Here is a 71,764-nt window from a genome sequence, read left to right as displayed (position 1 = left end):
GTGCTTAATTGATTTTGCTTTCAGAAGGCCGAGGAGTACCATGTGTATCCTTGAAAGACCTTCCCTTAAGGTGAAATCCTTAAAAGTGAATGAGAACCAGTTTCTTTTTAATGTCTGTTTGAATCTACTAAATGTAGAAAGCCATGTCTGTGTCTTTGCTCTGGTTCGTGGCATCAAATTGGATAAAATGCCGCAGACAAAACTCCCTACAGATAAACTTACTGTTCACTCTTTCTGCTGCTGTCCTCTATCTTGCTTTTTCCTCTGTTTTTGAGGACTTTCCCTTCTCTTTAATGCCTTTCTTCCAGCTGTATGGGGTGAGCATCTTCACTGAAGTGAACTTGGACTCATTCCAAAAAAGAACAAACAGTGAGACTTGAGAGCTATCTTGCCTCCATATGGGAAGATTATAGCCAGTATTACCATCCTGGTCAGGAATATTTTTGGCTTCAGTTCCACCTACTGAAAGAATTAGGCAAGGGCACCCGTTTGAATAAAGTGAGATTTTGTGTCTGAGGATACACTAGCCAGACTAAGTACTACTTCCTTTCTGTGCCCGAAATGACGTCTTGCAAATAGTGCAAATGGACTGACTTGGCAGCATTAAAACCTCAGAGCAGAAATCTTATTTTGCTTCGTTTAAACCAAAGCTCAGTGCATTTCTGGTTCCTAGATGCTGTATGCCTGTGCGATAGACCTGGCTCATGCGTGCTTATCTGTTACTGAATTGTGCGTTTATGGTAGCCTTAAGATTTTACGTGGCGCTTTTCCTGATGCGGAATACTAAAGGGTTTGTGGTTTTTTTAAGCGATGCATACAAAGGGGAGTGCTTGTCGTCTATAAAGGCTTGCTAATGTTGATCAAATATTACTATCAAAATTAAATATTTTCAGTGGTAGACAGAGAGGGAGGAGGATCTACAAGAAGCTAAAAGGAAGAATCTCCGCAAGTATTGGTTGACATAACACGTTAAGAGTCGTGCCTGCTAGAAGTACAGGGTAAGCTTGTTTTGATTCCTGTCTTCCTTTTGAAAGCAGGCAAATGTTTGTAGTGTGGAGGACGTCTCCACCCCTCCCTGCAGTGAAGCTGTGTGCTGGAGAAAATGATGACGCTGTGTTGGTGAATTCTTACAAATCGAATCATAGCTGTGTCTGTGTGGGGGTAAAAATCTGTTAGCTTCAGATGAAATAATAAACTAAAGTTTTGAGAACTAGGTCCGACTGTGGTCAACATTTTGGGTTATACTGAGAAGCCTTTGTTTCAAATCTCAGCTTAAAAATCTGTTTAGCTTGGCAGCAGGATGAAATCTGCTAAAAAGCAGCTATCAATCTGCAGAGTGAATTGCTGGAAAGATACGTTTATTCCAGTGGGAAGACAGATACAATTCTGTAGTCTGTTTTGTTTTGGTTTTTTATTTTCTTTCCTTTAAGCGAGTCTGAATGCATTTCCTTACAGCTTCTGTAATCCTGCCTCAAAGTAGAGCGTGTGAGAGCTGAGAGGAAAGTAGAACTCGGTCACCAATACAGTTTCTTAATTAAAATCCACTTTAATTCTTTCTTCCATTTCTTATGTGCTGTCAGAAGTATCTTGTACTTTGGCATACAGCTTTTCACATGTTTGCTGTGACTGTTCAGGTTTTTTTTAAGAAATGTGTGGCCTCATGTGCAAAACTTGCAAAACATCAGTGAGGGGAGAAGGAGCTGAGCTATGTAAGAGGATGGAACTGGATGCTGGAAGTTTCTTGCAGTACGATTTGTAGCCAGAGCTTTGAAGCTATATATCTGTATGTTGCAATGAGGTTTAGTAGGTGATTGAAGTTTTCAGGGTGATGTACAAAAGCAGGTATGTTCAAAGGTGCTTATTGAGGGGAAAATATACACTTTTAGTGTGGGCAAAAGCAGCAGTAATACAGAGGAACATACTAGGGCCTAGTTACCCTGTCCCTTCTAGGCTCTGTCTTTGCTGATGCAGGTGAAATTGGAGACCATGAGCACTGGTATCCCTGCTGTTTGCCAGCTAGCTGTCAATATTTATTGCTTCAGCTGCTGCAAGGCTTCCAGTCAGCATGTAAAAGAAAGACAGTTTTAATGTCCTGGAGGCCCGGAGTACTCAACAATAACTTTTTTTTTTTAAGAGGAGTTAAGATTTCCTGCAGGTGCAAGAATGCTTCTAAGCAGGTTCTTGAAAGTTGTGTGTAAACTGCATTCCAGCTCACTGTGGTTATACCAGAAAGGAATGGAAAAGATTGCAGATTCTTCCTTCTGTACTCTAGTGATAATGTTAGAATAAAAAAACCTCATTTCTGTGACTAAATAAGTCTATCACTTCACATGCAGGAATTTAACACTAGCTTTAACCACTCATTTCTCCAAGATTGACTGACGTGTCTGAACTTGCACGTTGCACACTTTCATCTACTCAGGCTACAGACAGTATCAAAGTTCTATAGGGGCTGCAGCTGCTTTTACCAAAATAAGATACTGCTGTTAATGCTAAGTGCAGCAACTAGAACTAATACCTTCAAGGAGAAGACGTTCATGTCTGACTGCTCCATATTTGCTTTACAACTGAAATACGGTTCCTAGGTCTCTTAGCTAGGTTTTTGTCAGAGGTGAACAAGACAGCGTGGATGGAAGGGATCCAGCAGTGTGTGTGAAATAGGCACTGTTTTGTGTGATTTTTCTACTGGGTTTAAGTCATTGGTGCAATAATTAAATGCCATGATGTTACTTTGACCAACTAATAGTGCAAGAGACTAAGACTGATCATGCAGTCTTCCCTTCTGAAGTGGTTTCAGGCTGGTTCTTGGCATTTCTGGCAATTTCTTTGATAGTGAGGAGAATTAGTTTTTCCTTTTCCAAAATCAAGATAGTAAGCTGTGGGTCACTGTACTTTTTTTTTTTCAAATGCATAATTGCAGGTCTGGATGGCCAGCTATATTCATAGCCTTTGATTCCTGACCGATCCTGGTTTTTGTTGAGTCTAGGCAGTCAGCGCATCAGGTAGTACTTGACAAAGTCAGGATGGAGATGTCTCCCTTACAGTCGCACAAAACTTACTTTTGCATCTAATGTTTCATGTCAAAGTTAAGTGAGTATACTTGTTTGAATGGAAGAGGTTTGCAGTAAGGGAAGCCTACAATAATCTGACCCTGTCTGGGCTTCTGCTTCAGATTCCGGGCTACTTAATGTAATTGAAAATAGGCCAGTTGCCTTTCAAATACATTAGGATCCAGCTTTTGCGGTATCTTGCTTTTCTCAATATTCCTTGCTTCAGTTTATTCATGTAGTAGTTTACCAGTAGGGCTTTGTATGTTTATGTATGGAGCACTTAACCGAGTCTTGCTTGGGACCTTGATGAGATTTTTTTTTTTTTGGCCTTCACTTCTGTATCTTCTCATTCAGACCTTTTTAGTGGCTTTATTCATTTAAGATGTTTGTCAGGGTTTGTTGACGGGAAGAGAAATTGAGATATTTTTCAAAATTTTGAGGATTTCTGTTTTTAATAGAATAATGGGAAGAAATGGGTCATACTGCTCTCCTTTTATTTATAGTCATTGAGTATTCATTCCAGAAGCTATGGAAACAAATTTTAATACATGGTGCTATCCACCACTTGAATCATGTAGCTTTGCTGTGAAGCAGTGATGTTAGTTAGGGTCAAATGACTTAAGTTTTCTATTTGCAGCAATCTGCAAGAAAGGGGAAATAATTAGATTTTATCATTGGCTCTGCCTTGCAGGTAGAGCAAGTAACAGAGTTACTGTAGCATCATGAATTTCTACTTATCAGCTAAACCATATTAACTGGCTCTGTATGCAGATTTGCTGCCATTGCTAAGGAAAAAATAGTTTCAAAGTTAGTTAGTTTTAGAATTAGGTTTCTATTCAGAGAACAGTTCTTATCTGAAGATTCAGTGTACTATAGTAACTGTTGTTGAGGTAACATTTTTGCAAGTGAATCAAAGTGGCTGGGTTAATGTTAATGACACGTGAATCCCAGACTACCAGACATCACCTGCCAATAAAGGAAAAGTTTTATGTGCAGGAGCAGAAAATACTCTCAATAATATTCTCACTTTCTTTTCTTAGTAGAAACTGAGTTTACTGTAGTATGTTTAGGTGTTGGGGTATGTGTCTTAATTAGTTAACTTCTGTTTTTAATGGCTGCTGGGGGAAGGGGGGAGAGAAAGAAGGTCATGAAAGTATTTGGATCAATAAAATGGTTTAAGTGTGAGGAATTTCATTCTAGGCTGCTTTTAAAAGTGGCTGCTGAAATTAGAGAGTTTGTTGGAATCGGACTGTTTCTTGACCATGGCTGCCTAGCACCATCTTCCTGAGGCTGTCCATGTTGCCTGTATTCTGCCTGTGTCTAGTATTTTTTTCCAACAGATCACTCCTGAGATGTAGCTGAGTGGATTCATGCATGTTTGGAAAGGCCTTGCCCTATGATCTGCTGTAGCCCCCTCCCCCAATGGTGTTTTATTTTACTTAAATATAAAATGACTGCTTCCTAAAAAGGATGCAGGGAAGGAATAATTCACTGAAATTTGGTTTTAATCTCTCTGAAGTTGTGTAACTTCTTAAATTTTTATTTAGAGGCTTGAACTGGAGGTGTATCTGAATTTTAAAAGAAGAGATTGAGTATTGAACAAAGGCTATGGCAGCCACAGAAAAAGAATTTTACCACTAATCTTTGCTAGAAATATGTAGGCGTCTTTATGGTTTACTGAGTGTCTTACTGAGGCATGGAGGCTGTTTGAAGCATTATGTTGTCGTTTCTGTCTGGCTTATAATTGTTGCACTTCAACAATATGACTGCATGCTGTCATTTAATCAGACATGGAATAAATTATCAAGAAAGCTTTCTGGATAATTGTTCAGTGATTTAAAGCTTCTTATAGATTCTTTGATGTGTGATGTCTCTTCTGTTTGTTCTTGGTTTTCCTGTCCTGTTGCCTTTAAAAGGCGGGGGGGTGGGTGTGCCTACATAACATGAAATCCTCTGGAAGACTGGAAATATGTATTTGATAAGAAAGAGAGTATGCTCAGGAGGGAAGTGGTTATTGAGACTACCTGTCCTAGTAGGTAAAAAAAAAACCCTAAACAAAACCCCCACCAGACCAACCAAAACCAACCACCAAACCAAGAACCAAACAAAAAACCCCCACAAATGGGAACTGGGCAAGATGCTTGGAGCCTGCAGCTTGTGCAGAGCATGAAGAAAAGCTGATACATGTAGAATCAGGAAGAAGCAGGTAGTTAAGAATGAGCTAAACCTTGGGAAGAAGTTTCTGAAGTACAAAATGGGAGCATATGGTGCTCTGTGTCACAGAGCCGCTGTTGACTGAAGCCAAGCTTGGAAACGAAGACCCATCTTGCAAGGGCACAATGTGCAAGGAAGAGTCTTGTTTGTAATAGTTCTAGATTTCCGTCCTCTAATCTACTCACATTAGTCCCTTGCTAAGAACTTCAATGAAATCTGTCATTTTTTATTTTGAAGTGTGATTTGAGGAAGCTTTCTACAGGTCAAGGTATAAGCAGGACCAAGTGAAAGCTGTGGCTGCCTTTGCATCCCGTTACATTCCTGAAGTCAGCTGTAAATGTTTTTGATTGCTGTAATGTTTGTTCAGTAACGCATGCTGAAGTTGCTGTCACATGGCTGTTTGTTGCGTTACCTCAACAGTTCCTACTTAGTAGGCCGAGTGGACTGTTTTCCTCTTTGTAAAGAGTAACAATGGATTACTAGAAGTTTAGTTGCTGATAACTGGTCAGAACTTTACTGAGTTTTAGAAGTCTTGCTGTAAATCACAAAAATCAGTTTACTGAAGTACCAAGCCTGTACGGTTTTCTACATTAGGTAAACTCAATGTTAAAGAAGATTACCTCCTAATTTATGTTCTTTGTTTTGTTTCTTCTAAAACTGAAAACCCAGAGGCAATCAAATGCCTTTTACATACATACTTCCTAAGGAAAAATCTGCTACAGTTTCTGCCTTGGGAAACTCTGCCAGTTGTACAACAGTCAGTTTTAATACACTGAGAACAGACACTGTTTTACTTAAATGGAGAATTGCGTATTTGGCATTTGCTACAAGGAAACTGAAGTGCAGCCTGCAAAATTTGAATACAATTTTAAAAGAGTATTTGAAGATAAGAGTAATAAATCTTGTAGCATTGTGCTACTGTGCTGTGTTCTGAATATTTTTCTGCCTGTCTTCATTTCTATAAATTTTAAATCTTAAAATGATTTAAAATTTATAGAAATGAAGCCTAGAAGGATGCTGTTTGTTAACTTGGTTGACCCCTTGTTTAATTTTGAACTGTGTGTAGTAGTAGTTCACTGTGTTAGTATTTTTATGATGCTGCTTTCAGGTGATTATTTTTTTTGCCAAATATAGTCTACCTATGAGATGTGGTTATGATACATCAGGACTTGTATAGAGGGATATTTTTATTTGTCTAGTTTTTGGTTTATGATTGTTCAGTTCTTTATATGTGGGCTATTTGTTGAGGTTCCAAATTACTGTAAAATTAGCACTACCACCCCACCCCCAAGCACCCACTAAAAACTTCAGGCCTTCTCAGAAAAGATAATCTATTTAAACCATACAGTTCTCAGAGGCAAAAAGGAGGACAATACTCCTGGTGGATAATGATGTCCAAATAGAAATACCAGGAACTTGAATTTTTAAGGTTACTTTGACGTGTTGTTGCTTGTGTTTAAAGTGCTGCTCCCACTGAATTCAGACTGGCATGGCCATATGAAAAAATCAGTGAAGTTTTCAATTTCATTATCTATGAAATGGTTGAAACAGTGAGCAACTACATACATGGGGAAGAAAAACAGGTGATACAGCTTGTCTAGCATTTCATAGAAATCTGACCAAATCTGTTTAGTACTTTAGAACAGCGTTCAGCTGCTGTAACTGTGAAAATGTCTTCTGTCCACTTGCAGTCCCCAGTGTCATTCACGGTGCGTACTCCGATTTGCTGTGCTGATTTCTGTAGAGAAATACAGATGTGCCAGATGTATTGTGAGAACTTTGAGATAGTGACCTATACCTTTGCTAAATGCATTTGTTATGCAAAATAAGATGATCTGTATTCTCTGATCTGTCGATAAACACAAGTTGAGATGGGAAAAGTGATGAGCCGAGTTAGCAGTTATTAAAGCTTGAGTGTCACTGTGGTAACTGATGAAATATGAAGACTCCTGGAAATAGATTTCCCAATGATAATACCTTTTCTTAAAGCCATGACTTAACTTAGTGGTATGTAACACGTTTTAAGTGTTACCTAAAGATGCATCAATAAGCCTAAATAAGATTGGTGAGGTGTTAAGGTGTTGCAAAACCAGAAGGAAGCTCCATTTTGGTTGGTAAATACATTAATTTGCAACTGAACAGTCCTGTGTATGTATTTTATTCTCTCTTATTGTAGAATGAAGAAATATATTAAACCGAACCTTTTAATTGTCCACACTGTTAGGTGTTTGTTGTTTAATTTATTACCAATGTGTGTGAAGGTCTCTTTTCAGCTGATTCTTACTGAATTATTAGGCCAGCTTTACAAAAAGGGAATTATTTTCCCAGCTGAGAGTAACAGTGTGGTTTTGGTGATTCCTTCCCCCCTGCCAAGGTGAATGTAAAAAATTCATTTTGCAAGGTTCTGCTCTGTCTTCTGTAACAGAGGAGAGTTCTTCTGTAGCAGCTTTTTACTGTGGGTGAAATGGTGTAGAATGTAAAGTCATCTCTAACAGACATGTTCTTACAGGATTTTCGGAAGGTACAACCTGGTGGCTCCCTTCTTTTGAGGCAGAAAGGAGTTTCGATAAGCAGACATGTGGCTGTGGCTCTACCTTTTCTTTCTCTTTTTTTTTTTTTTGTGCCACATGGTAGTTAAGTTCCACATTACAGGCTCATAATAACCTTGAGGCAGATGTTTTTGATCTTGAAAAAAGTTTAAGGTATTTTGTATGTATATTTGACTTCAGGAAAGAAACCTTTCTTCTGTGGCTTATGCTGCGCAGAGCTCTGTGGGTTTAAAACCTGTGTTTAAATGCTTTTAGTTGCACTTTGAGCTTGTCATTGTGAAAGTTATGAAACACGTAATGAGTTTTAAACTAATTAAATACCTACAAATGCTCTTCTGTTTCGTTATGGAGAAATCATATCTAAAAAGTTTAGATTTCTGCATCTAGATTATTGTTTTTCCAAGAGCTGTAAATGGAAGAAAAGGGAGGATTATCTGGCGAAAAGGTGTAAAATTGTGATCAAACTGACATATTCCAAAAGCTGTGGTTCATTCACGAGGAAATTTCTGGCCATAGCTTTTAAATGTTGGGTTTTGTTTTGTTAATAATGTCCAGAACAATCATTCTTGGTGGCTATTTTTGTATACCAAAAGTCTCATCTTTTGACAAATTATATGATAAATTAGGAACAAGTTTCTTGAGAAACTCTCGAGTATCTTTTCCAGACTGCTCTTCAGTCATGCAGTTGTGTTTGTTTTTTTTTTTCTTTTTATCTGTTTGTAGAAGTCTGGCAACAGAATTGTTGTGATTACTTAATATTGTAAGTTCTGCTTCTATCTATGATTGGATTTTAATCTAGTATTGGAAGTATAGTTATCTTTCTGTGGTCTTCTTTCGACACTGTTAGCTCATCAGTTTCCAGATGCTATTTTCCTACTGTTTTAATGTGGTTTTGAGAATGCGAAAATAAATTATTTTAGAAAATACCAAGACCAAACTTATGGATGGGAATAATAAAATAGAATTTATTGTCATCTGAAAATATGTGGTAAGGAAGTATGCTTTAACAGATAGCTTGATAAAGTTTTGCTTCTTTAGTATGTAGAGTAGGATGATACGTATTTTTTGGACTTAAGCAGTAGGCCAAGGAAAAAAAATAGCAATGTAACAGTGTGAAAAATATTTGCCTGTTGAGTTTAATTGAAATGTGAACCCATTTAATTTTAAATAACTAGCTAGAGCAGGACTCCTGGCTGTTCCTGATCTGGACAAGGCCACGTTTGTCATGTTATGTAGGAGTGCATGTACTGTCAGAAGTGACACTGATAGTTCTTGAAAACTGTTTGCTCCGAAAGCTCGGGAAAATCTATGTTTAAAAAACTGTGCATTGTAGGAGTAATAAAACTTGTTTTAAGAACAGGCATCTGAATCTTAGTTCGTTTTTCACACAGCTTAGATTTCTGTAGTTCTGTTTGCAAGAACATACAGTTATTCAACTTCACCTTAGACAGGACTTAGTGCATGGAAAAGAGTGGCAGAAAAGGCCATTTTGAGCAACAGTGTATTTAAATAGTATTCAGAAGTTGCAGTTCTTCAGGAGGACTATATTTTTTGAAAGTACTTTGTTCTAATATGCCTTCAAAACTTAATTTGAAAAGCTGTGTAACTTACAAATTAGAAGCTCAAAACCAGATTTGGTTTTAATGTGGAAACTGAGGGCCACGTTTAGTGCAAAACTGCGCAAATCCACTCTTAGAAGTACAGTTGACTTAAATTGTCTAATGATCAGAGGTGTGTGTTGTTCTTCCCAGCTGAAAGAAAAAAGTGGTTTATGATGCATAAAAAAAGAGTATCGATAAAGAATTGTTTATGGCTTCCTGGTTTTTTTTGTGTTGTCCCACTTTTTAAAAAAAGTTGTTTTGGCTCAGTGTTATATTATTGTTTTACAACAATGCTTGTGTATCACTTGCTAGCTGAGGACCTTGGAGCTCTGAGGCCAGTCTCACTTACTCTAAGGCTCTACTTGGATGTAGAAGAATGGGCTTCTAAACTGAGGATGGAAAAAAGATTTATTTCCTAATATTGTGGTACAGGAAGAAGTGAGATAAATGACATGTAGTGTTATTTTGAAGGGGTGGCAGGCCATGCTATTGTGTTACACTTATATTGGACATTACTTACAGCAATGGGTGATGACAGGGCTGTAGAAATGTGGCTGTAGGAAACATTTTTGTTACTGCTTTTGCACACCTCTGCAAAACCCCAGCAAGAATCTGAGTATGATCTCTGTTAAGTGCTAACATGTAGGTAGAGTGAGTCTCTTTGCTTAAAATCTAGCTTCAAAGTGATAGCGATGAATTTTGGAGGGGGGCTGGTGAAAGGAGTAGAGCAAGTAATAACATCCCATGGCTCTCAACGTGTTTCAGTGCAGATCCGAATCTGAGTGAATATATTTTGTATAAATAGTTCGGGATTTAGGAAAAAAAGCTGTCTGGAGTTGTATACTTACTTTATATGGGTTTGTGTTCTCTTTGAGGTTATGAAGAAGAAAATGTTATCTCTCACTTCTGGACAGTGAAATGGGATCTGAAAATCATGTTTGATGCAGCTCCATACAGCCCTTTAACCTTTTGATTAATTATTTTGGTGAAGACATTATTTGGTTCTTAATTTTTTTTTTCTAGCTGTTTCCACATAGCACTGTGGGCAGGGAGGAAGGACACATGTGTTTACATTTACTATGGAAAAAGGAGATAATCTGTTATCTGCTTTGTTAATGTAAAACAGTCAACACGTGGTGATATCAGGGCCTCGTCCCCATCTTGATATGTATGGGAATATTTATATTCTGGTCACATCCTTGCTAAGCATGGAAGGTGTTAGTTACCTGTGAGTGCGCAGTTTGGCCGTGATTTGTGCAGTCTATGCCTGTCAGTTCGTGCTTAGGGGCCAAATCTACAAAAACATCTGCACAGGCTCCTTTAAGACTAGAAGAAGCCCTATTAACCTTGGTTTAGTAAAATTATTGTCTGCTATTTGGTGAGTCTTACCTAAGGCTTACCAGTGTGAGATGCATCTGTCAAGAGGGGTGTTTTTGTGCAGCTGTGGCTTTTGAGAGTTACCATGCAAATTATCTGACGTCATGACACTCATTTCTTTGTGTGTGTTGCAGTAAATGAGCTGTGATGAGGCGGTTCCTGTCAAGTGTAGCCTGTCACCATGATGGTGAAATGGAAGTTCCAAGAAAACAGAGGCAGAGGGAAATAAAAGGAAAATAAATGGAAGGAGTATAACTCTGACACAGTTTTTCCTAACCTGTTCTGCCAGAAGGCTTCCAGACCTTGTGGAGTTCTGCACAGATAGAATTTGTTTCCACTGAACCCTTGAAAGAATCATTTTAAATAGGTCAAATACAGTTTCCTTGCTTTAAAGTTACCTATCTCTTGCTATTTATGAAACCGTAAGCAACCTTGACAACAAACGAACTGATCTGAGTTTCTGAAAATACTCAGTCATATATTTTTGTATATGATTGTTGTCTTTCAGTATGTAGTGTGGTGTTTTCACATGTGTTGGAGAAAGGAATAAATCCAGAAAATTTGGAATAAAGTTTAATTCTACACAATAATAGAGGCTTTTACTTGGACAGTCACAAATATAATTTTTCTTGCTGTGATTGTGAGCTGACATTGTTTTCTGTTTGTAGTTCATCATGAAGCACTTTTTATTTTTTTTTTTTCAAGAAGAATTTCAGGCATCTATTGAAAAACAGTAAGAGAAAGCAGAGAAAAAGGGGAAGAAAATACTTTGCTTCCATGTGCCCATGCCAACAATGTGAAGCAGTTTTGGTGGCTGCCATTTGATTCTGTCACTTAAGGATGTAGAACTTTACCTGCATCAAAGTTACTTCACATTAGTTTCATGTTTACATTCAGAAGTAATTGTGTGTTGATCTTCATATGTCTGCTAGTTTTCCTTTATTTGGGCAAAAGTTTGTTGATGGTCTAGATGGAACGGCTTTGACTTAAGAATTTTACCTAAGTGTGTTTGCAGTGTAATTATATTTTAGCAGAATTAGAACTTTACTAGTCACATTTTTGATGTAACTGTATAGTGGACACAGTCTTATATCTATATATATATATATCTATATTACGTAGTTTTGTTGCTAGTTAGGATGGAAAATAAAACTGCAACTCTGATCAAGGATTAGAAAAAGGGAAAGTCATTGCTCCTTTGAGAAATGTAACAGGCATTTGTGATTGGTTATAACTTCCAATGTAGATGTTCTGAACGTGCATGAAAAGTAGCTTTTTATGGCAAAATTTAGTCTGATTTTGCAGTTAGTGTCAAGATCTTTTCAGCCCTAAGCTCATGCCAAACTTCTGTTTCAATTCTTAGCTTTGAAAAATCGTTTTGTATGTGACTTCAAAATGAAAGGGGTGCTGGGTTTCAGAGCTGGGTTGCCTTTGGCAAATGCGTTTCAAAGCCAGGTTTCTGGTGTCCATAGCAACCCGTGGAGAGGGAGGAGAGGCTGGACCCGGGCAGGACAGACAGGCAGATAGGAATTTAGAATTTGATAAATGAGAAAAAAGCTTGAGGTTGAAGCAAGTAGCAGGCCTGAGATGAGAGGCAACAGTGGATTGAATAAGGAGGGTGAAGCTGAGGTTGTCAATGGGTTGATGCATTTATGCCTAAGAGAGCATACTAATTTTAAAAGAACTGAAATAACACCCCAAACCTATAACAAAATGGTGGTGAAAATTACTGTCACTTTCCCCATTTCCCTTTGTGTGGTGGTATGTGGTGCAGGTAGTGTTTCCCTGCGATTGTTTCTTCCATTAGCTCATGGAAAAGGTTTGTGCATCTCTTTTATTTTGTATCCTTAAGTATGTATATTGCATAATCTCAAGTCGTGTTTCTCTTCCCCTCTACCCTGTTCTCCCATGAGACTTTATTTTATTTGCTTCATAGACTTGCTTTGAATATCTGCTGCAGAAGGTGGAAGAGCTGAGTGAATGAGATAGGACTGTGTGCAGAAAGTGTGTGGTCCTACATCAGGGTTTTAAAATTGTTCTAGAGCATAGGGCTGTTTCCTTAGGGAAATTTTGAGAACTAATAAATTCACTTAGGTGTATGTCTAAGTGCAGTGGAACGTAAAATATTGCTATGCATCTGTATAAATTTGTGGTAGGCTATCATAAAATTTTATATACCTCATACCGTGTTTACTGTACACACTGTGTGTCCTGCTTCGGAAAGAACAGTGTGTAACTGGAAAGGGTGGAGAGGAGGACAGGGTGGCTGGCCAGAGAATGGCTCTTGTGTAAGAAGCGGTTGATAGGAGTAGGGTTCTTTAGTTTTGCATAAAGGTAACTGGAGGAAGATACAGTATAGGCATCAAAATGAGGACTAAGGTGAAGATGGCTGTTTACTACCTCATGAAATTAAAAATCTGTGGATACCAAATATAATTAGCAGGATCAGGCTTAAAGGATGTATCTTCTACTCTGATGCCTAACTAAGCTGTGGAACTCCTTGCTTCTAGGTGCTAAAAGTTTATGCAGATTCAAAAGTGGTGTTCGTGGAAGGAGACTTGATGAACAGGTTGAAGTCTGATTCCGTATATAACTCTAGAAGTTCCTGGTCCAAAAATCAGAGAAAATGCTTTATAAATATTGCTTTTAAGTGATATATGCTTATTCTATTCTTATGTCCCTTCTTTACCATCCTAGTGATATTTGCTAATAGCTGTGGATAAAATGCTGGGCCAGATGGATCTTTGGTATCACATGTGGTGGCTGTTTGTATTAGTTAGGATGATGGCCGCTTTTAAAAAGCCAAGGAGGGAATCTGGTAGCTCTGTATTCAGAGAACTGTTGCAGTGATGGCTGGTATATTTAAAAAATGAAGCCAAAGTAAAGGAGAAAACAAATTTTAAGAGCTGCTTACAGAGACCCTTTTATTAGATGTGTTCAAGGAATGCAACCGGATTTTAGCAGAACTGAATTTACTGTGTGTTCATAGCATGAGCTGAGCCGTGGGGGGTGTGCAGTGGGTGTGGCTTTTTTTTTTTAGGAGAGTCAGGCAGCTGAACTTCAGACTGAATGTTTTATGAATTGAAGCTTAGAGTCCAGTGGATATTCTTGGTGGTGTTTTTAACAAAAAAGGTATAAATTTATATGCCAGCTGTTCCTTTCCACATAAAATACTTGCTGTGTGCTGGTTGTGTAGAGGCTTGTTCATCTGGCCTTAGCTAGCTATTAATACCTTTTTAGCAGCACCTTGGCAGAAATTTTTTTCTTGAAGAAAATAGAAGGAATACAATGCTAATGCCAGCTTCTAAGTGTTTTGATGTATAAACAATGCCTAGTGGATATCCTTTTGATCAATGGATGTCACAATCTTAGAGTTGATTTGATGTTACATTATGTGGAGTAGTATTTCTGAATAGCGTTGGGCACTTGAGGATGTTTTTCCAAAACAGTCCTTCGTTGATAGCAGGTAAATATAAAATGACATTCCTACATTTTGTGATGTTCTTCCACCCCCCCCCCCCCCCCCAGCTGCATCAGAACGTTGTTGTTTCCTCAGTGTAAACTGAATGTATTGTGAAGTGTAGCCTGTGACTAATCGCCTCTTGCTGTCTTTATGTATTAACGGTCTGATGGTGATGTGGTTGCACCACTTTCTACATGTGGCCTCAAGGACATAGTACTGTGACACCCGTATTAAAATATGCAAGGCTTGATTTCAAAAGACGTTTTGGGTTGGAAAGAGAGGTTATAAGCTAATATTTTAGCTGGTTTTACTCCTTTTATTTTAATGAACATAAGGTGACAACAAAATAAGGTGTACTTATTTCATGTTAATACATTCTAAGATACAGTTGATGTTCTAGAGGCTTATTTTCAATTGTTCTCCAGTTTTGTTGAATTAATGTTAACCGACAGTTAAAGCAGTATGTTTGGAATACGACTTTGCAGGTTTTTTTAACCAAAGATACATTGAAAGTTTTTTAAATATCAGTGTTTTGCAAGTTAGTTTGGTGCATTAGCACTGGATTAAAATACCATAATGGCACACTGGCTTTTGAAGTTGCATGTGCCTTTATCTTTCTAATCAATATGACAAAATGAAACAAATGCTGGACTGGTAATTGATTATTGGCAAATGTGTAACTTACAGGTTATTGTAGAGAGAGAGTAACTGTGTGAATGTATTAATTATTCATTGGTGTCTTGGTAGCTGTGAAATAGTCCCGTTGCAAAAATATTTTCTGTGGTCTTTATCCTTCTTTAGTAAAGATACTCTGTCTTTCCTTCTCCCTCCTGCTTCCCGGTGAAACCCCAAATATTGTCTTGTTATGAAATGAGATATAATTTAGTTTAGGAACAGAAACTTGATCTTCTCAGGTGTTTGTTTCGTATTCGTGATGATAATTTTAAGAGAAACAGGAAACACAAATTAGTTTCTCTATAAGATTTACTAAAATAATGAATGGAGTTTACCAAAACTTTGTGGGTAAATTTTTGAAACCTCAGATAACTCAAGGCCTAAAGTTGTGGTGAGTACCACTCCCTCTGACAACTGTAAATTAAGGCATCCAGTTGAAACTGTATGAAACTGATCATTTTAAATCTGTAGTTTGTAAGTAGAATCTAGCAAACCATTTGGCACTTAATTGGAACAAAGTATGCAGTATAATATTTTACTAGTGAAAATACTTTGTTCTACACTGCAATTATTTTGTTCATCCGTGTGTTTTATGGCTGTACAAGTGTTTAATGATGCTTCCTCTTTAGTGATTTGTAAATTAATTTTTTTGAACATTTTATATTTTAGGCGCTTATAAGAAGAAATAGGAACCTTTTCTCAAGCTGAAGACAAAGTAAAAGAAAACCGTATCATGTGTTAGAATACTGAAGAGTGACATTTCTTGGATTAGTGTATTTTTGGATTGCAAAGCAAAAGAAAGAAGCTGAAAATGGGGAGAAAGAAAATACAGATCACAAGAATAATGGATGAACGGAACAGACAGGTGAGAAACAAGAAGTTTGCTTGAACAAGTTCGTCATTAATCCTAAAAATGAGTGGAAACTTTGAATATGCTGATCTTGATTCACTCTTCTAAAGCCAAACTTTGTCTTGATGTATCTACAGATGGCATTGCCAGAATACAGATACGAAATGTGTCTCGATGGTTTTACTACTGTTTGAGGGAAAATTGTTATTTGTAAGTTTTATATCTCAAATCAAATTCACTGTGAAACTACTATTCCTTTTTAAATGGTACGCTAGTCTGTACTTTCAGTAGACTGGAGGATTGTGTTGAAACAGACACCTTACTTGAGTTGATAGCTGCTAGGAACACTGAGTAATGAAGAGAGAGAAAGGATGTAGTACAAGTGTTTGCTATAGCCTCTTTGGCAGAGGAGTTTGACATAGCCGTGGACAATGATTTACAGTGTTTTGGATATAGTAATGAATTTTGTTAACGTGATTCTATTTAAAAGCATTGACTTACATTCCTTATAAGAGCGGTTTGCTACAACAATCTTTAAAAATTGTCAGTCGAAAGGGAAGAGTACTCAAAAGTGCGCTCTTTTAGGGAAAGCTGCTTACTGGGCTGCTCTTGCCCTAATAAAGAGGTGACCTGTGAATCTGAAAAGGACCAAAAGTTGATGACTCTCTAGAAGTACTGTTTCCTTTTAACTTCTAAATTGCTACATGAGCTATGAAATAAAATTTTAATTGGATATTGAAATGTATAGTGATATATCTGGAAGCTACCACTTTGAGGGGAAAGTATTGCAGGAATGACGTACAATTTTTAAGAATAGTCATAGTGGGTCTGACCAAAGATGCCGCTGGGCCGGTATCTTTTGTCTAATGATAGTCATAAGCAAGTAAGTGTAGGATGGAGATGCACATGTTACACTGCTCTGTAATCCTCTTCCAGCTCCTAACTATTCTTAGCTCAGGGATTTCCTGAGTTGGATGTGGTTTCCGTATATTTAGTAACCATTAATGGATTTCTTTTTTGTTTTCCCCGCCCCTCGCCAGTGAACTCGTTCACTTATCCTTTAAGCCCTTACAAAGTTGCAGCATTTACACCATCTTTTGGCTAGGATTTCCTATAGGTCTATTACCTGTCATTGCAAGAAACACCTTTTCATTTACAGTTTGCCGTGGTTCTGCTGGTTATTTAGCTCTTGTATGGAAGAGGCAGCCATCACTCCCTATTTAGTCTGTCCATCTTGCTTGTTACTCTGTGGATGTCTGCTGTGTTTTCTTATTTTCTCTTAAAATAACTTTTTCAAGCTGAAGCACCTTAGTTTACTTAATTGTTTTCATACAGAATTTATTCCACACATTTGACCATTCTTGCGACTTTCCCCTAAACCTTTTTAAGTATTGCTACATTATTTATGGTGGCAAAGGGACCCAGAACTGCACAGTGTTCAAGAGGTCTGTAAAACATCAGCTTGCATAGTGTGTACTGACACTTGTTCTCTGTTCCCTTCCTAGTATTTGATTTGCTTTGCTTTTTTAATTTCTCCTGAGCACCAGCTTGATGTTGAGTAGTGTCAGAATTCCATGAGACTGTCTTGCTGCTGACACATCAGCTCAGGCCCCATTGTTTTGTTTGCAAAATCGGGATTGTTTTTCTCCCCGTATCACTTTAAAGCAATGTAAACTCTGAGAAGACTATATATAGCAAGAAAAGTATTATTGGAGTTTGGGAGAAAGCCAACTATTGTGTTTGAACAGCTTTAATCACACAGTGGCTGTGTGTTTGATGTAGATAAATGTCTTAAGTACACGTAGTAAAAGTAGATGAATTAATAATTTCAGTTTTTTCAGATCTTGCTGTAGAACTTCAGACACGTTCAAGACGTGGAAACTGATCCCCCTCCTCCCTTTTTTTAGACTTATTTGGAGTAAGTTGGACAACCGTGGTTTTGTTCTGCTTGAAATACAGATATTGTTATACTATTCCCTGACTTTGGTGTGGTGGGATTTTTTTTTTTCAGGGGGAGTTGTTGTTTTGGATCTCCATGTCATTGTTCAGGTTGGAACAATGAAGAGAAAGAGAATTAGTGCATTTGTATCAAGTTTTAGCCCACTTATACCATTGCTGTGACTGAAGCAAAATAGGGGGATTAAATTCTAAGTTTTGTTTCTGAATGATTTTTGGCTAGCACTTTTCTGGGCTTTTTAGTGGCCAAGAAGAGGCTTTAAGCTCTAACCTAAAAATGGAATTAGGCTTGCCTTATTCTTTTTCTGTGGAAACTCAGAGGTGATAGCATACTGCATCTTGTTTTTAAAAGTTTTAAAGACATGAAATAGCTTTTCTTAGCAGAGTTAAATCTCTTATGTGTAGATATTGATGGTGTTTGTTAACCCCACTGGTGTCCTGTGGTTTTAGTAGCTAGTATATAGAGTTTTAACATACTAAAATGGCCTGATGCGCTCGATATTTATTAGGTATTAATTTACTTTTTGAGAATTTTTTTCATTGACCCAGATAAGGAGGGCATTTAGGGTTTGTTTTGTGGAACAGAAAGTATAGTTCAGTCATGTCCTGTCAGTTTTCTGTGGCACAAGTAGCTGGTTAGTAGGTCACTCGTGAACATGCAGATGATGCCCTATTTAGGCGTTTAATATGATGTTTAGGTTTTTTGTTTGAAAATATGAGTAGAATGGGATAGGGCTTTGTCTGCAAAGCAAGTTCATGTAACTTACATGGGAAGAAAAACTATTGTTTTATCAGAAGCATCTTATTTCTGATTGTATATGAGCTCAAATATATAGATCATTGCTCTGGGTGATTACAATTGTCATGAGACTGTCATTATATTATTAATTAAGCAGTCTTATCTGCTTGAATGAGCTGTAGGACATTTATCTTCATTAAGCTGAAGAGAATAAAGTGCAGTAAATTGGATATCAAATGAGCTCAGTCTTGCTGCCTTTGCTTTCTCCTCCTCACCCATTTTTTGCTAAGCAATGTTGGAATATTGCTGAGGAAGCTGTTGGCCCACAATAGATACATATTTTTCTGTTTAGTGTGGTCCTAAATGGCAAGAAAAAAAAGAGAAATTTGCAGAACTAATATTCTGCTTCCTGAGTTCTTAAATGAAAACTGAGTTTATAATAATCTACGTGCATTAAAGTAAGGCTTGGACTCCAGTGATAGTGGGGTTTGTGCTAAGCACTGTTCAAACACAAAGTGAGAAATTGATGCTAGCTGAGAATCTCACAAGTAAAAAAGGTCTTTCAGGAGGCAAGAAAGCTAATGTTTCAGTAAAGAAGTTAAGATCACTTGCCCAGGATCATAGGCCCTCAGTAGAACTAAGCCTTCAGGTTTTTTGTTTAATGACTTCTCAAAGTAGTGTAGCGCACACACATCTTGTTTGTGATGCCTTTTTCCTGACAAAAACTAAACAGTAGTACCTGTCTATACCTGCTTTTACTTAGATAATAATCTCTTGAGTGTCTTGTAATTTGAAGTATCAGAAGAACAACAGCTATTTAAAAAACACCACAGTTTCCCCAAATCCTTGGAGGAATCCAGACACAGTAATTCTTAATGTCCCATCAAAATAGAGTAAATAAATCCCAAGTGCTCTGAAAGAAGGCAAGTGACAGAACTGCTAGGAGACTTACACGAGATCTGTTTTTGAAAAGCAGCTGTATTGTATTATATGCAGATAATAAAATTTCCACCTGCATTTGGGAAAAGTACAGAGCCCACTAAAACCTACGTTTGTACTTGGTCAACTCGTTGAATTGGTAACTGAAAGTAAAATACTAACAGAAGGTGCATTCAGGTAAAGTCTGTCAGATTTTTTTGGCACCTTGTCTCACTAATGTGTTGTAGTTGTTAAAGAATCAGTAGGTAAAAAGTTCTCCTTACCCTGGTTGAACCTTGAATATGTTACAGCACTCTTATATTAGCTTGTTTCAGAGATGGTGCTATGTCTTAATGGAGCTTCTTGCCAAACGTGCTTTAAAAGGGGTGAATAAAAATGTTACGGTAAGTACTCATTTTTCATCTGAACACGGATTATTCAAGCCTCACGGAAGACTCTCTGATTCATGGTCTTTAAACACTGAGAACTTTCTAAGCTAGGAACACTGCACATGAACTTAGGTGGAACTATGGTTATCATAACATGCCTGACATTCCATATTCTCCTCTTTGTAGGACTTCTGTTTATTACCTCCATTCCTACTGGAACTAAATGTTGAGAATCCAGGCTTTCAAAAATCATAGACTTGTAACATTTTTGTGGGGAGAAGGTACATGTTAAAACAGGGGGTTTTTTTGGTGGGTTTTTTTGTTTTTTTGTTTTTTTGATGTATGTGAATACTCTTTTATAGCTGGAGAAGACTCTCAGGTGCACAGTACCTTTGCAAACATTTGTGGTGGAAGAGCAAAGTATGCGTATACTGTTTTAATAGTACAGTTATTGTCAGCATGCTGTGTACACGGTCTTGTTAGTATACCTGTCTGCATCCCTCTGAGACTGTTTATGTGGTGGGAGGGATAGTGTATATTTTGTATTATGGATAGTATTAAAAAAGTAATATGCATGAGATAGTAATCTCTGGAAAAAATGCCTTGAGGTGTGTATACATGCAGTTTTCCCATCCATCTTCCAAAAACTTGATGTACATCTAGGTAATTAACATGTTAAACTATAGAAACCCATAAAACAGGTTTGATTGTTTCTGTGGTTTACTTCCTATATTGCAAAAGTGTACAGACTATTGTCTGTTAGAAATGTAGGGCATGTAGGTCACTCACCTATGGCAGAGGCATATACTTGAATTGTAGTACGGGGGGTGAATACAGCCATAGGCAGAGGTGTTCCGTTCAGCACTGAAGCTCAGATTGAAAGGCTAGATCCAAACATAGCATCTTTGTCTAAAAGATCTCAGAACATCATAGTAGAAGATTTAAGTGTCTCTGAGACACTTAAGAGGACACTTAGTAAAAATATTCTCCTTTAAGAACAGTTGGCTTTAGCATCAGACATGTGTTTGATTCAACTTGATGTCAAATACACCGATACTCTTATATCCTTCACTAACTGAAATTTTGTGAAAGGAGTGATTGTTTTAAAACTTTTTTTTCATAATTGATGGTGATTTTTATAATTGTGTGTCTTTCACCCTTCCCTGATGGGCAAAAGCTCGTTTGTGATGGTCTGTAATGGCTTTCTTTCCCCACGGCAGTTCTGATTGGACTTAATGATTGTTTTATGATGTTCCCAACTGGCAGAAAACAAAAGTATAAGTGAATCTGATTAAAATGGTTTAAGAGCAACAAAATAGGAATATTTCTTAGCTCTGCGTAATCAGAAATATTACGTAGTAACAGTGTTGTTTCCATTGCTCTTACTGTTTTCTTTGATTTTATTAGAATTAAGGCTGTGAATAACTTGTAAAGTAGTTAAAGAATAACTAATCATCACAGAAGAAAATATACCAGCTACATAGCATCTCCTTGGTAGTTATATACCAGTGGAAGAGTTGGGGGGGTGAATTGTTTAGCTTACTCTTAATACATAGCATTGGCCCTAGAAGGTGTGATAGGATAGGCACTTCTTCTGTTAACCTTGTATGTGTGTTCAGTTAAGTCACTTGTTGTTAGTAAGAACAAGTAGGCTGAATTGGTATGTTCCTTGAATGCTTGATTATAGTCCTTCAAACCCATGTCATGTTTTGTTCTGTTTTTTTTTTTAAAAAAAAGTAAAATCATTATTCTTTCTTCTCTAGGTCACCTTTACAAAGAGGAAGTTTGGATTAATGAAGAAGGCATATGAGTTGAGTGTACTCTGTGACTGTGAAATAGCACTCATCATTTTTAACAGCTCTAACAAACTCTTTCAGTATGCCAGCACTGATATGGACAAAGTTCTACTTAAATACACAGAATACAACGAGCCCCATGAAAGCAGAACCAACTCAGATATCGTTGAGGTAACAATTTGAAAAGACATGTCAGTTTTCTTATCTCCTTAATGCTTCAAGTATAGAGCAATATAGAGTATTTTAAGATATTATAACCAATTGTATTTAATAAGTTGAAAATAATGTCATAAAATGTGAACTGCTGCTTTTAGCCTGGTTTTTCTAAGGCAGTAAGTAGTCTTTACAGCCATGTTGTTTTCCCATCTGCCCTCTACCCCCTGCCAGTTTCTGGGAAACATGTTTTCAACCACATTTGGCAATGGAAATAGAGGTGTGAAAGAAGGTTGTTTTTTCTGGGGGATGGATGGGGGAAGTGTTCAAGGTTTCAATGGAAAAAATCAATTGGATGGAGAATAAGGTCCAGAGAGTGCCCTCAGCCTAACAGACAATTATGGTTGGCTCCTTTTCTCTTCTGAGGTAGTAGCCACTTCACCAGTCAAATGTTGCACACAGATCAAATCAGCCACAGCCTGTGTTGCCCCTTGTTCAGCCACCAACAGGTGAATCTGTGGAGCAAATGAACTTCATTAAATTTGTTGTCCAGTCACTCTGCATGTCAGTTAAAACACAGCAGTAGAATGACTGCAATTTCTGCAGTAATAGAATAGCATGAATATATTTACTCAAAGGTATTGGTTTTGTCTACTTCTATTGTGCTTGTGCTTTAAATAGAAACTCTTTCCAGTACATAATTTCGAAATTAGGTGCAGTAGAAATCAAGGATTTTCGTGGCAGTTGGAGCCTTTATGTACTGTAACTGCATTTCAGATAAGAGTCATGTCTCCAGCAGTCCTGTAAGTAGACCAGAACAGGTGGCTGACTTAAGTGTTTAATCTAAATTCTGAAGTTGTCTTCTGAACAAATGCCTTGCTTTTTAGGAATGGTTTAGGAATAGTGATTAGCCTTGTGTAGCTGAAGAGTCTATTGCCAAGGGGATCACAGAGCACAGGGAGGATACTGGCTGATGTTGTTAATAAGTTTTCAGGCAAAAATCAGATGGACAAAACTGAGAAACAGACAAATGCCTTGTAGCTTTCTGAGAAGATTCCCTGCTAATTTGTCAGCTGCCTTTTATGATCAGAAAAAAAAACCTCCCCAACTTCTGTCTCCAGCGTTCAGTACTAATGAGAGGGATAATACAAGCTTTGAAGAGTTGAAGGAGTATTAGTCACTGAGTTAGTATAAGTGAGGGATAGCCACTGTAGAGAAAGGAAAAAACTAATTCTTTCAAGGTGAGCTTTTGATTGTGACAGATGTAATTTTGAGGCAGGGATGCACGCAAGTCAGTTAGCCAGGCTGATGTGTTGTTCTGCATCTAAGGCCTGTTTGTGTTATGACTTGCGGTAGTAGTGCTTCTTCACATCATGGGGACTAAGGACCTCTTCCAAAATAATCTCCACTCAAGGCTGCCTGTAGTGTGTGGGTTTTTTTTTTGGGGGGGGGGGGGGGGGGATGGGTTTGTTGGGGTTTTTTGGTGGTGGTGGTGTTTTGGTGTGGTTTTTATTGTTGTTGTGTGTATTGTTTTTTGTTTGTTTGTTTGGTTTGTTTGTTTTGTTGTTTTTTCTTTTTTTTAACTGGTGTTAAGCATTTGACCTCTGGCAACTACATAAAAAAGTGCAGTTAGTACCCAAGTGCATATATGGTTTCTATCCTGTGGTAATGTGCAAGGTATCATCTGCAGATTCTTTTTAATTTTCCTCTCTAGGTTTACTGTATTATAGCGTGGGATTTGGGACTTTATTCTCATTTTTCAAACACAGCATCTCTCAATCTCTTCAGGTTAGCCCTGTGCAGTTTTTAGTCTGCCTTAAATGTGATTTTTTTTTTTTTTTTTTAGCTTTTTTAGGAAAAAGTTCTTTAGGCAGAGGGGGAGCGTATGCCTCTTTGCAGCGAAAATATGTTCTTTAAGTTTATGGCTGTGTTCTGGATGGGAAAGTTAAATTGGTAGGATGAAACATTTACAAGCTCACTATATATAAGGTAGAGTGATGTTTTCTATCTGTTGGATTCCAGGAAAAAAAATTTTGTACAGTATTTCAGAGAGATACTCTGCAGTTTAATTCTTTGCAACCGATTGCATTTCGTATTTGCTCTGCCTGTGTGGTAACTTTCTAGTCTGTTAACTATTGCTCTTTAAGCAATTAAGAGCTATTGTTCATGATTGGGTTTGGGTGTTTATTTCCCACTGTAAGTAAATAATGTCTTTAATTTAGAAAACCATTCCTTTTCAGTGGAATTTTCTTTTTTTTTTTTTTGCTTTACAACAGTGCTGAGTGGAGAATATGACGTGTTTTGGAGCAGATGCAGTGCCAGGTACAGCATAGGTGGGGAGGAACATGGGAGAAGAGATGAGATGGGGGGGGAGTAAGACTCCTGTATTTAAGCAGTGGCAAGTTGCCAGAAGCTCACTGCCTCGTGTAATGTCACCACTGATGGATGCTTGTAGCATGACAGAGGTGAAGTTACAGCACCAGCATTTTGGAAACGTTCTGAAAGAACAACGTAAAATGGCTTCTCTTTGTTGTGCCTACGTAGAAATGTGATTTTAACAAAAATTACAAAAAAACCCCCAAACCTAAAAATCTGTCAAATCAATACTAAACCAATTTAGAATAAGTAATTCCATTTTATGGAGTTATAGCTGATGTATATATCTTAGTTAACATTTTAGTAATTCACTTGCCTCCTTGAATATGACAAATGTGATTCTGAAATAGTGTTTATTGTGATGTCAGCTCACCATGAAACTAGTCTTGACCCACTGTAGTCCTGATAGCATGGCAGGAGGGTTTTTTTGCTGTGCTAGAAGGAAAGCAGATTCTACACAGCTCAGAATCTGTATAAGGGAAGAAACAGATCTACTTATTTTCAGTACTGGGTAGATGGCAATATTGTAAATGATTAAGTGAAATTGATGAGACATCTTCCCCTTATAGTTGCCTCCTGTTCAGTTTTGGCATAGGAATTGCTTTTATATGCCCAGAGCCTGGTATCTTCTGTTGCTGCTGGAACGTTTGTGTGAAAACATAGTAGGAGGGAGAGCACTGGCATCTTAAATGAATACTAGATTATTTTTTTTGATACATGCCCTTATGTCTTTCACTGTACATGTTATTGTAGATGTGAATGCTCTGTTGCTGTCCTGTAGCTATTCTTCTTATCTCTTTCCTGTGTTTTTGTTGGTCCCATTTTTCTTTTTAATTTCTTGTCACCCCCCTTTTTTTTTCCATTCAATTTGTAAGAAGTTTGCCTGTCCATAAACTGTTGCCTTCTTTACCTATTTCTTGCCATGGGTTTTTGTCATCATAACTTTTTTTCTTTCATAGCTACCTGGTAACGAGTAACTGATACGGGTGTAAGCGCTATGATTTTTCGGCCATCTCAGAATCATAGATTTTTGAATAGCTGGAATTTGGAGTTACAGACTGTTGTTTTAATGTGAGCTTAGTTTTCTATCAGTAGTAGATTTGGGGATGGTCCATTCTCTGCCAACTGGTACTTTTAAAACTAAAGGAGAACATCTTGTAACAAATGGCCTGTAAACAGTTTTAAAGGATAATTTGTGTGGCATTTTTCAGCTGGGACTCAACCTCTGTGATCTTTGACTTTTTTGCTGTCTGAATCATTTACAGCATTGTCAAAAAGAGGTGAACAGGGTTGTTTGAAACACTCAAATCTTCAGAACATACATAGGTCTGTGAAAAAACTTCATTGCTTATCAGGATCAGGCACAATTGGTCTAATGGGTTTTTTGGATTCATTTCTGCATCGCTTTGAACTGTGGAAGGTGAACACAGCTGATGTTGGTGAGGACAGTGAAACCTTGCTTATGATTGCTGATCTCCTGACCTTCTAGTAAAAGGCATTTACTCAAGAGGTGGTGAGTGCACTGTTTCCTTTAAGCCTCATGAAAAAAATGTATCTTCTGTTGAAATTCCAAAATAACCTTTTCATAACAATTTCAGAAATACAAATTATAATTAAAAAAAATTCTTTGATGTTTCTTGTTCTTGGAGAATATGGTCCTTTTCACATCTGAGAGGTTTTTGTTCTGCTGTACGATAAGTTTTTATTTGTCTTATGTTTTCATAGTTATTTGGGTGAAAGCTAGTGCTCTTGCACAGGTTAGGTGGACTATACAGGGATATTGAAAAAAGTGCAATTTTGATTTGGTGTGTGGTTTGAATTCTTGAAATATTAAGATCATGCACTTAGTTTTACAAAGCCATAATGGCACAGTTGAAGATTGTTACGGTGAAGTACTGTCTATGATTTGAAGGACTTGCCGTAGGTGTTACAGCTTTTGTTGCTTTAATGTTCATGGACTTTTTTCTGTAACGCATTATTCTTGGCAAGTAATTATTTTTCATGAAGAAAGAAGTTGAGTACTTCTGCAGAGTAAAATGGGAAGAATTTCAGGTTTTGTCAGGATTCTGTATCCATATGGTCGACAGAATGTTTTAATATATAAAAGACAGTTTGAGACCTTGAGCCGTTCATCCTTTTTTGATCCAAAGACACAGGAGGAAATGAACAGGCACTCATACTCAATCTTCTTTAGTGTAGGGGTGTTAAGATTATGACAGATTATCTACGAAGTAACTCCCACGTTGGGTCCTTCTGTCCCTTCAGAAGACCTCAGGAAGCAGTAGTTCTTCAGTTCCCTCTTTTCCAGCCTTGCTTTTTCTGGGAGTCAAGGGCTGAAGACAGGCTCTTCTTGCCTGTTTAACTCTACTTTTTATCTCTTTTTCCGTGTTTTGGTGTTCCTTGCGTGATACAGCAAAACAGTTTGTTTCACCTACACTCATCCGTGGGTGGATTGTGCGTGTTCCATCATATCACCTCATCAAACTGAGGTGACTTGATTTTTAGGAGCCTGTCTAAAATGTGACCTACTTTGCTGGTTGGCATCTGTGCCTGTGAGAATTTCGATGGGTGTCAGTTAATGAGCCTCTTCTGTGCTGTACAGTTTAGTGCTTTTTCAGTATAGTATAATGTGCTGTGTAAGGCTTGAGTTGTACCCCAGATATTGACAGCTGCCTTTGAAATAGGGAATAGTCTGTTATAAAAATTGTAACTTAAAAATATTAAAAAAAAAAATCTGTCCTAAACTGTCATGTAATTACTGTAAACATACTGTTCTTGTGAAAAGACTGTTGTATTGGAATAATTGTTTCTTGGTTTGAGTTACAGTAGATGATTTGGATGTTTGTATTAAATCTCTTAACATGGGAAATGCTGACGCTAATAGGATGTAATGTTTGTGACAGCTTGGTGCAATAGTGGTCGTGTTGTAGTTTTGACAGAAACAGGACAGAAAGCAGGTAAATGTACCTGCTGCTACTTACAGTAGGGTAAGCAAGCCAGTTTCATCCTACAGAAGCTGTATTCAGTTCATCATTTTGCATTAAAATACCAAACGGGCGCTCTCTTTCTCTGCCCTTTCACAAAATTGTAATGAGGAGCTGTTATAGGAGCAATATGTGTTCTTTAGTCAGACATACATGGTGTCAGAGATGTGATTGTCAGATCATAGCTTTGAGTAGGCATGTAGAGCTCATCTGCACATGCAGAGCCCGCAGCATAAAGAAGCAGATGCATCTCCACAGCCAGATGGAGCATATGCCAAGACACAAGTGTAACAGTGTGGTGAGCGTAAACAGAAAAGTTGGTGTTGAAACGCTGTGTTTATAAACCAAAAGCTTTTTGGTTGTGTTTTTTTATCCAGTTCTCTCCACCTCCCCAGTATTGCTTCTTTTCCAGGCTATTGATTACCCACGCGTATTTTGGACTGTTATTGGTGTGTCATACAGTATAGTAGTTGGTTAACCATGAGAGGGTATGGTATTTCGGTAGCACTTGAGCTGGTTCATAGCTTCTTTTTTAAAATTTGGGTGAACTTCCTATGAATCCGAAGATCTGGGAATTGTATCTCAGTATACACGGATGTACACACACAAAATTCGATGAGAAAGATGTTCAGTTGATTGATCCTGTTTGCTTCCTTGGCGGATACCTGGTGTATCCAATGTAGATAGGCATTTGGCAAGCAATTTGGGCTTCCATATTTTGCTATTCAAAGCTAAAAAGATGGTGGAAAGTGGATCACATATTACAAAAATACATTTCTTTGAAATGTTTCTGGGAGAAGTTACATGGTAAGTTTTTAAACATCATTTAAAAAAGGAAGAAAATGCTTTACAATCAGCTTCAGTTGAAAATTTAAACTGATGCTTAATTTAGGTGACTAAAATCTTCAAATTTACATGAAATAGCAACCCAGCTTTATAGAACTGGGGTAGTGCTGAGAGGTGATGCCATATAAGTTGATGGATAGATACACAATAGAGATTGTAGGAAGGTTGACAACACTGATGCGTTAATATTCCGCATTCCTTCGTACTTGCTAGGCAGAGAATTGCTAGAAGTGGGCTAGACATACAGGGGAAAAAGAAAGAAAAAAGCCCAAAGCTTTGGGCTGATAGAGGGTGATGTATGAGTACTGTGAATAGTGTTATCATGTGCTTTTGTTTTTTGGACCATTTGCTTTGGTCTGCAGATAGCATGGACCACACTGGAAGGAAGACATTTCAGAGAAGGAAGAAACTTAAAAATTATTTCAGTGCAGTAAAGAAATGACTTTATAATCTGCTCATGATGCTGAGAAAATGTAGGCATTATTGGACTTGATTTGCTAAATGATTATGTAAATGTAATTATACTGCATATAACATTTCAAATAATTTGAGATGGCACGCAGATGCCTTTGAGACATTTTAAGGAGGTGATTGAGGACGATTTACGTATGGTTAAGGACTAAAATCTCACTTTTAACTTACCTTAAAAGGAGAGAAAGTGCATAAAAACTGAAGCAGTCTGGAATATGATTCATCAAAACCTTAGATGTATAAAAATATACGTGTATATATATATGTGTAGTAGCTTGATTCTGTGTTTTTTCTAGTAGAAGTGATTACTATAAAGCTGGCTGGTGAACAGGTTATTTCCCATTCGGAGTTCAGGAATAAACAGCTTCCCTGAAAAGTTTAAGATGTGGTCAAGGTAGCGAATATTTATTTTGAATGTAGTGACAGAAGTGGTTGTCTCTGTCTCTTTCTGTCTTTCTCACTCTCATTTTTTTGGTTAATTTGGGAGATCAAGTTCAACACTTAATCCCCAAAGTCATTTTATTTGAGCTCTTTACTGTTATCAGTAGTTTTTCCATATCTTGCATTTGATAATATTGTTTTATTTTAAAATACTATTTTAATTCTTTAGCTATGCTGAAATTGCTTTGGGCATAGTGGTGACTAATGTTGACATGCCTTTTTTTTTTTTTTAAAAATGACAGATTGTTGGTGACTGTAAGAAGGCTGACAGTGCTAGAAAAAAGTTTTTGTTCCTAGTTAATGTAATTGTACGTTCCTTCATTTCTGTTATACAAAGAATTGCCAGAAGTAGGATAGACTGTTTGGGGTTTTCTGTTTTTTTGAACAGGTTTGGCTTGATGCAAATAATCTACAGTCTCTCTCTCTCTGAAGATGCATTTTAGACAAACTTTACATATATAAAGTTTCTGGTCTCTTGCTAATAATGGTTGTGCTTAGCTGTTGTAATACAAGTAGTAACTTTATGTAGTTCCAGTTCAGATCGCTCTGTTCTACAACAGTCTATGACAGTTATACATGTAAGACTATCTTAAAGCTGTGAAATTAAATTTGCTGTGAGATTCTTCTTATTTTTTTAATAAACTAACAGAAAAAGCTAATCACTTAACTGACGAATGATAGCTTACTTGGCTGTACATCAGTAGAATCTCAAATCGAATCAGATGGCTCTTCAGGAGGCTGTGCTGCTGTGAGCTACAGAATCATAAATGTGCCAGATAATAGTAGAGGGCCTTTATGCGGTACCGGTCTGCTGGAAACTCTGCAGAAGCAACCCTACAATAGGTGATGTGGGTGTGTTTTAAGAACCAAGATAACTTTGTGTTTCATCTGGAAGACACACCAGGAGTTTGAGTTGCTCATGGTAGCATGTTCTCTTTGAGAATTTTTTCAAACCATTTATTTAATATCTCTTTAAAGGGGAATGAATGATATCATAGGTCCAAATATCATTAGTAAAAAGAAAATACCTAACTATTTCCTCTCCTCATTACAAGCTATCGGTGTTTTGACCTGATTGTCTTAATGAAATGGTTAATTGTCCTGTGAACTAGATGCTTGGCTAGTGTTTTAAATTCTGTTATAGACCAGAGATCATTTCTTCCCATCTCCCTTTTCCACCACCACCTTACAGTTACCTGATGAGAAAATGTAACTCATAGACTAAACTTCTTCCCTTCTTCTCCTTCCTGCCTCCATCAAATGCTGTTACCTTTTTTCCGGAATTTGACATGAAACCCAAAATAACAATAAATAGATGTAGCTTGATAGATACAGTAAAAGAATTGTTACAAGTCATAGTCTGGAAGAAGCAAGTTCTAAGCAGATCTGGAGTACTGCTTCTTGGGGCATTTGGCAAGCAATTTTTCTCAACATCGATAACCATTTTCTATAAACAATTCCAAGATTCAGTTCCCATCACTACCTGTGTATGTAGCTACAACTACTCATAATCAGTGAAGTTCCCAGAGGTGTGCTCTAGTCCTTAGAACAGTTCTGAATATGGCAGACATGACTATGGGCATGACTGTTCTGTGTCCTGTCCTGCCAGTCAAGGGTATAAGCCTATCGCTGTAATCCTAAAGATGATATCTGAACAGAAAGCAGTGCTGTTTGAAGGTTCTTTCCTCAGTTTCTGGTGGTAACACGGGTTGTCAGTGTTGCCCAGAGGAGCTGTGGCTGCCCCCCCCCCCCCCCGCCCCCCTCGGCAGTGCTCAAGGCCAGGTTGGATGGCGCTGGGAGCAACCTGGTCTAGTGGAAAGTGTCCCTGCCCATGGCAGGGGGGTTGGAACTTGGTGATCATCAAGATCCCTTCCAACCCAAACCGTTCCATGATTCTATGTAAGAATTTTATAAGTGTCTCACTGAAGTCCAGACACATTAGCCATTAAAGACAGAAATAGCTAACAATTCTAGTGGATATAATGACTATTTCGGATCCTAATTACATAATGTTAACTACTTTTAGGTCGTGTGATTTTTATGCTGTCCTTTGCAGTGTGCAGTGTTTAGATGTAATTGGAATAAATCAAAGTATTCAACAGTCCAAAACACTACGAGCAGTAAGTTCGTTGTACCTGTGTAACTTACTAGGATGAGGTTTGACTAAAGAAAACTTTTGCTTTTGTTCATTTTACTGTAGAAGACTTAGGCTGTTGTGCTTTTAAGTGAGGCCTTACGATGTGAAACTTGCCATTAGGTGGAACCCGTGTTGGTTTTTTAGATTATGGTTATTGTAAGTATTTCTCTTGTGTTTCCTATGAAAACTACCCTTGACTCTGGTTTATGTCGCAAATTAGTAGGTAGGAGTACCGTGTTTACTCCACTCTTCCTCACAAATCTTTATTAAAATATGAACTTTGAACTGTAGAAACTAAAATGCGTCAAATGTTCTAGACATTTGTAAAATACAGATGCACTTTCAAGTGTAGTAACTAAGGGTGTTTTGAGAGATTCTTTAAAGATCCATCTTCTATCTGGGATTCTTTGGCCCGTAAGGGTTTGTTGGGAGTGATTCCTACATCCTGTACCTCTTACTTGCCATTCTCCTTTGGAAGCAAAGGACAGTTTAGGCTCCATGTTTATATATTTGCTTGTGGTACAGACTTGGATAACACATTCGAAAGAATCAAAACTTCATGAAAACAGCTAACTTCTTAAAATATTGTATATAGCTTCTATTGTTGGTGAATCACACATCCCTCTCGATTTCTTTGGAGAATGTTTTTAGTGTTTATTTAAATAGGGGCTGCTGGTCAGTGATTCTCCTCTGTTATGAAGTCCTGTATTTATTTCCCATCTGTGCAAGCGATGTTTTTCCAACTGATTCTGCAGTGTGTTTGGAGAATGTTTTTAGTTTTGAAATTTATAGGGCAGTCACACGAAGTCCAGTTCTCACACCTACTGCTTGGGAAACGCGTACCAAAGATCTGGTTCTGGATTTATCTGTTCTCGAGATGTTGTGTTAAGTAGGATTGAAAATTGACTCTGAGAAAATCTGTAACAGCTCACTGCTTGTTAATGGTGGAGTTCATGCAGGCAGTCACACAAAGACATAATTATTTACTTGTATTAACAAGTTCTTCAAGCTGTGCTGGTCTCATGTATTCTGCAGCCCTTGTATTCCTGCAGAATTTGGTGCTTTTGAAATTCTGTATTGGCAGTTAAAGAGCACATTTTTACTTTGCAATTTCAAAGTGAGGACCGTGGCATCTGTTCGTCAAGAGTGAGTGACTTTACACAAGCTGTGCATGGAAAGAATAGACCCTAGAACAATGCATCTCCTGGGACTACAGTAAGATAAATAACTGTTCTTTCTCATGATACTCTATTTTAGTGGAGAGTTAATGTTACCCCAGCTTCTGACTTTGAAGCTCTTGGATTTGGTCGTGTCTTCAGCTGTCAACCCTGCCAATCTGCCAGGGATTAACCACCTTGCAGAAGGGACAGCAGAAGTCCCTTCTGATCATGGCTTCTTAATCATCGCTGTGGATCAGCCAGTGTTTTGGCAGAAACTGTCAAGAAGGAGGGAGAGCATCATCTATGGGATGCTTCACTCCTAGTTCCCTTTTGGACCTCAGCATGTTTACATGCTGTGTTTCTGTGGAGAAGTTTCTAATGCTTTGCTTTTGAATAATCTTAACGTTTAGGCCTTAAACTGATGGTGCTTCTGGAGAAGAGGGCTGGGGGAGTCTCTAGCCTGCAGGAGAAAATGGCCTAGATATTCATAAAGCCTGCCAGTCGTGTAACAGCCATGTGGGTGTGATGAGATACTTCGGATCATATGATGGAGCTTGTGGTTTGTTCTTTGTCAGTGTTTTACTGCATGTAGCGTGCCCCGTCTAGGCTGTAACACTCTTAACACTCATCTGAACAAAGGACTTCGTGTTGATCCTTTCACCTGGTATGTTTTGCGTAGTAACTGTTTTATCACCTGAATAAAGAAAGTATTTATGGCTGTAGTACTTGTGGTACAGACCTATGAATTTCCTAACAGCCCTTATCATATATCATATCATATATTATATAGCATTCTTGTTTTTCGTAATACTTAGAAATCAATACGCATACAGTGTTAATGCCTTTTTGTGACTTAACCCGTGATAGTTACTACATCTTGTTAATGTCATATCAGTGATGTCTGTAATTTATAGTATAGACAATGGAATGCTAGTTAGTTAAATTTGCGGTAGTGTGAATTTTAACATTTAAATGAAGTTTTACTGGAATTATTTATCAGTTACTTTCAACAGGAAGTGAGTAATATATATATTTATTTAGAGACTCCCAAATGCATTTGGAATATTGTGAAGATTTTTTTAGATCAAAGCTCTTAGATTTTGCCCCATTGAAAGCTCTTCTAATTGTAACAAACTGATGCCATGGAAAGGCCTACTGTTTTTTGCGTTAACTTATAATTCAGTACTTGCTGGGTATAGTGACTTGTTAAAAAGAAAAAAATTCAAGCATACCAGAGCCAGTCTTTTTCCAATGTTGACATGAATCAGACGTGATAGAGTAAAGCTTACTCATGTTTCACTGTCCCCGATTCCTGTAAAGTCTTTTCTCTCTACCTGTCACCTTTGATTTCCCCCACTTTGATTTCCCGCCCCCTTTCCAGGTTAGGTAAGGGCAGTGTTCAAACAAGTGCTTTGGCTTTTGAGTAATTCACTCTAAGTGAAGGTTATGCAAGGAAAAACATGTTAAGTATATTTCTTTGACACATAACTGAGAAGTTCATTATTCAAAACAAGAGTTGTGACAGACTTGTTACAGCTTTGTGTCTTGAAGTCCTACATTCTAATTATTTTAATTCAGTAAAAATAGAGATGTATCTGCTTGTAGCCTACTTTATTTCTGGAGAGGCTCGCTGCTTCCTGTTGTACATACTTTTCTTGGTGTTTTCAAGTACCTGCTTTCAGTTGTCCTGTTCAGCTTCCTTATTTTGGGGTTGTGGGTTGTTTTTGGTAATGGCTCTGCAATAATGTTATGAACTGGGATAACACTTGTATGTGTGTGCACACACACACTATATCTGTTCAGTGTGCACACATATTTAGGCTGTTTGTCTAAAGTTGGATGCCTTTTTATGTGAAACAAAATGGCGGTTCCATAGCAATATTAAAGGTAGTTGAAGCTTGTTCTGGTAGACGTTAGTGCAGCCAGTCCCCATAATCTTACATGTGAATGGCATTTCAACTTTTTTTGGGGAATAGTTGCTATTTGTGTTGTAATTACTGTTTTTGTCATACTAAGTTATCTTGAGTACCAAGACTTTGAAATAGTTTCTGTTGCCCTTTCCAATTTTCAAGCTGTAAGGAGAAATTCAGGGCAAGAAATGTTTGAAATGGCAATACTGCATAGGCAGGTGGACCATTCTTTTTATATCATTGAATTGTAATCAGAGTTTAGAAAATTTTTCTTGGCAAACTGAGTAGGAGATAATATTCTTACTAAAGAACTTCTAAAAGATTATGAAGGATATTATGCAGATAGGTTGCTACACCTGGAAACTTTTCATGTTCTGTACGGCTTATCTGCAATATACTGCTGCTGAAAAGAGGCTTTCAGTTGGCTACTGGAGTTGCTGAGTTATATTTTAACCATTGCAAGTATGTGAAGAGGTACATAGGGGAGGTTGTGTATGTACATATGTATGTTGTCAGTTGAGTAAGGAAAGAAAAAAGCATTTATGTACCATAAAGTATCTCTTTGAACATTCTAACCTAGAACTGTGTTGCTTGGTCATACCATGGATTTTTTGTTGCAGATTGCATTCACTGAAAGGACTATAAAATATATTTCATTTATATGCTAAGGAGTAGTTTCTGCTTTCTGAAGATGAATGTTGATCTACTTTGTCTTGTTGTTAATAAAAAGATTGAATAAGATTGACTTAGACTGGCAATTTAGTACTATTTAGTGCAAAAATCTAGTTGATGGTACTTTCTGTAAAACAGGTAAAATGAAAACCTGCTCAGTGATACAAAACTGAATAATCTAGCAAGTTGTATAGAAAGTGAAACAAAGACAAATGCATCAAATACCAGACTTCGAGAGATTGGTTTAGTTTTCACTGTGGAAACAGTATTATCAGTGCTAATGGATTACTAATCATTTTAAGTCTCAAGAAGTTCATATAGGCATGAGCAATCCAGCTTGTTTGTAGGTCAGCAACTGCATTATAAAGTCCACAGTTTACAGATAATGTTTCTGTAGAATCATAAATACAAGTAAGCAGCTTCCCTTTTTATACCTTCTAGTCCAGTGCATTGTGTAATATTCTGCAAGTGAAAATAAGAGTGGATTTTATAGCCCATAAAATTGTTATTCTTTAATAATTGCTTGTGGCTTATCTATTTAAAATGTTTCACAGCAAAGATGCTTCAAGCTAGAATTTAAGCTTCATACCATATCATGTCGAAAAACCTTTTGTATGTGTTATTTTATATAAATGAGAGTTTGAATCCTGAGTGCCATCTTTATCATATCTTGGAGGAATTTGACAGCTAGCTTTCATGTTTGGCAAGCAAGGGATACATGTTAAAATTTGCCAGATGCTGGAAGTGCTCCAACATTTGAAACAAGACCATGTCTTTTCTTAGACTGGTATATAACAGGGACACTGATAAAATTTCAAATCCTGAACATTTTTCATCTGTAAATGATGAATACCTTTGCCTAAAACTGACTGTAGCAGACCATTGCTTAAAGGGCTCTTCCTTGTATTTTATGGCCTTAGTGCTAGGCAGGCTTATAGGATTTTTTGATTTTGTTTGTAAAACCCTGGAATAAGTAATTAATACTAAATCCTCTTCCCCCCCCCCCCCCCCCCCCCCCCCCGAACATACTATAATATTCGGCCAAGAGATATAATCATTGTAGCAAAATTTGTTGAAGTACTGTATTCAGAATTTTTGATGTCTGGATATTTTTGCATAATATCAATTATTTACTTTTGAAATACCACTCAATCAGAGCACAAGTATGGAAAATATTTTTTAAGTAAGCTAAGAGTAGAGTATGTTGATTTTTCCGATTTTACTTAGTATATATTTTGGTTGGGGAGCCTACCAGAAAGATTGCTGAGGCCTTGTTCTTTAAGAAGTTAAGCTCTCCAAGTTGCTTAGCTTGTGGAAATGTCTGTCATAATCTAATTTGACCTCCTATGCATTTCACTGAAGTTTTGAAAGCTGGGCACCACTCTGCTTTACTGTGCTGCTTTGGGATGTATGTATTTGTGGCTATAATTAGCATGTGAAATTCTAACTGATAGCATAGCAAAACGTAGTTGAAAACGAATCAGGGGTACTGAAAGGAATAGTATTAGGGCTAAACTTAAGTAGCCTCCGAACTCAAAGGAAAACAGCTTCATAGTGAAATTTGCAGATCCTTCAGTGATTGAAGTTGAGAATATTAATAAAGCCTGAGGAAGACTTACAAAATTTGTAAACATTACATAAAATAATCCAATACATCTAACAAAAAAAAGAAATTGAAGCCTACAGAAATAATGTTGATGAGCTTCAAACACAAAACACTGTTCCTGAGTTGAATTATATGGTGTTTTTCTCTTTGGATGTGTACACTACACTTCAGATTCACTCCTGCTTGTATTTTGGACAGGGTAAATTTCGTATACCCAGCGCTGCAGGGTCAAGCTCTGACTTGGCAGAACCATGTTGTTACTTTAGAGAACAGAAACAGAAATGATGATACTTCTAAAGCCAAACTGACCTGCAGGACAGTTAAGAGCTGTAGCTAGCTTTCAGTGACTAAGAATACTTCTCCAATACTTGAATATGTTTTATACATAATAGGGGAGAAATTACTATATGTAAAGGATTATACACCATAGTATTGTACAGGGTGATGAAAGTGAAATATTTTTGCATTATAAAAGATGAAAAATCCAGACTGGTTTTTTAGGCTCAACTTCTTGGCAATAGTGTGTAACAGGAAGCAAATAATAAAGCAATTGTCGTGCTTTCAGCATGACTTCTTGCTATATGTGAAGTCTGTAGTGATACATGCAGTTCTGGCCAGCTGAAGTCTCTCTCTGCTGTGGGAAGGGAGCTGGAATGCATAAAAGGAACATGCCCTGTTTTCTCTCACTGATGTTTCACATAGTAAGAATGAAAACTGGGTGGGGGTCTGGTGCTGTGACTACTGTATTTGTCCTTGGTTTTGTGAATATCTCAGAAAAAAGGTGCGGCTTTTCAAGTAGGATGTGATTATCAGTGGTGGCTGAGGCAATGGTTTGCTGCTGCCAGAAAGGACAGGCCGTTCCTTCTGCCTACTTTGTATTAGTGGCGCTCAGCCCATGCGTTGGAAAACCACCTTATTCCTGCTGCAACTGAAAACAAACCCAGCAAAAATAAGTTAAATAAAAAATGACCAGGAGAATTTTCTGTCGTTTTAGTGAAGAAATAAATGACTTATTACAGGCTGAAGCAAACATCAGAGTTGGTGTAAGGGGGTTCTCTAGGATCCTGCACTTTCTGTGGCAGTAAGTTGTTACTGTCAGTCAGCTTCTCAAACAGATTTAGCGGTTCCCTCAAAGCATGGGGAAGTAACCTTAAAGCATGGATCTCTGTAATCATCTGCAGAGATGGAATGTGAGACCGATCCGGAAGGCTACAGTTATGCTTGGATGTCTATTTTGGGAATTAGTTTTCTTTGTTCCTAGAATTGATAGGAAAGGCACTATTGCAACCTGGGCTAATGGTACTGGCTTTTGCATTTTATTGAGGTGACTGCAACTTCCCGATCTTTTGCCTCAGTGACCCTATCATTATTCCCATCGGAGATGGCAGAGCAATGCTCAGGGCCGTCCTCCCTGCACAGAGCTGTGTGTATGCATGGCTACTGCATCAGTGGATGAGGAGCCTTTGGAATCTGCTGCAAGTGGCAGCAGCATTCTTTCCCCCTCTGCTACTGCGTGGCAGCTCTCTAGAGCATCGGGAAACTAATTGGTTATCCTTTTGATAACCATGGTGTACGTGCCTACTGGAGCAGCAGTAGTATTTGACAGTATTAGTGGAGTCTTTCTGTTACTTCAGGCTTGAGGAATACTTACACTTTTTAAATTACAATTTTTTACAAAGAATTTATTCCAAATTTGTGCTGCTTCACAGCTTTTCTGTGCTCTGACTGCAACAGCAGAAACAGAACTATCCACAGGTTTTAAGGCAAAGGTTTGCCTTTTCCAAGGGAAATCCCTTTTCATTTCAGTCTTAGTCAAATTTTGGAAATGTTTTTCCTCATGATTTGGGATGAAACACTGACAAAACCCGTGTTTGGCCAGCTCCAATAGTTAAGTGCGAAAATAGAGCTGTTACCGTGATACGTAGTAGCATTGATAGCAACAACCACTTCCTTTTTGTGTAATAGCAGAAGAAAACTAAAAACGTTTTGAGTGTACTGGTGCTTTTTTTGCCCTTCATAACACTTTTTACATATGAGGTCATCCTACCTTTTTGCTCTAAGGCAGACACACATAATTTCCTGAGGTGACAATTAACAGAATCAAGTTCTCTACAGTTTTGCCAGAGCTCTTAAGGAGCCCAGATCACCTGTATAAGAAATCTTGGCTTTTTAACTGCACTCAGTGAATCGGAGCACAAAACATGCTGATTGTGCTCTTTTAACCATTAGCAACATGTCCTTTCAGAGTTAAATAGAAAAAACAGAATCTTTCCTGGGGAGGAGGACAGTTGGGGGTTGTCGCTTAACTTCATCTCTGGTAGCAGGAATCTATGTTTATTAGTTCAGAGTTTATGGTTTCCAGAACTGCTGATGACCAGTGTATTGAGCCAGTGTAAGTTTGTGTGAGAGAACCTGCGTGCAGCTGCGCTGGAACAAGCCTTGGAGAAGGTGGTGACTTGATTTCACGCTGTGGAGACTTGGCAGACAGAAAGCTCCGGCATTTCACGTTTCTCTGTTGGATTTTGTGGAAGGAAGCTTAGGCTGAGATAATGACACTGCAATGGTTGAATATCATCTTTGATTCTTCATGGATTGTACAATAAATAATGTTATTGTATTTTTGTACTCTTTATCTGATTTATCTGTTTTAGTAAAATTTATGTTGAATTGCAGAGAAGCTAATTTCATTGTTTTCTAAGAAGCACTTCTTCTGTTCCCTAGGTGCTTCTTGCCAAGGCATAATTCTTCTCTTAAATTAACAAAGTGCAGTGAAATTAAAAAGTACTTTGCATATGTGTGGGGCAGCTCAGGAAAATACTGAGGCTCTTGTACCATGTGCTTTAATGTAATATTTAAACCTGTCATAGCTAGTCCAGCCATTCTCACACAATGTTTCCTAAGCTCTGCCATTTAAAAAAAAAAAACCAAAAAACCAAAAACCCACAAACAAAAACCAAACCAAGCACCACACCAGCTCAATATTAAACTATTAGTATGTGTATATTTCAGCTTTATACAGTGGAACAAAAGCAGTTTAAAACTTCTGGGTCATTCTGCAATATCAAGATGACCACAGCTGTCTGGAACACTTGTATAGTGACTTTGTATGTCCCACAACTATACTGTTGGTTGTGTTTGCTTCATCATTTAAGAAAAAGATTTAATACCTGCCTCAGTTCCTCATAAATGCTTTATGTTATTTTCTGACAAAAATCAGTACTTTTCTCTCATCAGTTACTTAATCCGGTCTAACTTCAAAGCTGCAAATCTCAGTTACTGAAGGCGCAGTAAAGTGCATTGGCAAACATGTTGGAACCATTTCCAGTAATTTTGGCGGAGTGCTAGAGGAAGTGGAAAGTAATACAGATCAACTCAGAAGGCTATGCGTTCGCTTAGATGATCTGGAAAACAGGACTTAACACCAGAAAGTAATTGCAGTAAGCATCCAATAGCAAAACTTGAAGTGTAATGTTTTTTCCCTCTTGTAGTAAGAAAATAAAGAAATAAAACTCTCTTCAATGTTACACAAATATTATTTGGTCTCACTAACTGGCTTTTTTTTTTCTCTACACACACCTCCCTCCCCACCTTCAGAATTAATAACATGGAACTAGCTCAGAGAGGCGAGTTATTTACAGTAACAAATAACATTTTTAGCTGTAGAGACTCAAGGGTGGAGTCAGCACTTGTTTATGGAGTTTGGCTTTCCTGCGTCCCCAGAGAGCGATTCCCAGTAGTCATGGCCTCCTTGGTTTCCCTTGAGCAGGGGCCTGTTATCATGTCTCGCTCTGCAGCCTGTGAGAAAGCCGAGGCTGGGCTGTCTCGCGTAGGCTTCGCCTGGCCGTGTGAACAGATTACAGCATTCCGCTTGTTAGCATGAGCCACGGAGCAGAAATGTTTTACTATTATGTTACTGGGCAGTGATAAAGTTGGCAGTCTTTTTATGGTTAGGTCCTCGAAGTGGCAGTGTTTTAGTGATAAGGAGACAGAGCTTTGGATATCAGACCCAGACGTATTATCTGCAACAGTGAACTGTGGCTTAAATCCTTCCACAATGACAGGAACCCCATCTGGGGTGACGGTTTCCAGAATCTTAAACGGGAGATACTGAGGCATTTTCCTTCCTCATGAGTCAAAGCAGAGTTAACCCCATTGTTATCAAAAATAAAAAAAAAAAAAGGAAGGATGCATTTTTATAGCTAACTAAATCTCTTCCTTTATATTTGAACTTTGAGTATAATTTTCAGACAGATCCGGGAGGATGAATTGGCAGCATTGTGCTTAAAAGCTTTCACTAGGTTGTTTTAGGGTATTGAAAGAAGCACCAATGCAACTCCCATGCAATGCTTAAAACTGCTCTAAGGTGTTTATCAAAGGAGGTGAACTAAACAGTATGTGTATTTCTTGCAAGATTTTTCTTTATGGTATCTAAACACAGCTTCTAATTGTGCCCTGGGCGCTGCATGTGCACGTTGACACTGAGTACCATGTAAAGATGTGTTTGGGTTCTATTTACAGCGTTCTGTGGGTTGCGGGGGTTAAGTGTAATCCAGATTATACAGTGTTAACATTTTCCCTACTGATATCAAAGTGTAGAAGACTGGCAGGCTGACTTGTTAGGGTGGGCTGGGAGAGGGATACCAGGCTCCGACCTTGAGAGGCCGAGCAGCCGGCCCTTGTATGGCCAAGTCCATATACGTGCCCAGCTGATTGGTCAGAGGAGCAGGATCAGCGCTGTGACAGGTGTCAGGGAACCTACACCTGTTTTCCCCATATGCTGATTTAGTGATTACATTTTTGTGGGAGTTCCAGATACTGTGTGGGATACGAGGAGCAAGCCAAGAAACTTGAGAAGGAATTACAGCTTATGGTGACCTGTGATATTAAAGAATTTCAGATGGCGTAATTCAGTTTTCAAGTACTGCTTTAAAACTGAAGTAGAAATAGGCAGTATTTTGCATGTATATGAATAGTGAGGAAGTCTTGTGTACTTTTTATTGTACTAAAAATGAGTAGATAGCACTTTACAGTATTCATCAGCATTTTTTCTTAGTCTAAAATGTAGTCTTTTTTTTTTTTTAGTCAAAAATTCAGTGTGTTATGGAAACAGCTTTTATAGGGAAACAAATACAATTTCTTTATGGTGCTGAGAACGTCAGCTTGCAGATTTCAAATCTTTAGGGTGAAGTTTAATGTAAAATTCATAGCATATAGCTAATTTCTCACAAAAGAAAACACATAAACCTCCTCATGCCTGTATAGTCCTGCTGCTGCCTTGTGTACTACTAATGTGTACCTGTTTAAAAATTTATATTGCTTTCCTTTTGAAACTTTTTTAAAACAATAGGTGGTATTTTAAATCTTGTTTTGTTATAAATGAGAACTTGCAAAGAAAGATTTCTGGTTGTGTAACGGTGAAAAAGAAAAACAATAAGGAATACAAATATCTTTTAAAATTTGGTCAGGAGATGGGTAGTTTCACGTCCTTTTTTCAGTATCTTATTTGTGATGCCTAGAGGGTAGACAAGTTTGTTTTTTTTTTCCAGGGGATGTTGATATGAGTCCTCCATCAGAAAACAGGAAGTAGCCCAATGAAACAGTTGCATCAAGTTAGTATAAAGGAGTCTGAAAAAACTTATATTTAGCAAACTAAGTCATTTTAGAGAGGGATTATGTAATTTATTTTTATACTTTTTTTGCAGTTCTTGTTATCATACAGGATGACAGAAGTGCAGGAAAAATGGTGCCTTAAACGGCCGAGACCAAGTGTTACATGTATTAATACACTGCAGTTGTTGAATTTGGTTGAAAACTGTAGCCACTGTGTTTCTCAGAGTTTAACTGTATGTTCTTTAAAATGTGAATTATTAAACTTGGGATGCTAAGATAACTTGTTAAAGGTCCAGTAAACTGGCTTTTAATTACCAGTGATGACATTAACTTCTTTGCCATAGTCTTGAATGTTCCTTATATGTCAGGCAGCTTTACTCCATCAGCCAGTTTTTGCATGAAATACTGGAGAGATGAAGTGGTTATAGGTTAAAGTTACCCGTGAGATGGCACCTGGGAGAGTCTGTGCCTCTCAATGAACCTTTTCTCTTTGTGTACTATGCCACTATATTAAAAGACTAAGCCTGTCTGTTGAACAGTGAGTTTTGTCTGTGAAAGTTTCATGTAGTTTCAGTGGCTCTGAATGATTCAGTCGTATACAGAACTTCATGGCAAGTTAGTATGATCTGTATGTGAATTTTCCAATTGTATTTCAGACCTTAAGAAAGAAAGGCCTTAATGGTTGTGAGAGCCCTGATGCTGACGATTACTTTGAGCACAGTCCACTATCGGAGGACAGATTCAGCAAACTAAATGAAGATAGTGATTTTATTTTCAAGCGAGGCCCTGTAAGTACTTTTATTTTATCTCTACTTTTTATTTGTTGATCCTTTTTATTAACTTCATTATTTAGGCTCTGAACAAGAAGGAACACAGAGGGTGCGACAGCCCGGACCCTGACACTTCATATGTGCTCACGCCACATACAGAAGAAAAATATAAAAAAATTAATGAAGAGTTTGATAATATGATGCGGAATCATAAAATCGCAGTGAGTACTAAAGTATGGTTTGTGCTTCTATTACCTGCATGAGAATTTTCATGGTGTTTGCTTACCACTGAAAACCACTGCAAAGACAAGAAGATGTAATGGTTTGAGAAAGGAATATAAATTTTTGAGGAAAAAGAGGATGCAAATACTTGATCTTGTTAAAATAGTTTTATCTTAAAGAATAAGAAGATATATCTCTGGCTTCTCTTTCGCACTCCCAGTTTTTCATACCTTGTGAACATGGGGTAGTAATTTCAAATTTCAGGAGCCTAGCTGCATTGCCTAATCCTACCTAAAATATTTTTATAAAGATAGATTTTGTCGTGGGATGTAGAATAGTTTATTTACATCTTGTAGCTCTTTATCCGTCTGATCAAGATTTTAACAGTATGTTACAAGCAGGCAAATAGAAATGGATTAATTTTGTCATCAAATCAGTGGTATTTGTTTTGCTGAAGAATGGACGTAGAAAGGTGTTTAGATGTTTACAGATAAAGACTGGTGTGCAATGGGAACCTCAAAAGATTGGTGTCTTACTCCTGTTGAAATTCTAACAGAAACTTCCTTGGATGCTGAAAGATCTTTGAAAATTTTGTCCCAAATGCCTGACTCCTTTGCAGCCCTAAGTCACTTGGCTGCAGAACTCAAGAAGTCTGGGGATAAGAGTAGTGTAAATTTTGTATGTTTTCTATGGAGGTGTAGATGATGACATTTAATTTCCATCTACAAAAACCAATCTGTGCTGAGTATTACAGGGGAAGTATTTTCTAAGAAAATAATACAGGGCTCTGCCACAGCCTTTGAATTTTTTAACATTGCAGATCTTGTAGCTATTAAAGTGAATGGACTGGCTAGGTTAATCTGCACAGACCCTGGGGCCGTTGAGTAGCGTGTCCCCAAATGACTTGCCGATACTAGAAATTGTTATAAGGCCACCTCTGGGGACTTAACAGCAAACTGACAGTCATGACACCCAGTGCCACTTCTTTTAGCAAGTTCTTTATACATGAATGAACCAATATCTTTTGTTCTTGCTTTGTTTTGAAGCTTTTGAAATCCAGCGTTTCTGTGTTGAAACAACATCTTCAGGCCTCATCTTTCAGTATGTTACAGCTAAATTGCTGTCCCTTGATTGTCTGGGGTCTCCATGAACAGCCTAAGTTGTCTGTGTGGACATCAGTGTGAATAATAAAGGCAACAAACTGTATTTTTTAGCTCTATAGTTCTGTATTTTGTAGCTTAAATTGGACCTGTTACGGTTTTGTTTCCAGTGCTTATGGGTCTGTATAAGAACATAGTTTCTTTTGTTCTAGTGCACTCGTTACTGTCAAAGGATAGGAATGAGGCAAAGCGTGAAGAATTCAGTCATAACCAAATAAGTACCATAGATGGGCAGAGGCAGCCTTTATTGTAAGGTGTGGGGGGAAGCTGTCATTTATTAGTTCTATATTGAGCAACCTACAGAAAAAATGTCCCAACTGTTGGCTTCTAGCGTTGCTTTAGGCACACTTCAGGTATTTCAAGTTTAGTTTGAGTTACTTGAGAGCATGCTGTTTAAAAACCACCTATTTTTTGTAGATACTGAATAGTTTCTTGAAGCAGTTTCTCGTGAAAACAAATACCAGTACAGCTTGTCATTAGTTAGATACTGTGAATGATTTGCTAGCATTACGTTGCTATGCTTCGTTACTTTTTCCTTCTGTCTGTGCCAAAAATTGATAATTATTCTTAGAATGCTTCAGTAGGGACACTGTCATTGGCTCTCACTAGTAGGAGACTTAGTTTCTTGTAGAAAATGTATTCTGCTCTTTTAATTAGTATAGTTATTATTGTATTTCTAATATTATCAAAATTGTCATACAGAAGTATATCGTTCTAAGTAAATTTTAAGCTGCACATGGCAGAAGTGCATCTTTTTAAGTATAGTTGCTAGGTCATGAATGTTTGTCATCTGCATATGACCTCTAAATCAAAACTATTCTCCCTCTGTTCTGTCAGTAAATACTACCAAATTTTTACGCTTGAACTGTACCTGTCATGGTTTTGTTTCCAGTAATTATGAGAGTTGTGAAAGAAAATAGTCCCTTTTGTTTCAGAAACTCATCACTGTCAAAGGATAGGAATGAGACAAAGGCCAAAGAAGTTAGTCATAACCAAATGAGTACCATAGATGGGCAGGCATCTAAGCTTTTGATTCAGATAGTTGTTGAATAACAAACATATATACTTCAGAAAAAGAGTTGCCTTTTAAATAATGCTGTAAAAATTAGAGTTTTAAAAAATGAAATTTGCAAAAAAAAGAAGGATGGAGTGGTTATTCAAGCAGGGTGTTGTGGAACACAGGATATTGACAATTGAAATGTTTAAATTAAAATCTTAGTGACTTTCTAAAAATTGGTTTAATTTTTTTAGTCTGTTGGAGAAAAAAGTTTTAGGTCTTAGTAGCAATATTTTCGCAAGGTTATTAATAGAAAATGTTATTACTAACTTTTTCTTTTTTGTGTAATAACTATTTCATTATGTGCATGTTAATCCTTACGTTTTGAAGGTGCAACAGTTCATTGGTTTGCAGACATGTTTAGCTTGTCATTGCTTTGTAATAATCTGAATTAACTGATAAATTTGTTGTATTTCTGAGCTTGTGAATTCATATGAATATCTTCATATTTTTCTGTATTTGAACTTTCAGTATTTTTGAAGTTTATGAGTATTTTGGAACTGTATTTATATGATATATGAGAGTTTAACACCTTACTCTACAACAAATGGATGTTTTAGAATTGTATGCTGGATAGAGTTGAAAAACTAACATAATTAACTTTTTTTTTTAAACCTGAGTTTTTCCTGGCAAACTTTAATGTGTATTTTTATTATGTGCTATTTCTGCAAACATAGTTAATGCTAATGTTGTTGTCTTGTATGTGTTCCTTGTCTTGTTTCCTCCAGCCTGGCTTGCCTGCTCAGAACTTCTCGATGTCGGTTACAGTTCCAGTGTCCAATCCCAACACTTTAACCTACAGTAACCCAGGGAGTTCCCTCGTATCCCCATCACTGGCAGCCAGTTCATCGTTAACGGACACGACCATGCTTTCCCCACCTCAGACCACCCTGCATCGGAACGTATCACCTGGGGCCCCTCAGAGACCACCAAGTACTGGCAACGCAAGTAAGCTTTCAGTCCTGTTGTGCTTCCCTTTTATACCCTCTTTTTATTTATTTATTTGTTTAAAAAAATCCACAGACAAAAAAACCCCAAGTAACAAGTTCTTAATGGTATCTGTGCGTTTTCTTTTTTTAATGGCTTAAGTTGTGTAGTACAAAATGATACAATACTGTAATAAGAGCAAGTTAGTTTAATGCTCTGGCTTATTTTTATTAGGTGGAATGCTGGGGACAGCTGACCTCACAGTGCCAAATGGAGCTGGTACCAGTCCAGTTGGTAAGTGCAGTATCGTGTCTTTGTTGAAAAATCATAGAATAGTTTGGGCTGGAAGGGACCTTTCAAGGCCATCTAGTCCAACCCCCTGCAGCGAGCAGGGACATCTTTAGCCAGATCAGGTTGCTCAGAGCCCCGTCCAACCTGACCTTGAATGTTTCCAGGGATGGGGCTTCCACCACCTCCCTGGGCCGCCTGTGCCAGAGTTTCACCACCCTTGTTGTAAAAAATTTCTTCCTTCTATCTAGTCTGAATCTACCCTCTTTTAGGTTAAAACCTCTACTCCTTGTCCTATCACAACAGGCCCTGCTAAAAAGATTGCCCCTTTCTTATAGGCCCCCTTTAAGTACTGGAAGGCCACAATGAGGTCTCCCAGGAGCCTTCTCCAGGCTGAACAACTCCAGCTCTCTCAGCCTGTCCTTATAGGAGAGGTGTTCCAGCCCCCTGATCATTTTTGTGGCCCTAAAAAAAAATCCCAAACAAACCAAACATTTTTGTGGTTTTAGTTTCAGATTATTCAAAAAGCAATTTTCTATTTTGACTCATGAAAAAGTGGTTGTGGAAGAACAAAGGTCATGATTTTTCGTAGTTGCCATGTAATTTTCAAGTCTTGTAAATTCTTATCAGGCATTTAACTTTACTGCCATGCCCTTTCCACTTCAGTAATACTGGCATTTTTTATCTTAGTGGTTTTCAGCAGTAGCATGCTGGCGCTGGTTTTGTGTATCTCTACAGGTGTAATTACAGCAGCCTAAAGAGATTTTTAAATTTCTTACTTGTTATGAAATTCACTGCACTTAGTAAACTATTACACTAAAGACAACTCATCTGTGTTCTCCACTTCAGTATTCACGAGACCTGGATGTTTGATACTGGTTGTAATGCCAATCAAAATGAAAAAAATGCAGACTGTATTGTTTGTATTGCCATGTGTATCTTGCTAATTATTTTCTAGCAGTTATACGAAGAAAGCAGTAAATCTTGGAAGCTGATAGCTAGGTTCTGTCTTAATTTTGGAAGATGATCAGAATTTCTTTCAAAACCAAATTTGAGATCTTGCCAAAAATCAAATTCATAGTAATTTTTGGTCTTCAGTAAAAAGATATGATAGCACTATTTCATTTGAATAGTGTTTTGTCTCCCCTAAACAAAATTTAGTCCTCTGATAGAGGGCAGGCAGCCATTAAAATTTGGCACACCACGGAAAGACAAAATAAGTGACAGTTAACCCACTTCCTTCATGCTCCTTCCGTTCTTTGAGATGCCTTTGTACTGAAGGTCAGTTTTGGAAATCCACATAACTCTTCTTGGTATGTGTTTGTAGCAAGAAATTAGAGAAGCAACTGTTGACCTTTCAGTATTTGCCCGCTGGCTACTTAGTGTGGAAACTGGGAAAAAGTTCTTTGAAGATAAAGTCAGGCAGTTGAATTTATGAATAAAAAATGCTGCAACTACAAGGCTGAAAGCACAGGATGACTTTACGCTCTTCGTCCATTCTTTGGCTATGTGCAGGAAAGATATGAAATATTAAAGTGTGGTTTCCATCAGGTAAGCAAGATTTTAAGTGGAGGAAACTTCCTCAGTTGAAAAGAGATGACCATTTTTAGAAACTCTGGACGTCAGATGTTGATTTCCATAGTATTTCTCAAGTCAGACTAAATAAGTTTATCAGGCTGTTTCAGGCTTCTTTTCCAAAATCAGACTTTAGTAACAGCAGCCTCAGATTTAAGACTCCTCCTTTCAATAAGCAAATAAAACAGTTGTTTACAGCACTTGCTATAGAATATTGAACTGTAGAAATACCCAGTTACAGCAGCTTGGTGAACATATGTAATGCAGTGAAATGTTTTCCTTCTTGCATTTATTAATAGTTTATGTGAAAAGTCAAAATGCATCACTTATCTCTTACTTTCCAGAACATCGCACCCAAAATGTTATACATATACCCACTCATTTCTAGAAAGATTTTTCATACAAGTAAGAGTTGTGGCTATACCAGAACAGTGGAACATGTATAAGAAGTACCTCTAGTGAAACTCGAATACCTAGTTAGCACCAGAATGCTAAGCCACAGAGTTGTACGCTAAGTTGTCAGAGCTCTACTTTTCCTAGGATATGGCAAGGCTTCTTTAAATACTGTCAGGTGCACAGTGACCTTCTCAATTGCAACCAAAATCAAGAAACCATACATAACCAGATTGAGTAAATCTGCTAACTTGTCAGTTTGAGCTTGACAGCCACTGTTGAAGTGTGTATATCAAGTTAATTATGTCTGCACACAACAATGGCTTTAGTTTCTTGCTGCATTTATTGTAGAATCCACTTAAAAAAAAAAAAAAGTATATTTTCTTCTTTTAGCTTTCAATTTCTTAAACTTCTCAGGAATGGAGAATTTTGCTATGGATATACTTGTGAAAGGTCATGTGTCCAATTGGCAGCTCAGAATTTATGGGAGAGATGTCAAAGGTAAAGCTGGTTTACCCGTATTCCCAGCTATTCTGTTACAGACAATGGAAAAACCCAAGTCTTGCTCGACACTATAAACGTTTGAGCATTTGAGATTTTTGTTCCTGTTCCATTGGAAGATACTTACATGCCTTTATCTCTGATTAAAAAGCAAGTAAAGGTTATCTTGCGTAGTTGAGACCCAGTTTCAACAAAGATGTTGCATAAAATGGCTCATATTTAGTTCACATGAGTCTTTTCCTCAAGTCCTGTGTAACTGGGTGGGAATAGATATGATTTGCTTTAGCAGTCAATCTGCCAACTTAACAGTTTTTCTGTGGAAAATAACTTTCAGTAAAAATATCTGCGTGCTGTAGCAAATATTGGTAGGTGTGTTTTTATGTCTAGAACAGAAACTTTTGTGATAATTTTATAATACTGAGAGCTTACTTCACATGCAGCTGTCATAGCTCTAAAAAAGCATTTTTATTTTGTAATATTTTTAAAATTTTACCCACCACATAACATTTGCTGAAAATTTTTACTTGGCAAGTGTATCAGTTTTGAGAGGGGGAAAATGTCTGGCATTATAACAGTGTTTGCTTTTGAGCTAATTTATTTTTTCTGTTAATTAGATCAAATGTTTTAGAGTTGGAATTTTCATGATACTGTTGCCCCTGGTCAGTGTTAAAACTTGTTCTGTTTGTCGTGGGCATCTAAGGTGCTTCAAGAACCCCGTGTCGCGAGGATGCGTACAACTTGCCATTTGTTGTCAGCATCATCTTGTCTTGAACACGTGCTGCATGTTCATGTTACTCCTTTCAAAAGGCTGTGGATTCTACTTGGGCAAAGTACAGCATCACTTGCTCTGAGTACCCAAATATGGGGGAGAGTTTCTTTGGCTTTGAACTGAAAGGACTTGATGGGTGGATCACCTTCAAGTTTGCCATGAGGAGGTCTGCTTCACCATGTTCCAGTAGATTAGGTATTACACCTGAAGTCATCCAGAGGTTGCCAATGAAGTGCCTTTCCAGTGAAGTTGTCCCATCCTTGAGGACTCTGAGAATCAGAAAGGCTCAAAAGAAGTACCACTGTTACCCAGTCTCTACTTTTTCTTCCATAACTTTCATGTACGGCACTGAGCTAGAACCATGTGAAGGACCTGAGCTGGTTTTCATTGCCAAGGCTGCATGAAAACCATAAACCCCGAGTTCCTTAAGTTCTTCCCAGGCCTAGGTGATTTTGAATGAGTTGTTGGAAGTGGATGCTCTTCATGATCTCACAAGGACACAATATTACCTGTCTATACATTTCTGTGTCAGTGATACTGCCCTTCTGGTCAGTAATGCAGATTATGGACCCAGTTAATCTTCTGGGAAATTAGCTTTTTTCTTAAAATTTTATCATTGGGAGAATGGGTAAGAAAGATCTAGTCTTCTTGCATGCTGAAATTCTCCTCTTTGTTCCAGAGCTATATGTTCTCTAATGTCCTCACTAATCTTCAGATTCCGCGAATGTGAAGTGACTTTGGGACTATTTAATTTCTTTGGAGTAGAACTGAAGGATATACCTGCTTGAAAAACTGTGTCTTGTGAACTATTAGATCTCTATTAAGAGCCAGTCTAGATCATGTGGGATCTTTTATCCTGGCCTCAGGAAGGATTATGGAGAGGTGCAGCTGACAGCTTGCACGCACCACTAAACCGCTTGAATATTGCCAGAAAGGGATCAAGACGAAGAACTGTGAAAGGCCACACCTGTAAATGGCTCCCTTTGTCTTGAGGGCTTGGCTGATTGGGAGAGCTTTTTCTGCATGTCTGAGGATAAAAGAAGCTTTCAGCTTGGTCTTACACAAGTCTGAGTCAAGTGGCTAATACCCTGCAGTTCTTTAGAGCATGCCAGAAGGCTTCAGTAATAAAACAGCTTTCTGTGCACACTTTTCTGCTCGTGTCATTTTGTTTGTTAAATGAGACACCCCAATGAGAAGTATCCAACTAACTCTAGAAAAGCATAACTCTTGCGGGAATTTTGATTGAAACTGGATTGATGCTATCGGCTTCTTCCTTAAGAAAACAGACTTTCTTCTCCCTCCACCCCCCTCTCAATCTCACCAGCCCGTATCATCTGCGTCAGCTAAAAACCTTATCACTGTTGTTGTAGACAACCACCTTAGGAAAGCAGCAGTAAACCTTGAGCATATTCCTACTTAAGGTTATGCGTTACTGGCGGAATTTCTTACCTGCTATACTTTCTCTTCAGTATGACAGGTAGTATCTGTCACAGGTAGTCTTTCACTAGACAGAGCTCCTCACTTCCTAGTGTCTGTTGAAAGGGGTTTGTTATGTTCAGCTGGTGCTAATGCCGTGGACAGAGGTTCTTGCTCTGAAATGTCAGTAGTGTGTGCAGTTGCTCTGATCTATAAGATTACACAGTAAGTACAACAGTCAGCGTTTCACCCTCCTCCAAGGAAGAAGATGAAGAGTCCCTGAAGAACAGAGAGCAGCCTATTTACTCTTGCAACTTCCAGGCTCTCCTCAAGGGAAAGGAGTACTGAAAGTGGACAGCAGACCAGCTGTTTCACAGGGTGCAAGCTGAACCCTTTTTCAGATCACAAAAAATGACTGGCTGAAATCAGCATGAAAAACATGCTGGTAGAAGAAAGCATTTGAGCTTTTTTTTTTTTAAATTGTACAGTCTCTCCTTGGAAACTACCCATCCACGTGTGGTCAGTTCAGCCCCTGAACTACCTTAGATTTTTAGTTTAAATTTCTTATGTTGTTATGTGTGTTCATTATCTTTCCATAATTTCTGATTTACTAAGGTACAAGACACTTACGGTTAGAATTTGCCACATGTGTAACAAATTATTAACCTCCAGCTGGATTAAAGTATTGCAGTGTGTCTGTGTGAAGTCTCGACATTTAGATGATGTCACCTTGCCCAGGATACACCACTACACATCCTCAGGTGTTCTAAACGTGTCACTTCTGTTGTCCATTCTTTGCCACTCTTTACATTGGCTTTGTATAGATACATGGAACTCAACAAGTTCAGAAGGTAGAACTCTGATTTCACTAACTGTAAACTGTTCAGTTGACAAAAGGTCTGAAAGGCATCCAATTGCCACTGCTAATGTTTCACACAAAGTTGAATAACCTTTAGGTTTTAGGTTTGCTGCTGCATTCTGAATAATAAACCTCATCTTGAAGAAAGCCCATTTAAATTCTAAATATCCTTGAAAACTGTCTCTCCTTTCATGTAGCTTTAGGCAAAAATCTTTTCCAGCAACCTGGGAAATGAGGGTTTTTTTAGTTTTGTAATGTGAGTAAGCATTCCCTTGACACTTAGTCATGTGTATTTTCTGCTGCATTTTAATACCTGAAGTAATGCCTTAGAAGTATAAATCTTACATGTTAGGCATGTTTCAAAATCTTGTATTACTGTCAAAGGTATATTTTAATTCTAGTATTACCTGAAGTATTGCTTTTTAAAGATCAGTGGAAATACATTTATTTCGTTTTCCTTGAGATGTTACAGTGAATTGTTTCCAAAGCTAGCAGAGAACTTAGGCTTTTTGAAATGATGGTAGAATCAGCAGTGATTTCAGTGCAAAGCTGAAAATGGTATGAACGGCATATGCTGTTTTGTTTTGTTGGGGTTTTTCTTTTTGATTTCCACTTAAAGCTGTCATACTAAAGAAATTAAAAAGTAAATAATTTGAGCAACTAATGCACACAGAAATGCTATTGTTGTGTTTACTTGCAATGTGTTCACCCCCCCTGCTCCCCCCAAGGTCCTACATGTAAACATTTTTTTCAGTAGATTTTATCTGGTCTTCTAGATGCATAGTGAATGAATGGTTCATGGCAAACACCATCTTCAGTTTACTTCTAATGATGTGACGCTTGTTGGGTTGTATGATGTCATTTGATGCATAAATATTTGTTTACTACAGTTCTTATTTTTGCTAATCTGATATTGCTTAGTCGCTCGCCCACAATTATTTTCCAAAACTGTGTATAACTGTTCAGTTTCTCCAAATTTCTCCAAAGGTGAACCACAAAAACAGGTTAGCGGCATCAATGACTATTATTTATTCCTTGAGTAGTAATAAGTACATGGAGTACTTTCCAGCCACGTGTGTTCATTGTTTCAGCTGATGTGATTTATATAGTGAAATATGAGCCTGGCTCATGTGATTGAATGCTACGTCTTGGGCTGCAGGACAATAAATGAGATTAAGCTGTATTATGTTTCTGAAGGCAGAATATACAGTTGTTAAAGTTGGTGGATTTTCAGAAAAGAAGTGACTTCAAAAGTAAATATTTTCTGACTAAACAAGAAGTAGGCTCATGTACATTGGCAGTGTTTCTTATCATAAAAATATGATTAAATTATGATTCATATAATTGAGAGTTTATAATCTCAGCATTGGTGTCTGTTTTCCAAAGAATTGTTTTGAACGTGCTTTCATAGTGTGTTTTATAGAATTAGAGTTAAATAAAACTCTACCAATGGAAGTAAAACCAGTAGGCTTATTTTATGCTTACGTAGATTTTTATATTCTGTTTCCATTTTGCAGTTTGATGTTTTTAAACATAAAGTAATTGTCTCTGGGGAAGATCTATAGTGGGTGGGGTGGATACACTTTCTGTATTATACAAAATAGTAAGTAGAATTTATGGGGTTATTAAAGCCTCAGTTTGGCAAACTGCCGTACAGTTGCGTCATCCTGTAATCATTATCTTATTCTGGCTCCTGACCTTACTCTAAGAAATACCATGCTTTTAGTTATCCTTTCACTCTTAACTTGTAATTTGATTTTCTAATTAGATTATTAACAGGAAAAAAGGCTTTAAGTTTCATATTAAAAATGAATATTCTGCGGTCTTATTGCAGCCCCAGCATATGATTCTTCCAATAATCAGTATAGATACTCCGATGTTTGCTAAGTGATCAATGCTTGCCCTTTATAACAAAGGGCTGCTGTTGGATTAATACCCACAGTAGTGCACACTTAAGACATTTTTTGGTTCTCCCATTCTTAATATATTTTTTCTTAAACACTCGTTTTAAGAAGCCTTTTTTGTCGGAACAAATGCTTTGACTCTGCTGCTGAACGGTCCCGTGCAGAGAAGGCACCGGCAAGGAGTTGGTTGGGTTTGAGAGCACCGCTAAAAGCATGAAATGTTTCTGCAGGACTGGCAGAGCCCGGACTAAGGGCTGCAGGAAATGACTGTATTGGGTGTGGAAGAAAGATGCTGTCCAGACTTAACACACGAGCTACCGAAATACTTGAAAACAGAGGACAGGAAATGGTATCACAGGGTAGACTAAAACGCTCCACAGAACTCCATTGTTTATACAGAGTGTTATTGTTCTGGAGTTTAAACTCAACTCAGAACACGGCAGCTTTGGCGTATGAAAGGTAACACTGACAGCCTAGTGAGTAATAAAATGCTATTTATTATTGAAGTCCACACTTCACTTTTTTATAGCAGTAAGTTCTTTAAATGTTCTGGCATTTTTGCTGAAAGTGGAAGATAACTGTAACAATTTTTTAGATAGAATTTGGTGAAAATCACGCTTTTTTCTAGTAATTTTTTCTCCTCACATCTGTTACCAAATCTGCTGAATTTTTACTCTGTCCATTATGCAAGGTTCCTCTTGCAATCCGATGCTATGTAGGCTGTCTATAACTAATGTTTACACTCATTTATAATGGAAAGGTATCGATGCATAACTGTATTTAACAGAACCCTGATTATTTGAAAACTGTCTCTCAGTTTCAGGAACCTTAGGGGTAGCACAGAACTTAATTTCTCTTTTTTTGGCTGGTTGGTTTCTCTGTGTGACCTAGCTGTGGCTAGTTTTCTCCTAGCAGTCAAGAGTCTATTTAGCTCTACTGTGTATTCTCAGCTCCAGCCCAACTTTTCAGACACTTTAACTAAATGTTATCACTTACCTAGAAGCATCCCAATAAATTTTGCTGTTTTCTGCTGAGGACTGTAGATGCTTTAATCACAGAATGAGTTTTTGCAGCAGTTTTTAATACAGAAGGAAGAATGCTGACATAAAAAGCTTTTTCTTCTTTCTGCTGTCTGTGTTCCTTCTTTCTCCCATAACTTCTGCATTTAAATGGTAGAATTCTCAGAAAATGTATTCCCATAACTCCCATACAAATGCTTCAGGAAAGCACTAAATTAGAATAACTCCTTCTTGCTCTGTTAACCTTGAAGAACTCAAGGGACCTATCAGATCATCCATGTATGGTCAGGCTTTTGGCACAGTAGGAAAGCCACAGAGAAAGTAAATCCAGAATTCGAAGCCCTGGCTTTAAAGTCATGAGTTTACTGCTCATCCATACGTGAACAGAAGTACTGTGGTTGCAAATTCCAGTAAGTTCTTCCTACTTAACTTTTTCTTTAAAAATAAGTAGCAATAACTTTGTTTCCAAAAGACCTCTATGAAACTCAGTAGAGTATTTTCAGATTGGCACAAGAGCTTTGTTGTTATTACATTAATCTTAGTTTTTTTCCATTTCTAAATTGATAAAATGATACATAGAGTTCCACTTATGGTGGACAGGGAAGAGGTGAGGATTGCATTTGGCTGTTCCCCCACTGTGTAACAAGGATCAGTAGTAATGGAGGAGGCTCCCTCGTTGGCGTCCTGGTGGATTCACGCCTGGGTTCTCAACATTCACTAGCAGAGCATCTCAGCAGTACCAGTCACCTGTATGAAGTGTTGTGCCGTTGCTGATACGCATTATTGTTCTTCACTCACTAACAGCAAAGCTGTTGCAGACATTTAAAATTTTGCTAAAGAAGGTAGAATGTGACACTGACAACTTTCTTATTTTAATTGCTTGTAGATTAATATGTACTTAATGTAATAAAATTGGATTGGGCATAGGGGCCTATTCAAATTAGAATAATAATACAAAAATCATGCCAGCATGGCGCTACAGGCTATTAGAACAGAATTTCCCTCACAGTGAACTTTGTGTAATAGACTTTTCCCTGAATTGTGACTATAAAGGCTGCTTTCAGAACTGCAATGTTAGTATAAACATAATCTTACTATGAATTGTATTTACTTATACACAGGCACACACAAGTTCTCTAGTGTGAACTATAGGGTTCCCTGTTGCGAAATTCCCCTCCCTTAACGACTTTTTTGTTTTCGTTTGCAGCTGAATAAGGTGTGTGTATTTTGGGAATTGTTGCTATAAATATGATAAAACCATTGGAATGTGGCTTTAAATTTTTTTTTTTTGAGAAATACATTTTGGTTAACATGATTGGTGCTTTTGTCAGTACAGGAAAATAGAATACTAGGCACTTCACTGCTTTACTGTCTTGTTACTTTTTTCTGATCTGTTTTGAGGGTAAGCTAAGGCCTGTGTCTGGAGTGTATTCAGCTTTTGGAGATTTCAGTGCTGAAGGTAGGACCTGTAGGCTTTGGCTTGTCTAATTCTACTTAGAATGAGTATCAGTAGTAAGGTGGAGAAAAACCTGTATAAAATAAATCTACGCATATAAATGAGATGTACATCTGTGTCCAGAGCTTGGAATGAATTTGAAGGGAAAAGATTTGTTCCCCTCCTTGTTGCTAAATGTAATAATCAGCCAGTATATATTTCGGAGACTGAAATTAATTTTGTTAGAGAATAGATACTGGAGTCCTGCAGATCTTGAAGATATTTGAAAAATACGTTTTAGAAATAAGAGACTTGAAGAGCTGATTTTCTTTAAATTTTTTTTTTTTTTATTCTCCCAGGCAACAATTCAATATAGTTCATGTTCTGTGGGGGTGGGGATGGAGCGGGGTTGTGCAAAAAGCACATGCTTTTTTGCAAGCTCAGCCTGGAGGAACTTCAAAGGGCAAAATGAAAAAACACAACAGATGTTATTAGAAATAGTTCTTTGGCAATATGCTCTTCTCAGCGTTTATGCTGCCAGTGTGTCCTTGAGGTGATAGTACCTTTACATATTGATCTTCTGGCGAAAGTGGGTTTTGTTTGTTCAATTATTCAGTGCTGTGCCTCTTGTGAGACGTTTGTTACTGGAAGTTTTACAAAAGAAATATTTTGTAATTTGTGCATGTGAACCAAAATTTTGTATTGCGGCTTCTCTTCAGCCTTGTGGTACGTTTGTTTTTCCTCTTTCAGGAAACGGGTTCGTGAATTCTCGAGCTTCACCAAGTCTACTCGGGACTACTGGTGGTGGGAATGGCTTAGGCAAGGTCATGCCGACAAAGTCTCCACCTCCACCTGGAGGAGGTAATCTTGGAATGAACAATCGCAAACCCGATCTCCGTGTTGTCATCCCACCCTCCAGCAAGGGTATGATGCCACCATTGGTAAGTTCAGACATTTGTTCTATAACTGGCTTTGTAGAAATGAAGCGTTCTGCCCACATGCACAGGGAGAAACTATCTCATCTGCTTACCATAGGTTACAGTAATAGAAAGGTGTTTGTGTTGTGAAATTTCATTAATGAGAATCTAAGTTATAACTTGTTGCCTTGGGAGAAGTTAAATTTGTAAGGAATATTTTAAGTGTAAAATAGCAGTCCAACCTAAATGTGGTTAGAGAGCAATCCTAGAGACGTAGTTTGGGATTTTGTTGTTTTGATTCGACATCGCACTGACTTGGTACAGAGGACTGTTGGTTTGGAGGATGTGGGTTTTAAAAAGGGTTATGCATTACTCTGGGGAGGAATGGCTGATCTGATTGGTGATGTGACCTGTATTAACATGCCCTAAAGCACACTTTGTACCTGTTTTTCCTGGGTCGTAATGGTTGTGGGGCGTAGAATGTAGCTTCAGTGGTAATAATGGTCTGAGAGAAACACTTGTTTGATGTGGTGTGCTGGAATGCAGCCTTGTGTGTCCTATGCTGCATGTCATGTCTTCCATGAAGGCATAAAAGAGTAATGAGGATCGGGCTCAGTCCCTGTTTGTGTGCTCTTCAGTACTACTGTGCAGTTTGGCATGTTGGTAGTGATGTGTGTCCAGCCTAGACTCGGAATAGCACGCAGGTTTCGTGTCAGGCATGAGGCAACCACAGCAGTGAGGCTAGAACAGGTCTTTCAGGAAGAGTTACTCCTTTCCCTTTAATTTGGTTGCCAGATCCCTTGGTCTTGGTTTTTCACTGTTACGTAGAAATGTTAAACATCTATGTATACATTTTCTGTGTATGGAAGAGTGAACTGTAACCAAGAGGAGCAGGATATAAGCAATACGAGTACTCTCTGTACAATTCTTGCTTGTTTTTAAGAGACCACAAGTGCTTACATTAGTTACTGGTATTCATGATGAATAATACAAAATTAATCCAAGTAACAAAAGCTGTAATTACCTTCAGAGTAATGATTCTTGAAGTTTTAGTTTTTTCTAGGAATACTGAAGTGTAGAAGACGTAGGAAATACACTGGCTGATTATTAAAGTGAGCATTACACTTTTAAATTAATTAGAAACAGATACAAGATGAGGGTCTTGTTAATGCAGTTGTTCTAAGGTTAGTGGTGTACGACCTGTCGTGTTGTTAAGAACAACACAATACTCGATTTAGGTTTTGTCTGTCTTTTTGAGGAAGTTGGGAAGAGATTTCAGAGTAGAGGTCCGGGATGATTGTGGTGGTTGTATGTGAAAGATTTGTTACTGAGGTGGGTGTTTATTGGATCAGTCCAGCCAGGAACTGCTGTGCATCTGTCGTCAATGTGTGGCTGGGTCATCGTTTTTACTAAGCTCTTTCTGCACTAATGTTACCGAAGCGTGTGCTCTTTCAGTACAGTATTTTTAAATTGACCCAAATTTTGTAAAGTATTATACTTCTTAGTAGTATTATTTACGGAATCAGGTGGCAAATTCACGTTATTGATTAAAGTAAGTAGAAATCCTGAAGCACAAACGTGACTTTTTCTTTCATTTTTGAAAGCAATGCTATTTTTAGTAACTGTGTTGTCCCTCTTGTTTGCTGAGTACAGTCGGAGGAGGATGAATTGGAGTTGGTGAGTTGGGCTACTGTTTGATGAGAGCGAGCAAGATGCTGCAAATGTCTCTTACTACAGCTTTTTAACTGTAGTTTCATTACATATTTTAAATAATTCCAGTGTTCCCTTGGTAGCAGACAAAAATACATTTGTTTTATCAAACTCAAAACCCAACCAATGCAAGTTGAAAACCCATGCGAAATCTAGTGCTTTCCATTTGTAAACTTTTTTTTAACTGAAACTATTTCTGTTTTTCTTGGAGGGAACATTGGAAAAGAGCCTTACAGAGTAACTGTCCATGTCCATAGGATATTTGCTGTCTTTTATGCAAAATACAACCAACCACTTACCGTTCCCTAAATTATTGGAATATTTTTAGAAAGTGGCTTCACTCATGAAGTTCTTCAGATTGTAACACAAGCCCTGTATTACTTCTCTTATTTTCAAGGAGATTACATCATTGCTGGTGAGGTCACCTTTTTGGAGTTTAGAATTATTTCATCCTGCGTGAGACTATCAAACCACAGGGGTGTTCCCTGTTTACCAAAAGGAATAGAGAATTGCAAAGGAATAATTCTACCTTTTTTCCAGTGGAAAGATATTCTGCTTTTGAAAGGAAACTCTTGGGATTTGTGTTTTTTCTATTTTTTTTGTTCCAAAAGGTTTTAACATTTGGCATTCTGTCTGGAAAATAACGTAAGGCTAAAATAATTTGTAGCTTATTTTTAGAGCAATTTGCGAATTGTTTAGCTGCTGTGGCACAAACCATGCAGAAGATGGTGCATCAGAGTGTGGTTGTAAAGAGACACAAAGAAGCCTGCCTATTACATACCTTGATTTGTCTTTGAACATGGACCTGTTGCTAATATGAGGCTCTAATTGCATGAAAGCATGGAAAATGTAGTGGTTTAGATAAATTTCTCGATGGATGCATGCTGTTGGTTGATTTTTTTTTTTTTTTTACCTTAAACATCGGCAATAGTTTTACAAAAGTAAGGGGAAGTGATTTTTGAAAGTCAGAATTGAAGTTTTAAAGGTTTATTGGATGACTTGCTAATCGAGCAGCTAATCAGCTGTCATGCACGTTCTTCTCACTTTTATAGAGAAGTGTCTGGTTTCCAGTGCAAGGAATAAAGCTCTAATTCACCATAAAAACACTTAATCAAAATACCGTTGCAACTGGAATTAATGCAAAATCCCGTGAGTGAAGGTATTCCTACCTGCTAAAAATTGCTGTGCTCTTTGCAGCCTGAAATAGTGCGACTTGCTGCAGGCGGGTTGGTTTATGGATTCTGCGTGGAGCGTGGGCCACCTAGTGGTTTTAAAAACTGGGCTCGTGTTAGGGGAAGAAAGCTCACACAAAGAAAATGTAGTGTCTTCCTCAAACGTGGTAAAGGAATGTGCAGTACACCTGCAGTGTTACCTCCCTTCTTATGCTAATTTCTGCTGCTAATTCCCGTGCTAGAAAGCCGTTCCAAATCATGTCTGGGAACGCTCGTTCTGTATGTTGGAACTGAGCACTGAATATGAAAACCAGATAAGAGTGGTAGCATAGCGTGAAAAAAAAGATATTGAATTCTTCCTGTTACTGCTATCACTTGCACCAGTTTAAAAAATAATTTAATTCTTGAAATTTGTCATGAATCTCTGGCAACAAATATTAGACACATCTACATATTCCTTAGTGTCTTTGGATGGCTGAGTGTTTAGGAATTATGTTCAGAAATAAATTACCTCAGAAAACCACCTTTATTAGCCACTCAAAAAAAAAAAAAAAAAAAATCCCATGGGGAAATTCTTTGGTCTGGATTGTTTCCCAGTTTACTCCTCTTAACTTTTCCATTATACAGTAATCCCAACTTTATAGGCTACCATCCAAGAAAGCTTTGGAAAAAGGTCAATTCCTGACAGACACAGAAAACCTGCTCTAATAACATATCTTTATGCCAGATAAACTTGGTCTAGCGGAGATTTTCAGAAGTACATAAGTGATTTAAAGGGCTGAATCGCGCAGAAAATCAGTGGGACTCTCTCTGTGACTTAGAGCTTGAAATCTGGGAGCTCTGAAGCAGCGTGAGTACATCTGCTGAACAAATGCCAAAGAGCCTCTCGATTCTTACGAGGCTCAAAGGTGACTTTCAACAGCAGCCAGACAAAACACAGATCAGAAGCTGGTAGCCGGTGGAAGGTTGTAGCTAATTTTGATGTGGTAGCTGTGGTATACTTTTTCCTTTAAATTGTCAAGATATAAGCCAAGGACTGATAATCCTCAAATCATCTTCGCAAGTTTAGGCTTAGGATTGCCTACAGCCTTGTTTCTGTACCTGCTCGTTCTGTTATTGTGAGGGGGATATTGTAAAGGACTCTTAAGAGTGTTGTAAAGGGATTTTTTAATGCTGCTCGCTCTCTCAAGATCAGAGTCGAGAAAAAAAAAACCACGACGTGCTGAGATACTGAAATACTTGTGTACCTGTCTGAAATAAGGAGAAAGTAGTAGTATGTTCGATCTTCTAAAGGTAGGGAATGGAACTTTACCAAAGCGATGAAAAACTTCTGCTTTTGTAGCAAATATTTTTTCAGAGGTAGCGGCAGGCTTGCTTTAAAAACGTATTTTCGGTAGTTTGAAATCCAGCTCCCTTCGTCGGGAATGGTTCTGTGAGAATGTAGAAATACAGGATGCAGAGACTTCTACTCCTTCTAGTATTTGTAAGACTTCTGTAGGTAAAAACTAAGTGTTGTTTAAAAATACAAAATTTAGCGTCTCTTTTTCTTGACAGTCTCAGGCTTGGCTAAATGGTGTTGAACCACATATTTTGAAGAAAGGTTTAAAGTTGCCTCCATGAAGAGTAGTAACATTCTGTGACAGAGCAGCTTTGCTCTCTGGTGGTATTCGCCACAGTCTTTAATACCAGGTTTTCTAAACAGCAAATTTAGTTAAAGAGCTTAATTTGAGTGATATGTTTGCTACAGCTCTTCATTCCAGTATATGAGAAGGAAAGACTTGTTAAAAAGCTACCTTGTGCCTCAGTTAGATATCTGAGACAATCTAGTTTAGCTGTTTTTCCTATAAAAACCCACAGTTGCTCTGTGTGAACTCAAATGTCATTTGCTTTGAAACATATCTGCATTATAACAAGTACTATCTCAGTTTCTCAGGAACCATGGGAACAGCAAGATTATTTTATCACCAAAGCCTTATCAACACAAATTTAGAAGATCTCTGTGTTCTTTTCAGGACAGGTGTAGTCAGCACAGTGTCAAAACTGGCAGCTAAAATTTTGAAAATTGGATAAACAACTGGGAAGTGGGAGACTTTTCTGGTGGAACTGCACCTCACCATCTGCACTAAAACCCTTTTAAAAACAAGACTAAGAACTCTTGAATCACTTAAGAACTTCTGAGAATTGTTGTCTGTATCACTAAGAAATTGCATTTATTTTTATGTCCTACAACTCTAACACTATTGAAATCTGCATGCATGGGAAGTGGACCAGTGAATCTTAATTAATTTTTCATTTCAGTTTGCCAAGATCATTTTAGTTGTTTTGAAATGTTTTGGCTTGTTTAGACCATCTATCCTGACAAAAAGGATGTATTCCTAACGACAAAATAAAGCAAAGAAACCCATTTTAATTGAATGCTATTTTTATATTAGCACTTGATTTTCCATTGTTCTAACTGATATCACAAGACATGTTGTTATTTTTAATCATTTGTAGAATACCCAAAGGATAAGTAGTTCTCAGTCTACACAGCCTCTTGCTACCCCTGTGGTGTCTGTGACAACTCCAAGCTTGCCTCCGCAGGGACTGGTGTATTCGGCCATGCCTACTGCCTACAACACTGGTAAGCATTGTTTTTAGTAAGTGGCTTGATTTGTCAGATGTACCAAGCTTTTGTGATTCATAAGCCCAGAAAATTTGCATTTCTGTGACACTTCACTTTGTTTTCCTCTTCAGTTCAAATGAAGGCTCTTATTCATCAAAAATGAGCCTTTCGCTTGTAAAATGGGTAAATGTTGAGACTTACATCAGGAAGAAGCTTTCAGTCAGGTTGCTCACAGCTGAGCGCAGACACACACACACAATCCAAGGCTTTGCTTCCAGCGGTGGTGCGGGAGCTGGCCATGGGAGACCTGAACTGCCTCGCGTCGAAGCAAGAGTCGATGCTGCAGAGCGCGCTGTCCTGGCCGGGCGGCGCTGCTCCGTTCCAGCAGCAGGAGGGCGTCGGGTTCTACTGGGGTTTTCAACGGACAAAGCCCAGATGGGGCCTTCTCCTCTTGGGTGGTTTTGTCGAGAGGGAGGTGGGGACTCATGGGAAGGCGCTGTCAGTGTTTCACCATTGCGAGCCTCTGTTACCTGAAGGACCTTAAAACCATGTTTTATCCAAGGGTGTGATGCAGGGAATTTGTTGAGACAAGTGATAATTGGTGTGCTGGTTTGGGAAGTAGTTCATGATGCAGTGCCTCCTGCTTTGTCCCATACCCAGTAGAGAAGATTTTGACTTCAGTCTCAAGGTTCTTCATTTGTTACAGGCCCTGTATATAATTAGTGAAGGAATTTTTTAATCGTTTCCATGAAAGGCTGCAGCCTTGATGGCGTCAGTTGATTACCATTGATCTGTGAGGCATAGTTTAATTTTCAAATGCACGTGAGGAGAAACTTCATTGCAGAGAAGTGTCAATAAATTTTCTAAGTCAGAGTTAAAGCAGCTGGTGGTTAAAACTAAAAAGGAAAACAAAGGCAATAATCCCCCCCGTTTGCTGTTCTTTTTAGATGAAGTCTAGTTAAGATACACAAATGTAAGTGCTGTAATTTGTTAAAACAGGAATCTCTGAACTGTGTTGACAGTGTTTAAGTCTTATTTGGCAGGCTTTCAAATTCTGGAAAAAAACAAACAAACAAACAAAAAAAACCCACCAAAACCCCCCCCAAAAAAACAAGACAAAAAACAAAAAACCTTGCTTCTTTCTTCTGCGTTGATGGCTCTCAGGAACAGAGCTGCACTAGAGAGCTGCCCTTCATAGCTGATCCACTCTGGCTAGACAGAAGGGCCCAAGAGTGTTATTGTCTTGTATCTATGAGCCTAGGACGGTCCCTGCCTCCAGTAGAGCAGATTCCCCAGTAGCGTCTCTTCCCTCGACCTGTGTCGTCTTTGATGCCTGACACAAGTGGCTGGCAGGGGTCTCGGGAACCCAGGAGGTGGCGGGGGGCGCACTAGGGAGGAGTCGGTCGCTTTGCCGTAGGGAGCTGCTGTGTCGGGTTTACGTGGTGAGGTTTGGGGGTGGGGAGGGGGACAGACGCCTGCTGCAGGGGTGGCTTCTCTAGGAATGGATCAGGAGCTGCCCCATGTCAGTGCACGTTTCAGCTGGCTTCGGAATGTACCTGCTGCTGCGCCTGTCAGCAATGCTGGGGGCACCTCTCTGGTAATATATTTAAGAAAGGGTAAAAAAGGCTGCGCTGGTCTATTGTCAGTGACCTGACGTTCTTACTATTGTGCAAAGGTCAGGACAAATCCGAAAAAGCCCTTCAAGATTTGTAGAAAATGGTCAAATCCTGAGTGATACGGAGGTTTTGTAATTTTCTTTGTTTATCTGCAAGGAGGGCTGCCACCGGCAGTCTAAAATGTGGGAAGGTGGCATAGATAGAGCAGCCATCCATTCATAATAATTTGACACCCGAGAAAGATGGGATTTTATACATTTTCTCCGCTTTTTTTAGCTTTGAAAGCCTTGACAGCAGTTTTTAGTTCAGACTTGTAGCCATCTTCCAGCGAAACAACTCCCGTCTTCTCCTACTTGTATCTTTTTATCTTAAGGTGCTCTTGAACTGACACTTGGTGCCCTTCAGCCGCCTTCCCCTTGGTTTGCCTCGCAGGCGCTGCCCCCAGGCAGTGATCGGCAAGCGGGAGGTTTGCATGTTGAGAGGAGCTGTTTAGTCAGCAGCAGCAGTAAATATTTATACTGCAGTAGCACCCAACTACACTGCTGAGCATCTCTGCAAAGCATCGCTACCCTGCGGGGGGTTAACGGCTAAAGGAGTGAATGCAGGAGGAGGCGGGGTCGCAATACCAGTATGATGAGCCCTGAAGGACTGTGCCGGGTGACTTTGGGGTTATAAGCTTAGGTATGAATTTGCTGGACCTACAGATCGTGGTTTGGTACTTGCCACAAAGATTGTTGATACGTAGCATTTAACGGCTGTTTAAACCGTTCTGGTCCCTGCTGAGAAGACCCACGCTGAGTTCTACTCATCACCCGACAAATCCCTTCGCTCTCTCACGCAGCCTGACCTGGTTTCAGGAGGCAGTTGGGCGCGTCCCTCATCCAGGGTAACCTGTAAGCTGTTGGCTGAAGCAGGCTGAAACACCGACACGCTGAGCGAGGCTGTAGGCTGCATCTCGGGAAGCAGCAAAGACAATTGAAACTGGTGTCCTACGCGATGGGCAAGTGCTGTTATCGCTGGGATATGATTTAAAAAACCAGCCCATTTGCTTTGATAATGCACTAATTTGTGAAAAGCTTTTAGCCTTTAGTGTTTGTCAGACACTTTAAAACTGTGTCTGTTAGATTGAGCCTTTCAGGGGATTTGCAAAAAGAAATTTGATGTTGAAACCAAACTGTCATCTGGGTATTCTCGGGGTAGCCACCACTTCTGCAGCAATTTCAGTTTTGCAGTTCAAGGACTAAGATAAAATTTTGATACCTAAATTGTGTTTCTGAATTGGTAGCATTTTTTTCAGGGCTGGAAGGGATAGATTCAGCTCTTAGAGCCTTAATTAAAACATTGGATGTCAGTTTTGCACAAACACGCTATTTTATACAATTTTTTTTTGCTGGAGAAGTATTCTTTATGTACATTACTGGAGGAAGGGCCAGAACGAACAGAGTTACTGGTTCTAAAACTGTCTAGGCATTTTAAAAAAAAACTCAAAACCTGCAGAGATCAGTTAAATAGTAACTGACGTTGAGCAGAGCCCATCTAGCCATAACTTATCTTTCTGGCTTTAGGTCAGTTGTTTTGCAGAGGCACAAACTTCAAAGGTCACTTGTTAGCAGGGTCACAGCAGTAACGGTTCCCTTCTTCATGCAGAAGACCCTCTTTTGTCTGTATGACTTTTCCACCTTGCATCAAGTCCCTCGTATAGAAATCGGTGTCCTGCTTTCCCTGCTAGCAGGTAAATGATTATTTAGGGAATGATAATGCAGCCAGTGGCGTATGTGTTTGGAAAAGCAGCTCCTCAGACCCCTGTCATCAGACTTGTTCAATCTGCATTACCAGAAGTTACCTGTCCTTTGTCATAACAGCTGTAATTGCAAAGAAGAAAACACATGGAAACCGAATTCCTATAAACATTTTCTTCAGGTCTGCTCTTACAGAAATCCCGCTGGCCCACAACAGCGCGTCCATCTCGAGCATTTACGCTTGCTGCACTCGCAGGTTGTCACAGGTCTGGCTGCTTTGAAGGTTGAGGGCGTGTCCTGGTCATCAGAGGGCTGTTTGGGTTGGTTTGGGTTTATTTTAGCCTTGCAAAAGGGCTTTGGCTTGATCAGCTTGGGAAGAATCTTTCAGAATGTGCGCAGAAATACTTGTGAGGGTTTTTCAGAGTTCCAATAAAAATGTCAACTGAGAAGAAATGAAAAGGAACTTTAGTAGCTTCACCTGCTGGGGTGCAGCTGGGGTTGCCAAGGTGTTCGGGAGGAGCCTTGCACTGGTGCCTGTGCCCCTCTGACAGCACCGCACCCGGCGGCACCGGCTGCCCGCCCTTTGTACGCCCCTGGAAGGGAAACCGAGGAGTCATCCGCAGCAAACGAGTTGGAGGGGAATGGGGAAATTGTTCAAGAAAGCTTATCTCGAGAGAGATAAATCACAATGGTGGTGTTGTTTTAGGACAGTCAAAAAATACAACCCAACCAAACCAAAAACAAAAACCCCACAAACAAACAAACAAGAAGGGAAATGCAAACCAAACCTTACTTAAGCAGAATTTTTGGTTCCTCTGCTGGCAGCGTAAATGAAGTTTGGCTGCTGGCATTTTGTCACGCTCTCAAGAGACTAGGAACTATTTTAAGGAAGCTATATTACAGAATAATTAAAAGCAGAGAAGTGTTTGTGGCTTTCAGTTTTAAAACCTGAAAGAAAAGCATGGGTGATAATGATAAAGTGAAAAGAACTTCACCTCTGGATGAAGCGAGAACAGTCTAAGCAGGACAGCCTAGCCAGAACTAACAGCCCGTCACTGGAATAAGTCATATTTGCTATTACGCATCTATTTCTAAATAATTACTTTTTTTTTCCTAAATAAAGAGGTTTCTTTTGTTTATTTGATACAGAGATGACAATTTAATCAGAGATAAAGTAACGAGTGAAACTACTGGGGAGAGGGGGAGTGTGACATGTGACAGTAGGAGCGCACAGAGGGGCTGCTGAGGCTCCTGCCGCCGCGGCAGCGGTGGTGCCATCCCCGGGCACCCGGCCCCTGCCCCAGCCCCTGCCCCTGCCTGTGCCTTCCCGCCCGACCGCGGCCTTCGAGGGTCCCTTTGCTGCCGGGACGGTCGCAGCCAGTGCTGCTTGGTTTTGGGCGTAGGGCGTAGGACCCTGAACCGCGTCGTGACGTGAGCCGGCCGGATGGTGCCTCCCGCCTGGTTCAGCTGAACCACAGTTGGGATTCTTCAGTACACTCGGCACAAGGAGCACCGTTCCTTTCTAATGACTTGGATGAATTCTTCCCTTTTTGTTTCATTTTGGAAGTTCCGTGCAGATGAAAATCCTCAAAAATGCAAATACTTGTCTTGCTGCAAGATGCACATATATGTACAAAATTGTTGTACCTGTGGGCTTGGGAGAAGCTATGTGAGACAGCGGCGTGTGGGAATTGGAAGCAGAATGCAAAAAAAAGAGAGGAAAATTTAAAAAAAAAAAGGTAATTTGGAGGCTTATGTCCTGTTGAGCTCCTTGCGAAGTTAGGAGGAGTGTTCCCAGAGTTCAGCGTTCTCATGTCTGGGCTCCTTTGGGTCACCTGCCTTTATTTATAGTTTTGGGCAGAAAGCCTTTGTATTTCTGTCTGTGTGCCTGTACCACGTATGTGCTCATGTATTTATATGTATGTATATATATATAAAAATAAATCTATAACTTCTTTATTTGTCTTTCCCTCAGATTACTCCTTGACTAGTGCAGATCTGTCTGCCCTGCAGGGGTTTAACTCCCCAGGAATGCTGTCCCTAGGGCAGGTGTCCGCCTGGCAGCAGCACCATCTCGGTCCAGCAGCCCTCAGCTCTCTCGTGTAAGTACCCCCGGCGGCGTCGCGGCCCTGCGCCCGCTCGGCACCTTCTGCCTCTTCGGGCTGAATAACCTGCGCCGGGGAATGTTCAGCGCGAGGCCGTTGCAGTGTCTCGCCTGCTGGCGGCGGTGCCTTGCCTTGCAGGTCTGCTCCTTGGCCAAAGCCTTCGTGGTTGGTGCCGTGTGTCCCGTCTGTCGGTCCAGTCCTTGGGCTGGCAGCTCTGTCCCTGCAGGGCCAGCTTCTTGCAGGGGGTCACCTGCGCCGTGACCGCGACTGCTCGGAAATAGGAGATGTTTCTGTTTGGCTCTAACGACTTCTGTAAATGCATTCGGACCTTTGAGTAATGCTTTTCTCTCGGCTTTGTTTCTTCACTTCAGTGAGTTGCGTTTGTTTACGTGCTCATGTGGAGGGGGCTGACCACAGGACCACACCGTCACACAGACGCGGGAATTGTCACTTTCTTTTCCTTTTTCGTGTTTTCTTATTTCTGCCTTTTGGTTTTCTTTTTCCCAGTACTGGCAGCCAGCTATCTCAGGGTTCAAATTTATCCATTAACACCAACCAAAACATCAACATAAAATCTGAACCAATTTCACCTCCCCGGGACCGTGTAACTCCCTCTGGGTTCCCGCCGCAGCAGCCGCCGCAGCAGCCGCAGCCGCCGCAGCAGCAGCAGCCGCAGCAGCAGTCGCGGCAGGAGATGGGCCGCTCTCCTGTCGACAGCCTGAGCAGCTCCAGCAGCTCCTACGACGGCAGCGATCGGGAAGACCCGAGGAGCGATTTCCACTCGCCCGTCGTGCTGGGCAGGCCGCCGAATTCAGAAGACAGGGAGAGTCCGTCGGTAAAACGGATGAGGATGGACACGTGGGTGACATAAACTTGCAGTGTTGCCTCTTCAGTTTTGTGTTCTCAAAATGAACTGTCCTGACATATCTAAATTTATAAATAAGGACATGAAATAAGTATATTTATATGTATATACATACGTGCATATATATATCTTCACATGCATATATATGTGCTAGTGTGTGTAGCATACACAAATCATCAGGCACTTACGACAAACTCCTTGTATAGCTGCAGATGTCCCATGGTAAAACGTAACAGAACAATCCTGTAGGTATTGATCTAGTCTGGCACTTACCTGGACTTGTTGTTTTCATACTATAACCTGTTTTGCAAAGAAACCTTGTACCCGCAGTATACTCCCACCACACTAGATTGCAGAAACCGAGAGGGCTCGCCTGTAGTAGTGTCCCTGTGTGTTTTACCCGAGCTGTATGGTTACTCGTAGTTAAGAAGTAATGCTTTGTAGCAGCAGAGCAGTAGAAAAGCAGGAAGAAGAAAGCAATACTGTACATAAAATGACCTTTATATTACCCAACCTGGCATGGGTCTCTATTGCAGAGGGTGCATGGAGAAGGGCTGATGCTGTAGGAAATAAGAAATAAAAAACAAAAAAAAACAAACCACAAAAACCCTGTTTTGCACGTGCAAAAAAAAAAAATAAATAGTGTATTGGGTCAAAGAAGTGATTTTTTTAATGGGTGAAAGAGAGACATAGAGAACTCGCATGAAATATTCAGAAAATATTAGCCTAGAAAATAGAACATTAACAAAATAAAATTAATATATTAAGTTATAATTGGAATATGTTTGACAAATTTGTTTTTACGTTCATACCTTTGAAAAATATAGAAACGGATTTTAGCTCATGTATATTTTATATTAAAGAAAACAATACCCTAATGAATTGAAGACTATATATAAAGTTATATACAGTACTTTTGAACACATTCTGCTATGAATTATTTATATAAGCCAAAGCTGTATGTTGTAGCTTTTTTGTAGAGTATAGTTTTATCTTATTTTGACTTTCTAGTTTTTGCTTTCAAAGATGAAAAGGAAAAACTTGCAGGCGGAACCTTGGGGGAAAAATAAGCCATGAACACTTATATGTAAATTTAAATTTGAGCCAAACTCTTTGTGTATATAGCATCCTAAATATATTATCACCTTTGGTGTAAGTACCTACGTATTGTACGTTCACCAGATTAAAAAGTATATTTTTGTGGATTGACGCCAACTTGAAAAGAGGCGAGGTCCTTATTAAGTAGAGTATTCACTGTTTAATATTTACTATTTTGTTAAATATACTGTACTTTCTTTGGATTTTAATTATTATTAATATTATTATCCAGATTTTTCAGAGGGTGTATAAAGGGGTTGTCCCCCTCACTGGTGGTGAATGTGTGCCGTTAAATTGTAATCTCTGTGCTGTATGGTTAAGCTTCATTATACATTTTATATATATGTATATAAATAGCAAAGTGGCAAAAAAAAAATCCGGCGTTAAGTTCATCCTGCATAAATCTAAAAAATCTGTTACAACACATTTTAAGGCATCATTTTAAAGCTGCCTCTTCTGAGGAGGAGAAAAAAAAAAAACAGTGGAAAAACTTGACCTAATTTCTCATGATAGGGAAATGACACATATCAGAGGAGCACAAAAGGTTTTTTGAAGTCGGTAAGTGGTTTGGGATAAAGCCACAGCCTCTGCCACGAATGTGCTGTTCCTCTTTGCCGCTTCTGTGAGACAGAGCGAGGAGTCCAGAGCCCCAGTGCCCCCCAGCCCTGGCTCGGGGGGTGTCACCCCCTCTGCGCAGGACGAGGACGGCAGGGCCCTGTCCCCGCTCCCGCTGACTTCCAGGGGGAAGCCCGGTTGAGCTGCGGGGAGTGCTGGAGCCGAGAGCTTGGGGTGCCGAGAGCACGGCCGGGCCGGCGGAGCCCATCTCCCCCGAGGGAGCGTTGCCCCCTTCCCCAGGCCTGCTCGCTGTCCCAGCCCTTGCTGCGTGTCCCCCTGCACACGGCCTGGCCCTGGCGCTGGGCAGGTGTAACTGGACCTCACTGGAGGTGGGTCTCGTGCTGGGGAAGAGACGACAGCGCTGGTTTGTTATCCAAACTCCTTCGGAGTCGTCCCGGAGTTCCTGAGGTTTTGCTTGGCCTTTACCTTTATTTTTTTTAAATTTAAATATACTGCACCGAGGAAGTGTGAGAAAAGGGAATCCAAGGGGGGTGGCTCTGCTGTTACTGACCGCAGAACCAAGTCAGCACATGCGGCTTCCGAAACCCATCTCCTGCTGTCATGGTAACTTTAAATAACCCACGCGCAGGTTTCGGTTCAGCCCCTCACCTTTGGGAACGACTCGCTGGCTGCTGTAGTTTGCTGCCGGTTACAGAAGCGCAGAGGAAGATGAGACTCGCTCTCATGGCAACTCGGCTTCTGCAGTGACCGAACTCACTTACCGCTTCAGAGAACCTTTCGTGCTCGGCAGAGTTAGGTGGGGTTTTCGTTATTTATGCACATACGTGAACTTTGCTGTACATCCGAGTGGGAGTTCTGCATTCACATTTACTGTCTATTTTCTTGTGTGCCTTACCAGATGGCTTTGCTGACTGTATCTCAGTAGTCTTTATTTCTATGCAGGTTTTTAAACAGTCCTAGTACTGTTTTCTTAAAGAAAAAAGCTACACAAGGGTTAGAGTTTGTATTGAAATTGCACCAAGGAATTAAAAAAACCAACCCCGCGGTTCTGAAGAACCAGCTGCTCCCGGGCCTGCTCCCAGGCTGCCCCAGACCCTCCGGCAGACGCAGCAGAACGAGCCTT

The 71,764-nt window shown here is 38.8% G+C and overlaps 1 protein-coding gene across 11 annotated transcripts; it reads left to right on the top strand.

Annotated features, from left to right (window-relative positions):
* Positions 1-15,707: 15,707 nt before the first annotated feature.
* MEF2A (myocyte enhancer factor 2A) lies at positions 15,708-69,692 on the top strand. Of its 11 annotated transcripts, XM_086471754.1 has the most exons (11): positions 15,708-15,794; positions 21,545-21,748; positions 42,600-42,731; positions 45,881-46,100; positions 46,314-46,373; positions 49,769-49,771; positions 57,097-57,179; positions 58,809-58,832; positions 62,534-62,660; positions 67,973-68,099; positions 68,610-69,692. In XM_086471754.1, exons 1-11 carry the CDS (start codon positions 15,741-15,743, stop codon positions 68,971-68,973), a joined length of 1,398 nt encoding a protein of 465 aa, XP_086327880.1. In that variant the 5' UTR covers positions 15,708-15,740; the 3' UTR covers positions 68,974-69,692. The 11 variants fall into 11 exon arrangements, with proteins under 11 accessions (XP_086327880.1, XP_086327877.1, XP_086327878.1 ...); XM_086471751.1 differs by lacking the exons at positions 42,600-42,731; positions 49,769-49,771 and adding an exon at positions 42,797-42,934 and having other exon boundaries at positions 56,989-57,179; XM_086471752.1 differs by lacking the exons at positions 42,600-42,731; positions 49,769-49,771 and adding an exon at positions 42,797-42,946 and having other exon boundaries at positions 56,989-57,179.
* The last annotated feature ends 2,072 nt before the right edge of the window (positions 69,693-71,764 follow it).

Source organism: Leptosomus discolor, chromosome 11 (assembly GCF_034619465.1).
Source record: "Leptosomus discolor isolate bLepDis1 chromosome 11, bLepDis1.hap2, whole genome shotgun sequence".
NCBI classification, from domain to species: Eukaryota; Metazoa; Chordata; class Aves; order Leptosomiformes; family Leptosomidae; genus Leptosomus; species Leptosomus discolor.
Note: the sequence above shows the minus strand (reverse complement) of the source record. Positions and strands in the feature narration are given on the sequence as shown.

What these genes read in the sequence shown, in the direction of transcription:
- MEF2A (XM_086471746.1), top strand. Translation starts at nt 15,741, where the DNA reads ATGGGGAGAAAGAAAATACAGATCACAAGAATAATGGATGAACGGAAC. An exon ending in CCAACTCAGATATCGTTGAG is followed by an intron (nt 21,749 to 42,599) that starts GTAACAATTTGA and finishes ATTGTATTTCAG; the next exon opens with ACCTTAAGAAAGAAAGGCCT. An exon ending in AGGGTATGATGCCACCATTG is followed by an intron (nt 57,180 to 62,533) that starts GTAAGTTCAGAC and finishes AATCATTTGTAG; the next exon opens with AATACCCAAAGGATAAGTAG.